The sequence below is a fragment of the Ruditapes philippinarum genome, unplaced genomic scaffold (genome assembly GCF_026571515.1).
Source record: "Ruditapes philippinarum isolate M1 unplaced genomic scaffold, ASM2657151v2 ctg3117_1_1_1_1, whole genome shotgun sequence".
NCBI classification, from domain to species: domain Eukaryota; kingdom Metazoa; phylum Mollusca; class Bivalvia; order Venerida; family Veneridae; genus Ruditapes; species Ruditapes philippinarum.
In genome coordinates this window covers 321-72,409 of record NW_026860595.1, presented here as the reverse complement: position 1 = coordinate 72,409, position 72,089 = coordinate 321, and the positions used below count along the sequence as shown (strand labels likewise).

Here is a 72,089-nt window from a genome sequence, read left to right as displayed (position 1 = left end):
AAACGGTAACTTAAAAATGTATATAATTTGAGGGGAAACTTATATCACCTTTTTATTTTCTGGTTTGATAACTCTGTTATGGATTTTGGGTATATAAAGCTTAGCCCATCACCCCTTAATGTCGGACATGAGATATACCATTCACTTTTTGAGGCCTGCAACGACCCCGCATCAAAAGAAGGTTCTGAAGGTAATAAGAGGAAAGCCACATATAACGACTTTAGGTGGCTACTTGGCCTTTATCTCGGCGCTAGCTCATACCTTATCCAACTTAAATTGAATCCTAGAGGTTGTGTGGAACTTGTCTCCGATATGGCAAATAAATGATGTATCATCTGTGAAAATAGAGAAAAACGGAATCCCTAAAGAAAGCCAAATACCAAAAATCGAAACGGACTATGTGTTCCTTGACGGTAAATGGAATGTCGACATGGACAAGGGAGAGTTTCTTTTGTTATGTCAATGAGACGACAATGACCATGGTCACAGGGGTCAAGTGTACCACCTCGTGTAATATTCTCCAGAACGTGTTCCGGGGTGCAATACAAGGCATGCAATGAAGAACAGAATTTAAATAAATGTTCCGTCGGTCACACTGCCCTGGAGGGTTTTGAGGACATTCAAAACTTTTGGATGATTCAAAAACTTATTAAAGTCAGTGGTTCAATCCCTTCTATTGGCATTATTTAGGTACTTCTGAAAGACGTCAACTCAACGAAAGAATTCCTAATGTCAAACTATTTCGATTCATTAGCATCGCGTATGAAAACTTTTAAATTATTTTGCATTTATGGAAGACTACTTGTGTGTGTTGCCCAGCATTATTTTGCCCAAGTATTCCCTCTTAATGCCCTCACTGGCCCTGATACACCAGCACAAGCTCCTGTGGCGTATTTTAGGAAGGACGGGGTTTTATTCAGGTGCGTTAAACGGCTCGAATATTTATTCATTGGCAGCAAATGATTTAAATAGTATTATATTGTCTGAAAATATTTACCTGCCAAGTTTCTATACAATGTCCATGATTAAACACATTTGTTTATGACTAGGATATCCCTGCTATTTTACCTATTTGTTTTTGGTGTCTTGTATGTACAGTATATGTAGATCTATACCAATATAGTTACTTCGTGTTGTTCATTTGATCGACGAAAATAGCCGAGTGATAATATTATTGTCGTTTGAAGTGGAATTCGAACCGAACTTGGACCTTGTTTTTTGCTGGTTATTTCAAATATTATTGATGCATAATGTTTTTTTCATTTTCCTATTGTCTGTTTTTTTTTATTTATTCTTTTATCTTAACTTTACTCTCTTTAAATCATTACATTTAATTTACATCTACGCTTTGCCCCGCTAAATCTTTGCGGAAGATAAAATAATCATTTTTTATTGCGATAACTTTGAGAGTTTTAAAATATTGTAAGAAAATGGTATGAAAGAAAGAAGGCATTTTCAAAAGAAGGCCTTTTCACGTCTCTTATGCAAGTGTATAAATCTGAGAAGAAAAGCAAAGTTATATACGCTATGCTCACTTTAAGAATAAACCAATTCACATGCTACAATATCATCACGAAATACCCAATGTTGTATCACTGCATTATAGTGATATGTTCTTTTGTTTTTCGGGTAGGGGCGGTGCGTTAATGGGGGCGTCCGTGGTCGAGTGCTTAAGCTCGTTGACTTCAAACCACTTGCCCCTCACCGCTATGGGTTCGAATCCCGACAGGGGCTTTGGATTCTTTCATGTGAGGAAGCTTTTCCGCTTGCTTACAGAACGTCGGTGGTTCTGCTTCATGTGCCCGTTCGTGCCTGAAATAATGCACGGAAGGGCACTTGAGGTCTTCCTCCACCTGTAAAGCTTGAACGTCGCCATATAACCTATAGTGTGTTACGTAAAACCCAATTAAACAAACAAAAAAATAACCTGTTATGTTTTCGGTCGTGTTCACTTTTTTTTCATCTTTTTTATCATCTTATGTACCAAACTTCCTGGAACCAACCAGTACTGGTGTCATATGAAGAAACATGGTCGTGACCCGAATAGGGCTCGAACCCATGATCTCTGGGTTGAGAGGCAGACACTCTAACAACTAGGCCACCTCTCCCCTTTTAAATGTTGAAAATTGTGTACCGCTCAAGCCGGTGTTAGGGGGCGTGAAGGATGCTGCAAATTTCCTTTATCGCTCATGTAAAGACTCAATCTAACCGAGCCTGCAATTTTCATGTTATTTTGTTGTGAATAATGCTTTCGAGGAATAACCCTTTTCCCGAATCTTTTTTTAATATATTAATTGTATTTGAATAAGTGTTATGATTTCATAAGATATAAATGGCATTGTACTCTGTTAAGGTCTTAATCGAATTTCGTCAACATGAAATGTAAATGTAAATCATCAATTTATAAAATTTATCTAGTTACGAGAAAACTTATATACTTCAACCCATGAAATTACTTTTAAACTAAATCACAAAATGGTAAAACATCGTAAGGTTTCATTTTCTTACAGCGTTAGTTAAAGGATTTTAAGCGGTATATTTTGTATCCCGACAATCCGTTACAGAGTACATTATATGAGCCGCGTCACGACAAAACCAACATAATAGGTTTGCGACCAGCATGGATCCAGACCAGCTTGCGCATCCGCGCAGTCTGATCAGGATCCATGCTGTTCGCTATCAGTTTCTCTACTTGTAATAGGGTTTGTAAGCGAACAGCATGGATCCTGATCAGACTGCGCGGATGCGCAGGCTGGTCTGGATCCATGCTGGTCGCAAACGCATTACGTTGGTTTTGTCGTGACGTGGCTCATATATTTAATACAAATAATAGAAGGCATCGTTATATACCAAGTACAATATGTGTATCTACATTGTATTTTTTAATCCATTTAAATAACTTCAACATAAGAATGAAGCTTTAAGGGGCACCTAGTTCATATAAGAATTATTCACTTTAATTGAAATGCAAAATAGTTTTTTTTGACATACTTGACGCTGGAATTGTGAAAATTATAATTTTTTGTTGCACACTAGACTATATGTAAATTGGTTTGTTAAGCAAATTGCTACATCAATGCGGGAATAGTAACCGTATTGTACTAAAAAATGTTTGATAGTTGATTACACTACGAAAACCACGGATCATCATATTTACTTCAATAAACTAATTTAATGTCATATATTTATTTGGTTGATTTATATGTTATGAATGTGACCCATTTATTTGGAAATGAACTTTATTCTATTCTATTCTACTCAAAGATTATTGAACATATAGACAATAAACATACCACAGATAAACACTATGATAAAGAAATTGAAGACCATTGCGACAATCTATCAGGGTTTTTTCAATTTAACTTTGTGTTTTATATATCCTGTATGTTTTGGTATTGAGGTTGTATACCACTCTTACGTGAAATTATATATGTATATGATTATGCTAATACACCAATTTTCAAACAAAGAAGAATATGTAAAATATGTATTGCAAATATTTGTACATATTAAATGTAATGATTAGATTATATGCATTCATTTCTTATAGGAAAATTTGACTTAGAATTTATAGAAAACAAATTTCTAATTGCCTCCATTTATTTGAATGAAATATAAAATTCGGTAATATCTTTATAAATAATGCTTTTTGGAACATACAATATTGATCAATCTTAATTTGAGCATCATATCTTTTATATAAAACTATAAAAAATGTGTTAAAGGATCTTTAAATGATTTTGATTAATCACTACCCTGGCATTTTGTTTGAATAACAACAGATTTGACCACAAACATTGACATGTGTTCTTTTTTAAACACATACGGTGTTTAAAATTCTTATTGTATGTTCATTCCGAATAAGACATAATTATAATAGTGATATAGGGATTTAGACTTAAAATATACAAGATTTTATAGGAAGTTAAAATCGTTACAACAGTACGGAAAAATTAACTTCATTTGAAGTTGAGAAATATGAAATATTTACACCATCACGTATTCGTATTGTAAAATTGCGGTACTCTGTTCCGAATCTTTTAGTTAATAATATATCCGAGATGCATGAAAGTTGAATATGGTTTTAGTTAATCATATCATCTTTATTTATTGTAAAATGTAGCGGGAAAATGCAACCCTAGTAAAAGAAAACATGCTGAAATTCTCTAATAAGTAATTTGTTTTTACAGTGACTGTCATTACCTTGCTCTATATAGTTTATTGAAATTTATAATCGGGAAGAAATTTACTCTGTATAATGTATTTGTATCCGGTTACTGTATTTAAAGCTAAATTGATTTATTGATGCATGAAGATAACAAAATTTAACAAGCAAGGGAGGTAACTGTAACCATTTGAATTCAGTTACTCTGTTCACAGTTGTGGTTTCTAGTAGTAAACATTGACTTATTGTAAAAAATGTTGTTAGTTTTTGTTGTTTATTCAATCAAATATGCATGTATATAGAATGTTGGCAAACTATTTGAAGACAGATCTACAATCGAATATATAAATTAGTATAAAATGAAGTGCATCATGTTAACTAATATGTCAATATAGACTATGTTAAAATAAACCATGATTGCAAGGTTTTAAATCGTCTAAGGCAAAGTAGTTTTCGGCGAAATTTCAAATTTGTAGACTGCATTTCATTTTATTAATTTATGCGAAAAAAAATTTCAAATATGTTGTGTGAATATATGATTTAAAATAAATTAACATTTTCATATTATATTCCATTATGTTTACTTGAAAGAAAGAAAGGCGTTCATGTGGATGTACGCGCGTGCATACTTTAATGAAAGCTCGTCTGCATAAAAGAGAAAATAAAATGGCAATTACTGGTAAGATATCTAGGAAATCCGATTTGGTGGATTGTCCGCCAAGATATAACCCAAACAAGTGATATTAAACATTATGCATACAGTATATTAAAACGGTTGGATTTTGAATAAGTTTTATGTGTGATTTTGAAAAAGTATAGTCAGAAAACAAGAAGATGTAAGATAACTCTTGCGCAATCCTCTGAAAATTCAATTATTCAAAAATGTATTTCGGTTTCAATTACATTGCATTAAAGAAAATAAATGACTGACAAGTCTGGCTCGTAATTACACAATTATTTTGTGATGGAAGTTCATCTAACAGCTTCAGTACTATAATATACTCTATGTAACCTGAATGAAAGTTTTTGTGCTTGCTGATCCCCATTAAATGTCCATGTGGCGTATATGATTTTTAAGTTAATGTGACAATATTAGGCAAAATACATAAAAGAAGATAAATATCAGTATCTAATTTGGTAGTAAAAAAGTCAGTTTGAAAAAAGCCTCACTAAATTATTTCCATCAAATATTATCATAACACAAAAAAAAGAACTAGACATAGAGATATCATACTTATTTTAATTGATTTACGGTAAGCATATGTCTTTTGTAAAAATCAGTTTCTGCCTGGTTCGAACCCTAATACGTCTATCTCGACATTTTGTTTTTCGAAATGGACGGTCTCGGCGACTTCGAGATAGCGAAAGTCGACTTAACATGAGAAAGCGTGTGTTTGCATATCATGAATAAAGCATATATGTGCATGCATATCGTGTTTAAAATAACGGCATGATTATTAATTTCGCGTGTCGAATGATACAGTTAACACTTGTATGTTTCATCCTACCGTGACCTAAAGGGCTAGGTTCAGCAAGAGTGAAAAATTGCCCTGCGTCAGAAATTCATCAAAATTTCAGTAAAAGTTCATATTTTTGTGCTTAATCAGAAACAAGAACACACTTGGCGATTATTTTATTTATTTGGTTACCATAGCAACCAAGCTAAATTCAGAATTTTTTTCAGTTTTTCAGTTTTTAACATGTTTCAGTCTCATAAAATTGTTTTTTTTTATTCTCAAATACGCGAACTTATTTTCCTTCCAGCTTTTGTAAGGTTGGTGTTGATATTTAAATACTAAATGAATTCATAAACGAAAATTTCAATGGTAACTCAAACAATTTTCATATCTTTTGACACTGCAAAACAGCGAGATTTACCAAATTGCTCGCACTATTGCAATCTGGACTTTTGTTAAGTTTATCAAACGAATAAACTGTAAGCTCTTAGTACAATGGTAGATTTAACATATTTTTTGCACAATATGGAAGTGAAAGTTTTGATGGTCACAATGTTGCTATGGAAACATGAACCAGTTTTATAAGCTTGACATATTTTCAAAGAATAGAGGTATTATAACAGTCATTGCGGCGTTTAACCTTGATCATAACTTTTTAAAATTTTAGTTTATTGTCTTCATACTTGGCGACAACAATTTTTGAGACAAGACCTTTAAGTAGACTAGACTAAACTTGATCTTTATTTATAAATTTTGCTTATTTTTTGCTGATTTTTTCTAAAGGGGCTATTCTTTTGTTAATTTTAAATGAATTGTCTTCTAACTTGAACATAACAATCTTTTAGGATAGAATTGCAAGCTCACTAGACAAGACCTTGACATTCAATCATAAATGACCTTTATCTTGAAGGTCAAATTATTTAAAAAAAAAATTTATGTATCTGGCTATAACTTTGTTATTTATTAATGGATTAACTTCATGTTTCGACATAACATCTTTAAGGTCAGGACCTTCATGGATATCAAACTCAAATTGATATTGACTCATTTATGACCTTGACCTTGAAGCTCAAATTATTGAATTTTCACTACTTATATATATTGCTATATTTGCCTGTGACTTGGTTATTAATCAATGGATTATCTACATACTTGAAAAAGTCCTTCTTAATGGCTGAACTGCATTGACCTTGAGTTTTCAATGACCTTGACTGCCAATGAATTATGGTTTAGTTGTCATAATTTTGTTATTTATTATCTACAGATTTGTGTCATACGTGCACAAAACAACACTTGTGACCAAACGGACATGTTGAATAATTTATACATGACCGTGACCGTCATATGATTGAACTTTTCTTATATTTTCTTTACTTTGTCATTTTATTTCTGGAAATCATTCATACTTGAACAAAACAACAAGTATTACTAGACAGAGCTATCAAACTTTGGAAAAAAGTAACAAAATTTTTGTATTTATTTTTCTTTTTAAAGATTTGTTTAAACCATTTATTTGTCTGCTTCTAGAAAAAGTATAAAAGTCAAACGTTGTCCCCGCTAGCTCTTTTTTCACAGAATACAAGTTTAATGTAAATACTTAATAATTCACATGGTCACCTATTTAATGTATTGAACCTTTACAAATTATGCATTTGATTTTCAGAAGTTTTCACTCTTGCTTTAGCTAGGACACGTAAAATCAGTTCTATGATTTGAGAAAAAGTGAGAAAAATATGTTGAAGAAATTCACAAGAAAGAAATTACAAACATTTTTGAGAGTAGAAAGTTCAAGTATCCCAGATACTATGTTAACAAGAAACAGAATATTCCATTAAGTATAAGATAAATAAATAAACAATTTTTATGTCAACTCATGTGAATTACCCAGTAAAAGGATATTCATAGTACTGCACTTATATACGGTTTTACAATATAAAATAAATATCATCAGAACAATATATATCATAATTATGAATGTATATCAAACCTCATAATTAGAAGTTTTCATACATGTTTTAGTTCTGAAAGACAAACAATTTTATATCACTGTTAAGTCTTAAATCTCCCACCTTCTTCATATGAGGAGACCTTAATATTAATATTTCTGACAGTCTATGATATTAGACATGACTAGTTTATCTGCATTGTTACTCTGTCTGAAATAGCAGGATACCATAACTTTATTCACAAATCTTCAAACTGACTCATTACAAGTCTATACATAAATGTAAACAGTAAATTAAATTTGTTATGATACCCGTTTCCGAAATAAAGTTTCCTATAAGTTAAAATTACTACATGTCAAAAATTATGACAGTGAGTCAAAAGAAATAAACTCTTCTCGCAAGATACTAAGTCCTTGTACATGTTAGAAACATTGGACTTAGCATATAGTCATGGTCCCGAGGAGCTAGCTTTAACCACTTTTTATTACATGCTTTTCGGTGGTTTATAGAAATATATCAGTGATTTAAAACTGGTTATTTCACTGTTTGAAACAGTGAAATTACCACTTTGATAATTTCACTGTTTTTGAATTTAAGCCCCTTACGTTGTTTCAGTGCGATACCAGCGTGCACAGTACTAGGTACCAACTTAATGACGTGACGTCGTAAATGACGTCACGTTGTATTATTATTTGGCGCGCTTTTCATTCAGTATTAGGTTTAATGTCTTTTTAAAACGTTTCTTTGCATAAAATAAAAAGAAAATTTGTTTAGTTAAGTGTAAGATCGGAATATATTTCACCTTGTGAACACCAAAAGTTCATATTTCACTCGTGGCTGCGCCACTCGTGAAATATACCTTTTGGTGCTCACTCGGTGAAATATATTCCGATCTTACACTGAACTAAACAAATATCCTCTATTTAATGTTAATTAAACTGTATCACAGCGCATGACCATAGTAGGCGATGACACACTGGTGAAACATGATGGCACAATAGTAAAGACGCCATAGTATGATCATGTCATCGTTTTTTCATCATCGTAACATGGCATTTACACCAGCGTGTTATCAAAGACGTAGCCTCTGTATTACAAGTTAGGGTAAAATAAAAAAACTCATGATTTTCCAAATAGAACAAGTACAGGACTAGTAATAAATGGCATTTATTTAACCATCTAAACATTGGGCGATTAGGGCCTATGAACAACCAGGTTGGTTTGACACTAATAAGAATAAATATTTTTTTAAATAGCTACCATCGGTCATACTTTAAAGAAAAACCTTTTTCTTATTAGCCCTTTATAACATTTCGTATAAGTCTTTATAGCTATAACAAAAATAAATACCATTTATTAAGTATTAGAATAAATTAACATATCAAATAGAAATAAAGAAAACAGCATACATTTAGCTGCTTTATTAGCTTTTTGATAGACTTAAAATTGCTTGAATGAAATATTGTCAGTTAACAAATCATAATTTAAGGCACAGCTTAAATTGAAACTAAAGCCATGATTATGCCTATTAACTGTACAATAACTAAGGTTTATAAGATAAAGGTATGTTCCTGACTTATAATTAGTGAGTTTTTCCTTGAACAAGTGGTAATGTTCTTGTTTACTGATTTTCCCTTTTGTGGTGCAGTTAAATGTTTTGTATGCAAACTTTGAAAGCGCACATATTTTGAATAAAGTTGTACAATGAAATGTGATTTTATATCAAGCAGTTATTGTAGCTTAAAAATTCACTGTACACAGACACAGTATATCTACATTTCTTTTTGTTGAATACATCCAAATAAAAAATATGTTGATCTTAACAATTTTGTTTCAGTTTGTTTTAGTTTTGATATTTACAACCAGTACATTATGTATGATAACTATTCATTAAATTAAAAAGAAAGAAAAAAAAGAAAGGAAAAAAACTGCCATCCGCTAGTTTTGAACTCCGACAGTCATCAACAACATCCACTAGGTCAGAGAGAGTCTGTTACTACAGGTGCTTTAAAAATTAATTCTAATACCGTTAAAACAACTATCTGTCGTTATTCCCTCATTCAAAATCAATAATTTCAACTTTCTTCGTCGAAAACTAAAGATATTATAATATACAAAAGATGAATAATACAAACATTTTATTTTCCCATCTACATCGCCGAAAATGGTTGACAGGAAAGCAATTGTCTACTTTCAGTTTAAAGTGTGAGTTAACTCCCTTGAATTGTGAATTCAAATAAGAAAAATAGTGTGCATTTATATTCTTTCTTGTCTTTAGACAAAAGGAATAGATAGAAATGAAGAATGTGATATAAACTTTCGATTTCACTTATCAATAAAACACGAAAAAATGTTTTCCACACTTGAATGTCATTCTTTCTAATCTATCATATTTTCGGACAGGAAATTTTCGGATATGATCTAAATAATACAGTTACTAAATGCTATAAATCAGTTGTTATCAAAGGTTATTGTTTTCTATTAAGGTCTTCATGTCAGGAATATTTTTGATTAAATATTTTTATACAAATGCATTGGCAAATATGCATGGTAAATGACATGTACTTTCTAGATATGAAAATACCTTTTACTGTAATATTTTGCCATTTTTAGATAGATAATAAGTCATTTTTTGAGAAACTTGTATGATTTTATTTTGTTCTCATAAAATTACAGGGCTAAAATGCTCCGTTAGTGACCCTTGTCCTTTGGCGTTCTCCTAAAATTCGGCAATGTTTTGGTTTTCCTTTCAGAGGTGAAGGTGTACGGAAGCGTAAAAGGGACACTATATCAAACATTCTCATTTGGGAAATGTGATCCAAAAAAGGCTCATATCGAACCGGCTATGACCAGTCATACATTGAAAATGCTTTTAATGAAGTAAAACTGACACACAGTCTCTATTCAAAGAGAGTCAAGCCTTCCGGTGTTCCTAAATTAGCTCTGAAGGACAGAGTGTATGGTATTGTTTATGTTTATAATGCAAAGCCAGGTCGAACCCAGCTGTTTTCAAAATAGTAAGAGTCTGTTATTGTTAGTCAATCAAATACAATGGCTGAAATTAGGTATTCCCGAACAGAGACTATAAATCTGACATCTGACTATGCTGTAAATTTGAGACTCAGATACAGAGAACACCCACTAAATTTGCGTTTGCTTTACAAGTTCATAAATAGGTTTTCTGAACTCAAAGTTAAAACGAACAAAAAGTCTTGAAACAGCTAGAGCTAGAAGTGCTACGAGACAAGACATCAGCATTTACCACAATGATCTGAATAAAAGTTTAGTAGAAAATAACATTTCTTTAGGGATTCTTACTTTCTCTTTTTTAAATATAATATAAATGCAAATCTATTTACACCTTCTAAAATTGTGACTGCTGTAGTAAACAAAGCTCAAGTTGTAACTTATTGTTTATCTAAAACTGTAACTGTGACGGTGGTGTAAATGCTATGGGTAATCAGGTGCCACCATTTGTCATATTTCCAGGCAAGAGAATGCTACCTTAATATCTTTAAGGTGCCTCTGCAGAAGCATTTTGAGTTTTATGAGAAGCAGGACGCTGGTACACTGATTAACTGTTCTTCCAGGACATGAAAAATACACTGTAATAACACCAGTTCTGTTCTGTATGATGCACATAAAATAGATAAATACAGAATCCCTAAAGAAAGCCCAACACGGCAAAATTGAAAATGTTGCAGGCTCGGTTTGATTGGACGGTACTGGAAAGTGCAAGTTACCGTCCACGCCCCCTAGCACTGGCTTAAGCAGAATTCAACATTTAACATGAACTGGTAAAATTTAGAATTTTGAAACATCCGCAGATGTGTTCATATGGCGGTTATCATGGAACCTTCAATGTGACACGGTAGTGCCATTCCATGAAAAGCGGCATATGGTCCCCAAGTAAAAAAATGCGTGTGCCCTAAACGAGAAAACAATGGGCGGAACTAAATAAAATGGAATTTTGAAAGGGGATCTGAGGTTATGAAGCCTGCGTATCACAGATAAGACGTCAAAAGACAAATTTAAAAAGCAGGCAACATATCCTAAGGGTGATTCAACATTATTCAAGTAGGAATATTGGAACCACCCAACTAGAAAGTGCCAAAAAGTTGAAACTAAAAATACCACAAGCACAACAATAATGTCGTGCTGAACGATCTAAAAGTCATACCTCATTTTCTCTTATTGATTAAGACAAAAAAATCATATCATCCTTTTTGTTTTACAACCACACTGTACTCATTTGCTAGAGTCTTGAGACATCAAAATGCTACGGACCCTTTGATGTTTCATGGAACTCTACATGTCACAGCTTCATGAGGGAATCTGAAGAGCGATAAGAAGTTAATGATGTTTGTATACTTGCATTCAAAGTATACACAAGCACACTGACACCAGCAAATATCCAGGCAGCTGTCGAGAAGAGAGATGCACCCTTTTAATCAAGATGTGTTGAATGATTCTGATTTAGCGCCATCTTTAAGTTTCCCCTTCCAGAACAAATGAAAAGCAAAATGTGTCTTTGTCGTTGCATTCATTGAACGCCGCCTTTCCTTGTTGATCTTGTTTATCATATTTTCTCCACCAGAAAAATCCCCCAGTAAAGAATTTGGGCGTGTACATATCATTTAATCAATTGATAAGTCATTGAAGATTTAAGTTGCTCGCCTTTAAATTTGATAACAAAAGAACAGAACTATGACATTATGACTTCTAAATTTGATATATGTATAATTTTGTAATAAAGTCAGTTTTATATTTTTCTAAAAAAAAAGATAAAGAAAGAGGCATTCGCCATGTACAAAAAAAATCACGCAATATATGTGATAATTCACAGCACAAGAAGTCCTGACCTACCCTCTGCTTAAATTATTCATGAAGAAATAAATGTACATTTGTAAAAAAAGGTACATAACGAATATATAAAGCGAAGCATTCAATACTTTGTTCTGCTGCAACGATATTAACTTCATAACGATATTAAACTTCAAAGGTCTACGTAGATTATCTGTTGTCATTTTGAGAATCCAGTACTTGATACAATTTTCTATTGCAAATCAGTGGCAAACGACCCAAATCTCCCTGGATATAGGTACTAGGAATCGAGCAGTTTACGTTCAATGCATTTTCCATAGAACTTGTACCGCATGCAACATCTTACGGGGTTTATATATCTCAGTTAATTAGATTCGCAAGAGCTTGTAGCAACGTAAAGGATTTTAACGAGTGAAATATTGTCATTACCGGTAAGCTACTCAAACAGGGCTACCGCTATTATAAATTACGTAAATATTGTACAAAATTTTACAATCGTAACTTTGATTTAATTTCAAAATTCAATAGTGATCTAAAAACTCTTCTGCGACAAGGCCAGCCTGATTTTTACGGGGATGTTGTTTACAAACTTCGTGAGAGCTTGGGTCATTGTAATTTTTCTGTTGTCTTTTCTAAAATTATTAAACGTTTTATAAAAAGGGGTTCTGACCCTACTATTTTAAAATATGATAAACAAGATCAACAAGGAAAGGCGGCGTTCACTGAACGCAACCCCCATATGACCCAGCAACAAGAACCAACGGCAAGGACATACCGCATGCTTAGTGTTCAACCCATTTACAGTTGGACGCTACGCTTTCCTCTTTTGATTATATCTGACGGACCAAGTGGGAGACTCTATGATGGACAGTTCTTAAAGCCCTTTGGAACTGAATTGCCTTAATGTTCGTCTTTTGTCTTGCTTCGTCGGGCCCTTGTAGGTGATTTTCTTGTTGCTCTGTCTTCCTTTAAGACATTGAGTACTTTTGTTATGGTCATTGGGTTAACCTTTATATGTTTCTACATGATCATTTTGGTGTTTTACTTATTCACCCTTTTGTAACCATAACAACTGTTAGAATTTCATTTGGCGGGGATTCATTTTATTTACACTGTCTCGTTTATAGGAACATGGTGGGGCTAAGAGCGAGGTTTGGTGCACCATTAACCGGTTTAAACTCCCCAGCAGCATTTATGCTGCTGACCGTTCCAAGGCGGCGCCCTTCTGTGTTCCTCAGATGTTTGTCTATGTTGTTTTATACTGTTTTGGTGACACTTTTGTGTCTCTTGTTGTTTTCTCGTCTACGGTAAGTATCTTCCCCCTTGCCCCCAGTTTTTATTTATCCCCCCCTTCCCCGGGTCTCATGTCCCCTTCCCCTGTGCCTGTATGGGATAACCGCCGTATGAACACATCTGCGGATGTTTCTAAATTCAAAATTTTACTATTTCATGTTTATATGTTGAATTCTGCTTAAGCCGGTGCTAGGGGGCGTGGACGGTAACTTGCACTTTCCAGTACCGTCCATGAACAGGCTCAATCAAACCGAGCCTGCAACATTTTCAATATTGCCGTGTTGGGCTTTCTTTAGGGATTCTGTATTTATCTATTTTAATATTCAATCATTTATTTGTTTTCTTTTAGTTCCGTATCAGTTACTAATTATTTATTCTTATGTAGCGGTTTACCTGCCCGTGCCCTGCCTTGTCCTGTTTTTGTTTGGGGTCCTCCTGGGCTCCTTGCCACTGGCTCGGGTGGGGGCTGCGTTCATTGAATGCCGCCTTTCCTTGTTGATCTTGTTTATCATATTCTGTTACAATGTCGATATCTTTTTTTGCTTCATATGGAAATTAAAATCTGACCTATATGACAATATAGATTGTATCATCAAGTAAAATATGTACATGTACAATAATTAATATAATTACCATACCAGTAGCCATCTATATCAAGAAACGCCTGACGTTTAGTGAAAAGCGTTGCAAAATAAATGCGCATTACATGTATTCTTGAAAATGGACCAACACTTAATTAAATGTTACAACAAACTCGAAAGAATAAAGAATATTTCAGTCTCTTTCATCTAAAGCTAAAAATAACACAAAACAACAACAACAAAATTAAAGACAAATTTGAATTACGGTTTTACTATGTATTCAACCAAGATTTTGCTTTTAAATTACATTGCCTTAAGCAGATAAAGAGGTCATATTATCAAATAAAGTTCAATAAAGAATAAGCCAGTGTTGACTTTCGTAGAAAGTGCCGTTCGGTTAGGTCAATAAGTAGATTGCTTAACTTTGAATCGGGCGACCCAGGTTCGTTTCCCCGATCTTGCAGGCCACTTTTGTTGTGACCGATCTACGGTCATTCGCATTGTACATCTGCTCCGGCATGTACACAAGTTATCAATTCATTGTGACAGTGGAGGCAAGTAGAACATGTACTGGGAAACTGCTTGACAGTCTGTCCAGTAACGATGCGGTTGCTGAGCTGAGCTCTGGTACATTTAATGTGGCTTACTGTCGTAATCCGGAGTGGAAACTACCAACCACCACCACCACTTCCTAATATTTGCTTATTTTGTAAAAAGTTAAACAGTACTTCAAAATTTAATGATCTTGATTTTTGTTAATTAATCGATTGACACTCCTAAAATGGCCAAAGTATTTTGTGACATAAATGATAAAATAGATAAATACAGAATCCCTAAAGAAAGCCCAACACGGCAAAATTGAAAATGTTGCAGGCTCGGTTTGATTGAGCCTGTTCATGGTCGGTACTGGAAAGTGCAAGTTACCGTCCACGCCCCCTAGCACCGGCTTAAGCAGAATTCAACATTTAAACATGAAATAGTAAAATTTTGAATTTAGAAACATCCGCAGATGTGTTCATACGGCGGTTATCATGGAACCTTCAATGTGACACTTCCGTGCCATTCCATGAAAAGCGGCGTATGGTCCCCAAGTAATAAAAAGCGTGTGCCCTAAACGAGAAAACAATGGGCGGAACTAAATAAAATGGAATTTTGAAAGGGGATCAGAGGTTATGAAGCCTGCGTATCACAGATAAGACGTCAAAAGACAAATTTAAAAAGCAGGCTACATATCCTAAGGGTGATTCAACATTATTCAAGTAGGAATATTGGAACCACCCAACTAGAAAATGCCGAAAAGTTGAAACTAAAAATACCACAAGCACAACAATAATGTCGTGCTGAACGATCTTCAAGGATCGAAAATATAACATCATTGATTAAATGTACGGGGAGACTTTTTACAGCCGCCACACGGCACAAATAACACGGATGTGATCATAAAATAGATAAATACAGAATCCCTAAAGAAAGCCCAACACGGCAAAATTGAAAATGTTGCAGGCTCGGTTTGATTGAGCCTGTTCATGGTCGGTACTGGAAAGTGCAAGTTACCGTCCACGCCCCCTAGCACCGGCTTAAGCAGAATTCAACATTTAAACATGAAATAGTAAAATTTTGAATTTAGAAACATCCGCAGATGTGTTCATACGGCGGTTATCATGGAACCTTCAATGTGACACTTCCGTGCCATTCCATGAAAAGCGGCGTATGGTCCCCAAGTAATAAAAAGCGTGTGCCCTAAACTCTACCTTTAAAATCGATACAATCTTTTTATACCCCCGCACAACAAAGTTGTAAGGGGGTATACTGGAATCAACTTGTCCGTCCGTCCGTCCGGCCGTCCGTCCGTTTTTTCTTGTCCGCCCAATAACTTAAGATTCCTTTGACCCTTAGTCTTCATATTTGGCATGGAGGTTAGTCATGATTAGTAGATGACACCTATTGATCTTGAGGTCACCAGGTCAAGGTCACATGGGCCTTGACTTCAAAAAGCTTGTCCGCCAAATAACTTAAGATTCCTTTGACCCATAGTCTTCATATTTGGCATTGAGGTTAGTCATGATTAGTAGATGACCCCTATTGACTTTGAGGTCACCGGGTCAAAGGTCAAGGTCACAGGGGCCTTGACTTCAAAAAGCTTGTCCGACCAATAACTTAAGATTCCTTTGACCCACAGTTTTCATATTTGGCATGGAGGCTAGTCATGATAAGTAGATGTCCCCTTTTGACTTTGAGGTCACCAGGGCAAAGGTCAAGGTCACAGGGGCCTTGACTTCAAAAAGCTTGTCCGCCCAATAACTTAAGATTCCTTTGACCCACAGTCTTCATATTTGGCATGGAGCTTAGTCATGATTAGTAGATGACCCCTATTGACTTTGAGGTCACCAGGTCAAAGTCACAGGGGCCTTGACTTCAAAAAGCTTGTCCGCCCTATAACTTAAGATTCCTTTGACCCACATTCTTCATATTTTGCATGCAGGTTAGTCATAATTAGTAGTTGACCCCTATTGATTTTGAGGTCACCAGGTCAAAGGTCACAGGGGCCTTGACTTCAAAAAGCTTGTCCGCCCAATAATTTAAGATTCCTATGACCCACAGTCTTCATATTTGGAGTGGAGGTTAGTCATAATTAGTAGATGACCCCTTTTGATTTTGAGGTCACTGGATCAAAGGTCAAGGTCATAGGGATTTTGACTTCAAAAAGTTTGTCCACCCATTAACTTAAGATTCCTTTGACCCACAGTCTTCATATTTGGCATGGATGTTGATCATGACTATAAGGTGACCCCTATTGATTTTGAGGTCACTGGGTCAAAGGTCAAGGTCACAGGGACCTTGACAAAAAAAGCTTTTTTTCTCAATTGCTAAAGAATTCCTGTCCGCAATGTATTGATTTTGACATTTTCACATTTGAAGCATTTAGAATACATAACTTAGCAATGCACTGGCTTAGTAACCTCAGATTTGACAGGGAGGTTGTCCTTGAGCTCTAAATGGCCACTGTTGATTCTGACAAAGTGGTATGCGGGGGTATTCACGCCATGATAGTGGCAGTTCTAGTTTACACCTGTTATACCAAGTAATAGAAAGAGCATCGAAACACGAGGCTATCTGATTTGTACGAGGGGCGTAGCCCCCGAGTATTAATCAGATTGCCGAGTGTTTTGATGTTCTTTCTCTTTTGTATCGTAGTCACACGTTCCCTGTTACATCACAATATGAAACCCCAGAAAAAAGGAACCAATGAACGAGCATCTGAATATGATATTTCTGTCGCTTTCCCTGTCCCTGCCGTCACAATAAGTAAACCCCAGCAAAAATGAACCAATCAAACGACATGCTCCGGAGTGCGGGTAACTAACCTGCACTCCAGTTAACGCACTGTGCATGTATATGTATACGATTTAACTCTGACACATTTTCAACAGAAAGGTCCCCAAACTATGATACAACCAATATTAATGACTTACTTGGGCTCCTTGCCTTTGGTTCTTGTTGCTGGGTCATATGGGGGTTGCGTTCATTGAACGCTGCCTTTCCTTGTTGATCTTGTTTATCACATTTTACTTTAAATTCATAACGGTAACAGAACATTGTAACAAGTTATTAACTTGCGAATTCAATCAAAGTGCTATAAGAACTGTAAGCGAAAAGCACCGAAAATATTATGCAAAAACATAATCATAAGAAGACGCTAACTTTACATATTGTCATGGTGTAAATAGTAAGTATAACTCTAAAGAAAGGGAAAATGGCAGCGTGATTTCGATTGGTTCTAATCAACAAGATCCTATTTAGTGTTCATGGCAGACATACCGTTAAAAATTATAACGCATATCAGAGGATGTTTCTTGATTCAAAATTTTACTATTTCATGTTTAAATGTTGAATTCTGCTTAAGCCGGTGCTAGGGGGCGTGAACGGTAACTTGCACTTTCCAGTACCGTCCATGAACAGGCTCAATCAAACCGAGCCTGCAACATTTTCAATTTTGCCGTGTTGGGCTTTCTTTAAGGATTCTGTATTTATCTTTTTTATGATCACATCCGTTTTATTTGTGCCGTGTGGCGGCTGTAAAAAGTCTCCCCGTACATTTAATCAATGATGTTATATTTTCGATCCTTGAAGATCGTTCAGCACGACATTATTGTTGTGCTTGTGGTATTTTTAGTTTCAACTTTTCGGCATTTTCTAGTTGGGTGGTTCCAATATTCCTACTTGAATAATGTTGAATCACTCTTAGGATATGTTGCCTGCTTTTTAAATTTGTCTATTGACGTCTTATCTGTGATACGCAGGCTTCATAACCTCTGATCCCCATTCCAAATTCCATTTTATTTAGTTCCGCCCATTGTTTTCTCGTTTAGGGCACACGCTTTTTATTTCTTGGGGACCATATGCCGCTTTTCATGGAATGGCACGGAATTAAGTGTCACATTGAAGGTTCCATGATAACCGCCGTATGAACACATCTGCGGATGTTTCTAAATTCAAAATTTTACTATTTCATGTTTAAATGTTGAATTATGCTTAAGCCGGTGCTAGGGGGCGTGGACGGTAACTTGCAATTTCCAGTACCGTCAATGAACAGGCTCAATCAAACCGGCAACATTTTCAATTTTGCCGTGTTGGGTTTTCTTTAGGGATTCTGTATTTATCTATTTTTTGGGCTTTCTTCAGGGATTCTGTATTTATCTATTTAATAAAACGAACTCTTGAAATTTTAGTACATCACTGCGGATCTTCATATTACTATCAACAACAATTCTATTCTCACGAAAATTGATGATAAAAGAGATGACTTTGACTTTTGTATAGTTAATTATGCACATTTAGATGGAGACATACCCCATGCAACATCTTAAGGGGTATATGTTTCTCAGTTAATTAGATTCGCTAGAGCTTGTAGCAACGAAAAGGATTTCAACGAGCGGAATATTTTTATTACCAGCAAGCTTCTAAAACAGGGCTTCCGCTATCATAAATTACGGAAATATTTTACTAAATTTTACAATCGTAATTTTGATTTAATTTCAAAATTCAATAGGATTTAAAAACTCTTGCGACAAGGGATTAGCCAGCCTAGTTTTTATGGCGATGTGATTTACAAACTTCCTAAGATTTTGGGTCATGGTAATTTTTCTGCTGTTTTTACTAAAATCATTAAACGTTTTATAAAAAGAGGTTATGACCCTACTATTTTAAGACATACTGCATGCTTAGTGATCAACCCTTTTACAGTTGGACACTACGCTTTCCTCTTTTGATTACATCTGACGGACCAAGTGAGGACTCTATGATGGACTGTTCTTAAAGCCCTTTGGGACTGAATTGTTTTAATGTTCGTCTTCTGCCTTGCTTCGTCGGGCCCTTGTAGGTGATTTTCTTGTTGCTCTGTCTTCCTTTAGGACATTGAGTACTTTTGTTATGGTCATTGGGTTTACTTTTATATGTTTCTACATGATCATTTTGGTGTTTTACTTATTTAGCCTTTTGTAACCATAACAACTATTAGAATTTCACTTGGCGGGGATTCATTTTATTTACACTGTGTCGTTTATAGGAACATGGTGGGGCTAAGAGCGAGGTTTGGTGCACCATTAACCGGTTTAAACTCCCCAGCAGTCATTTTTATGCTGCTGACCGTTCCAAGGCGGCGCCCCTCTGTGTTTCTCAGATGTATGTCTATTTTGCTTCATACTGTTTTGGTGACACTTTTTTGTGTCCCTTGTTGTTTTCTCGTCTACGGTAAGTATCTTCCCCCTTGTCCCTATCTTTTATTTCTTTGATTACCGCCCGTCCCCCGGTCTCCCATGTGCCCTTTGACTTTCTGGGCCTGTTCGATCATTTATTTGTTTTCTTTGAATTCCTTATCAGTTACAAATTATGTATCATTTTATTGATTTAACTGTCCGTGCCCTGTCCTGTTTTTTGTTTTGTTTGTTTTCATTTTTAAGGAAAATAAAAAAAATTCCTCACCACAGAAATACAAACTTGTACAGCATACACCGGTACATGTTATTAATTATAATGTTAAAACTGTATAACTGTAATGTAATACTTATAGAATAATCCGTTGATTTAATTTTTTCAAACAGCATTTACATAGTATATTTAAACAAATCTCTATATAATTATACGTAATTCTATATTCATTCAGATTATGTAATTGCTCAAAAATAAATTAAATGATTTTTTTTAAATTTTGTAACAGTTAAGATTTGAAGAGGAGCATTGATGAACATAAAAAAGGTTTATACGATGAATGATCATATGATCATAATAAGGATTTATAAGAAAAAAATTATAATGAGGATTAATTATGTAGATGATCATAACGGGAAATCATCTTATGGATGAACAAAAGGAGAATTTATCCTATTGACGATTATTGGAAAGATTTATCCTATGAATAGCCTCAATGAGGGTTTATCCCATGGATATGGATAAGGAGGGTTCATTCTACGGATGACCATAGGATAAAGAGGGTTTATTCTATGAATTATCATCCATTGAAATTCATCCTATGAGTGATCATAAGGAGAATTTTTCCAGTGGATGATCACAAGGAAAGTTTATCATAAAAATGATTTGTCCTTTGAATGGTCATCAGGATGATTTATCAATTGGCAACTGATCATTCATGCTTGAAAACCTTAAATGTCTCTTTTTGATTATTGTACGTTATGAAATACCGTATAAGTGCTTATTTCCGCGGACATAATATTCTGCCATTTTTGTTAAAATAAGGGGTTTTAAATTTCTGCGTATCTTATTTCTGCGGTGTCATCATTCTCGCATTGATGTTTTTATTCCTGCGTTTTAATTTAGATATTTTTACAAAGTAACCCATACAAACAGACAACATTTCAAGATTTGTTGATGTAACATGTACATTACTTCCGATAAACATGCAGACGTCTTATAATGTGTTTCATCATAATCATCATGTATCGGTATACAACTGTTAATAAACAAAAATCGACAACATGCAATGACAACAAATAATTGTAATTCTGCATGTGTATAAATATTTAGTGTGAAAAATAAACAATGGTAAAATTGCAGGTAAACACAAGATATTGTACAAATACAAAAGGGTATCTTTATTGCACCTGTCACACTATAACAGTTTTATTTTACAAAAAAAAATCAAGCTTAGGGTGAGCGAAAATCATACAAACATGATATTTATTTAAACAGAAAGAACAAGTCAAGTAACTTTTTTTCTAATATTTTATTCATGACAGATATACATGTATATAAAAGCCGATAACAGTACAGGGTAAAGTTATTATACAGTACCGGTAGTGGACATATTCCGACATAGACATATAGGAAGGCTTAATTAGTCCCCTACCGGTTTACCGGAGGGGACTTTAGGTTTACCCTCCGTCCGTCTGTCCGTCTGTCAGTCCGTCCTACCACAAAACTGGATCCCGCGATAACTTGAAAAGTACTGAAAATATTTTTATGAAACTTGGTATATGGATAGATGGCAGTATGGAGATTATGCACGTCTTTTTCTTTTCTTCCTATGTTGAAAATTCTGGTTGCTATGGCAACAAATAGGCTGAAAATATGGCATATTTTACACATAAACTGGATCCAGTGATAACGCAAAAAGTACTGGAAATATTTTTATGAAACTTGACATATGGGTAGATGGCAGTCTTGAGATTATGCACGTCTTTTCTTTTCTTCCTATGTTGAAAATTCTGGTTGCTATGGCAACAAATAGGCTGAAAATATGGCAAATTTTACACATAAACTGGATCCAGTGATAAAGCAAAAAGTACTGGAAATATTTTTATGAAACTTGACATATGGGTAGATGGCTGTCTTGAAATTATGCACGTCTTTTTCTTTTCTTCCTATGTTGAAAATTCCTGTTGCTATGGCAACACATAGACTGAAAATATGGCAAATTTTACACATAAACTGGATCCAGTGATAAAGCAAAAAGTACTGGAAATATTTTTATGAAACTTGACATATGGGTAGATGGCTGTCTTGAAATTATGCACGTCTTTTCCTTTTCTTCCTATGTTGAAAATTCCTGTTGCTATGGCAACACATAGACTGAAAATATGGCAAATTTTACACATAAACTGAATCCAGTGATAACTCAAAAAGTACTGGAAATATTTTTATGAAACTTGACATATGGGTAGATGGCAGTCTTGAGATTATGCATGTCTTATCTGTTCTTTCTATTTTGAAAAAATATCAGTTGCCTTGGCAACAAATAGGCTTAAAACATGGCAAATATAACAATATTTGTGATTAGTCAAAAAGAGCTGAACATTTTTATGAAATTGCATCTTTAATTCAAGAGTTATCTCCTGTTTAAGAATTTTGCTTTTAAAATGTTATATTTTGGTAACAGGGATGTTTCAAATATTAACTGTAGAGTGTCCTTCAGTCCGTCTGTCTGTCTGTTCATAAAAACTGTTTCCTGTGATCACTTTTAAAGAACTTTTCCAACAAATTTACTTAAAATAGAGAAAAATTGAAACATTAGTTAATGGCCCTTCAGAATGTTGATGGGGTTCTAACCGGTAGGGGACTTATGGATTGCTTGCAATACTATGATAATTGCTTGTTTTCTGCGGTTTTTAAATCTGCAGTGTCGTTACGAACCGCAGAAAAAGCAGAAATAAAGTTCCCGCAGAAAAAAAGTACTTATACAGTAAAAAATTTAAAAAACGAAAAAAATAATAGTATTGGTTTATCACAGTCAAGTAAACTGATTCAACATGTATTAATTGTTCAGAAAATACGTTATGATAAATAGTGCTCAAGTCTGTATTCATGCAATTATCTATGATGATATTGTTCAAGTCGTGCCAAGAATAAATATTTTAAGTTTTAATAATTGATACTGGCTTTTTAACGGACTAAAATGATGTTGCTGTCAAATTGATTGATTGCATAACGCACAATAATATAGAATTTACGACGATATTATTTATGAGTGCATTTATATTCATTGCGGACGGAATGCCTGATTGTATAGCAAGAAAGATAAACAATCAATCACGGTATCAATCAAATACTCGCACGTCCATAGACAAGGAAAAAATAATGAAGTAACAAATTAGTTTCATGTATGTTAATTAAAAATATCGGGCGAACTCCTACACATGATGCTACTGTAACGCAACTGGAACAGCGTTACGTCATTGTTTACGCTCACGCATTTTTTACTTAAACTAATTCATCTGAATTCTAATGTTCAGTTTGGCTTATAACACTACAGACATCTCTATGTTTTAAGATAAGTTGTTCTTTAAGCATACTAAAAATCAAAACTTTTAAAATCAATATTTAATTGGTTCTGACACTGGAAGAAATATCATAATGGCATTTTGGATTGTGAGTAACATCGTTCTTAATACTCTGATTGGACTCAGTTTAAGTAAAGACTGGACACATTCTGGTGAAACTGTTATGTATAATTTGTCATATGTAACGGAAATACCACAAAGGAATAAACTTGTCACTATACCTCAAATGGTATCCTTTTCAATTTGTAAATTTCATTGTAAAGAACAGAAATGCGTTGCATTTTTAGCTCGACTTTTTTTTTTTTTGAAAAAAAAAGTAGAGGTATTGTTATAGTCAGGTCGGCGTTGCCGTTGCCGTTGCCGTCTCCGTTGCCGTTGCCGTCCGAAAACTTGTACCTGGATCATAACTTTTTTATTTCTTGGTGTATTGTCTTCATACTTGGCCACAACAACCCTTTGGACAAGACCTTTCAGTAGACCACACTAACCTTGACCTTCATCCATAAATGACCTTAACCTTCAAGGTTAAAAGTCCAATTTTTGCTTGTTCATGCTGTTATTGGCTGTTACTTTGTTATTTTTGAATGGATTGTCTTCAAACTTGAACATAATAATCTTCAAGGATATCCCTTAAAAAATAACCAGTCAGACCTTGACATTCACTCATCAATGACCTTGACTTTGAAGGTCAAATTATTGAAATTTTCATTTTTTTGGCTATTATTGGCTGTAACTTTGTTATTTTTGGATGGATTGTCTTCAAACTTGAACATAATAATCTTCAAAGATAACTGTGAAAAAATATACCGAAAGACCTTGACCTTCACTCATTAATGACATTGCCTTTGAAGGTCAAATTATTGAAATTTTCATTGTTTTGGCAGTAACTGACTGTAACTTTGCTATTTTTGAAGGGATAAACTTCATATTATAACAGAACATTCTTAAGGACCAGACCTTGTTGTTTATCAAACCCAAATTTGCTTGGGCTCTTTAATGACCTTGACCTTGAAGGTTATATTACTGAATTTTCTCAGATTGTGCATTTATTGGTGTGTGTGTATGTATAGTATATGTATTATATATATATATATATATATAAATGTGTGTGTGTATATATATACATATATGCAGGTATATATATATATAAATATATATATATATATGCATGTATATATATATATATATATACATATATAGATATATATATATATATCAAATATATATATATATATCAAATATATATATATATATATATATATATATATACATATATACATATATATACATGTATATAATTGCGTCATGTTTTTCTATTTTTAGAAATTGCGTCATGTTTTTCTATTTTTAGAAATTGCGTCATTGTTGCTATTTTTAGAATTTGCGTCATTTTTTTCTATTTTTAGAAATTGCGTCATTGTTGCTATTTTTAGAAATTGCGTCATTTTTTTCTATTTTTAGAAATTGCGTCATTTTTGTTCTATTTTTAGAAATTGCGTCATTTTTGTTCTATTTTTAGAAATTGCGTCATTTTTGTTCTATTTTTAGAAATTGCGTCATTGTTTCTATTTTTAGAAATTGCGTCATTGTTTCTATTTTAAGAAATTGCGTCATTTTTTTCTATTTTTAGAAATTGCGTCATTTTTTTCTATTTTTAGAAATTGTGTCATGTTTTTCTATTGTTAGAAATTGCGTCATTTTTGCTATTTTTAGAAATTGCGTCATTGTTGCTATTTTTAGAAATTGCGTCATTGTTGCTATTTTAGAATTTGTGTCATTTTTTTCTATTTTTAGAAATTGCGTCATTGTTGCTATTTTAGAAATTTCGTCATTTTTGCTATTTTTAGAAATTGCGTCATTGTTGCTATTTTAGAATTTGTGTCATTTTTTTCTATTTTTAGAAATTGCGTCATTGTTGCTATTTTAGAATTTGCGTCATTTTTTCTATTTTTAGAAATTGCGTCATTGTTGCTATTTTTAGAAATTGCGTCATTGTTGCTATTTTTAGAAATTGCGTCATTGTTGCTATTTTTAGAAATTGCGTACTGTTGCTATTTTTAGAAATATGCTTAATGTTTCTATTCATATATATACAAAATATATAAACAAAACTAATGTGACAAGACAGACCAACTAAATTTATAAAAAGGAAACATCAATATATGTTCAAACCTTTCTATGTTTGCGTTTAGAAAAAGTAAAAAGTCGAGCGTTGCCCCCGCCCGGCGGTGGCTCTTGTCTATATTAAAAACAATGAAACGTGCATTTGTAGCGTAGAAGAATTTGCAACTACGGAAGATATTGCAAACTCTGATCAAAACACAGGTATAGTATATGGACTAAAGAAAACCAGAGTTTTGACTTCATATTTACAGGTACGTATTAAATTATTCTTTTGAAACATCACATTTATATTTTAAGGTTTCATCTTTAATATAAGACTGAAAAGTTTATAAATGCCTTAATTTTTCTTTAAAGTCTTAAAAGAACAGTCCATATCAAATTATAAAAGGAAATATTGAACAAAGGTTATAGTAAATTTTAAGGAACGTAAAAAGGTTCCTCATAAGCTTGTGATTTTTTCTCTGTCGTAGACAACCAATGGATTGTACAAGAAAATACACCGCCAACCAGGCGTCTGTTTATCCCTTTATAAAATGGGCTATGCTGAAGATGGTGTCTATGTTATTCAACCGTCTGAAGGTGCAAATATTGACGTGTAGTGTGACATGTCCAATGGTGTATGGAAAGTAATTCAACGCCGCCAAGATGGATCTGTAGACTTTTATAGAGATTGGGATGAATACGTGGATGGATTTGGGACCACAATAGGAGAATACTGGCTTGGTCTTAAATACATAAACATATTAACAACAATTGGCAGTGAACTTTATATAGAAATGGAAACGTTTGAACATGATTATGTTTCACCCGCATCAGCTTTTGCCGAATATTCCACCTTTAAAGTCAATGGCGAAAGTGACGAATACAGGTTGTCAGTATCGGGATATAATGGAAACATAACGGCTGGAAATTAACAACATTTGACAATGATAATGACGGAAGAGGTAGCGGAAATTGTGCCGTTGATTACAATGGAGCCTGGTGGTACAGAGCCTGCCATTTATGTAATTTAAATGGGTTATATTTGGGAGGTTCTCACACAGAATATGGTAAAGGTATCACCTGGTCAACGTGTTGGGGGCAAGAATATTCACTTAAACGTAGCGTTATGACAAAAAATGTATGAAGATACGCCGGAAAACTGGAAAACGTAAGGTTTAACAAAAATGTTACAATTATTCAAAAAACACTTTCTATTTATTAACGTAGTGTATCTGGTGACAACTTTCGTATTAACAGTTGTAAGTAATTTAAATGTCTTAGGCAATCATATCAAAATATATTAAAAATTGAGATCAAAATTTGTAATGGCGTACATACTTAGAAAACTCGTTTGTTTGGGTTTTTTTCCGGAATAATCTAAAGTCTTATAAAAACCGTGATTAATTCCAATTTTCCCGAGTAATGATAGTTATGATATATTTATGAGAAATACATGGAAAAAAATAGATGCATGTATGTTCACATGTTGACAATATAGAATACATTTCAAACAGTTAGAATTAATAATTAAAAGATACATTAACTTGACAAATTATACTTTACTTTTAAAATATTAAATTTTTATTTATGCTTTATATTATTCAGGCGAGTGGCTTTTAAAGATTTTAAAATAACATTATTTTCCATGTAGCTAAATCATTTGCAAAGTTATGGCTTAAGTTATTACTAATATTATTATGATTATTATTATTATTTCTATTATTACAATCTGACGTTTAGCACAGTTATGTTTATATATATTTTACTTAACTAATGGCTATTTTAAAACTTCAATTTTGAATTCAGCAAAATTCTTTCTTTAGGTGATTGCCATCTAATATGATTTGATTTAATTTAATATACAACACATGCTTGAGCATTCTAAAGAGAAAAAATGTATTTATTTCTTAATGCGCCTAAAAGTCTTTGTTCTCTATTAAAATTTCATTAATATATAGGACAAACTTAATTGATAATATTTATGAAATAATGTGATAATATTTCCAGAAAAAATAGACTCGTTGGCATTGGTAAAACATATTTTGTTTTTGTATTGTTACATAAATAGTGGACGTCACCTAAGTACGAAACAAATGACACAATCTTGTCAATGCTGATTGATAAATATATAAAAATAGTTTTAAAAAGAAGATAATTTGTTCAAGCAATGATAACAACGACATACAAAAGCATAATTCATATCACCTCTAACGTTTCTAGTACCGTATAGTATTCAGTCTTTATACATGTATTGATGGTGGCTGATTTATGCTACATCGTACTTCCGCTTTATTGATTATCTGGCGAAGACACGAGGACACGTTAAAGTAATTTTGTAAATTCGACATGCGCCGCGCAAAAAAGCAAAAGGAGAAAACATGAAAATATGACAACGTGATGAATTTATGGTATTAGCCCCGTGAAGCAAAAGTACAACAAATTTGTGACTTCGTCGTATTATTGCGTTGTGCCCACGAGCCCTGTTGAACGAAAGTACGAAAAAATGTTGACTTTGACTTCGTGGAGCGTCCGGCGGACAGAAAATACGATACGGCACAAATCAGCTTCCATACATATTGTTATTTATTGTGGCTACAAGTTTATGCAACAGGAATTAAACACAACATGGCACAAATCAGCCAACATCTTTTTGTCGTTTTGGATGATCTTTAGCTTTCATTTATATTTCATAAAAATGAACAGTTAGAAATGGTTAACAGTTTTATTTATATCGTTGCAGTATTTAATAATTTAACATTTTAATAGTATTTAAATATGTCTTAAAGAAGTACATAAACATATCTTTTGTTTCCTTACAATTTTCTTATTGTTTTGATGGTTTTATCTGAGATTAATCGTGTCCAGTCTGGGATTCTAAGAAATCAAAGCCTGTAGGGAGATAACTTTTAAAATATTGCAAATTAAAGCGACCTTCAGTTTTAATTTTCTGTTGGAAAAAAACTTGTGTTGTTTCAAACTGTGATGTCATTTTTTAGAAAAGGTCATCATATCACTGTTATGCCTTCTTTAAAACAATGTCCCGAGAGCTAATTATAGCGCGCCAGTGAGATTCGTTTCTAAAAATAGAAGATTGCAGAACGAATCGTCCGCTTTACTACTTTTAAATGTAGAGAGTGGACCTGTAGATTAGAGATATCCAGTGATAACCTTATTGTTTATGTATTTTATTGTCGGCACAATTCATTTTCCACCATAATTTTTTGGTTTGACAATTATATGAAACCATTTATCTACAAATAACATATTTAACCTTTAGAAAAGCTGAAGGTCGCTTTAATTTCGGGTGTAATGTTCTAGTATACAAGAGAATTATTGAATATATTTTATACTTTATGTTAAAAGATATTGTCAGATATTGTTATTCTTAGATTTAGTAACTAAGTAGTATGCGTCTGTATAAATTTGTATTGATCTATTTGGTACGTACTCTGTAATTAGCTCAGAATAATACATGTTATACATTGTTTGTCATAGTCAAGTACATTACTATGAAATATAAAATATATTTGTATTTTTTTTAGCCGTAGAAAATGATGTTAGGTGTACTGAAAACAGATTGAACGCAAAATTACTCAAGTCAATATTAAACTTGTCAGTGCATATCACATCGTATTCTCCATTCTTACTTGTAAACTCGAATTGTATGTAAATATCGTCATTGTTAACATTTTGTCCCTTTATTTATTAATTTGTGAGATTGAAAACCCTGTTGTTAGAATTATATAGATTATTGATTGATTTCATTATTATGTGCATATTTTCTAGTTAACAGCGTTCATTTAGCTAGGAGGTTGCATTTATATTTCTTTAAATTGATAAACTTTGACAGGTGTTGTTGTTTGCTGATGCATTATGAGTTGTATAACAGTTGTTGCCAATAGCAATTGCTGCTGAAGCTAAGTTAACAAAATAATTGCATAAGTTGTATAAGTAATTTATACATGTAATGATTTATCATCTTTTTTGTAAACTTTCATATAATTTGAGCAAAGAATTGTTGATGTTCGGATGTTCAGTTTGTTGCCATCGTTCTTTTTGTATGGAAATGATCGTTTTCGAACGTTAATAGGTCAGATTGCGACCGACAAAAATTGTCGATTGACCAAAACGTACAGCTTAAAATATTTCAAACGCTTTTGTGTTCGTTGAACTTCTCAGATTCGGTATAAATAGGTCCGAAAACGATTAATTTCAGTCAGGTTTCATTTGACTTTCAGTTAGTTATATGAAACGTTATTGATGTTTATCTGCTGACGGCTTTAAGGCAAAACAAAACAAAGACTTTAGATTATTGTTTTATATCTAAGATTAAATAGTAAAGACTTTGGATTTTTATTTCATTTTGTTATGGTCACTGACTCGACCAAACTTTGAACTAACGTTTTCACATTGTAAAAAGAAATTAATCGGCAGTCGCGGGAACAATTATGCGAAGTTTATAAGACGTATATCTAATCAATATTTAGGACTGAATTATCTTGCATATACATGTGTTGATTTTATTTGCAATACTATTATGTTATTCACATTTAAATGTATTAAAATTAAACGCTTATTAAAATATGAAAACTTTGAACAGTCTTGATTCTTTTTGAGTAAAGTGCCGTGTGGAAGCTGTAAAAAGTTGCCCCGTACTTCACTTCAGTGTTGTTATATTTTTCTAGTCCTCCGAGATCATTGATGCCAGCACTATTAAGTGTTGACAATTGAGTACCGCTCAAGCCGGTGCTAGCGTGCGTAAGGGATGTTGCACTTATTCACTATCCCTCATGTACAGACTCAATCAAACCGAGTCTTAAATTCTTATGTAATTTTGTTGTGATTAATGCTTCCGAGGGATTACTTTGTTTTCAGATTTTTATCTTAAAATAGCGTACCTCAAGAAGAAAAGGATTATTGCAGAGTACAGTGCATTACAGTTACATTGCCATATAAAATTATACACAGAGAAGCCAACTATTGACAGTTATTATAGCATATTGCAGGTAAATAGATATATAGGCTTTGACAGCTGTCTGAAACAAGTATCATCAGTCCCTCAAACTCTAACAATTTTTATCTAAGATAGAACATTGTCATAACTGTGATAATTTTGTTTGTGAATACATTATTGTTCCTTACAATCCTGCCCAATTATTGGTTACAAAGTCGTGCGCACGTAACCACATTTAAGGAAGATTAAAGGGTGTTTGTACCATAGCTGGGTCGGCACACTAATTTTTATGTTGACTATCGGTGGAATTAGATTATCAAACATCAAATCCAGTGAAACGAATCCAAGCCTTAGCGTAACATAAGATGCCAAGATGAAGTCGATGGGCATACAATTATTTCAACAGTAGTAACCACGGCAAAGTCATGAAAGTGAGGATAATATGTCAGTCCTATCACATATGATGTGTGATCATGAAGATGTTGGTGTAAACACATCACCAACCTTACAAAATTCACCTGAAATAAATAATGTTAATGACCTCTTTATTAGTATCATCGGTGTTTTTAAAGATGTAGTCATTGATCTGAGAAGTTAAAAGCAGCCTCAATGACCACATTTAGGTATCAATGATGGCAGTTATGATAAAGCGAAATTATAAATGAAGTTGATCTGAACTGAACTTGAATAATTACAAGAATTAAACCCCTTTTGGTAGACTCTCACACATGTATAGAGAAAATTGGCAAGACCGTCCAGGTATACATAACCGTATTTATAATTGAAGGTTTCAAGGACATTCTGATAATAATCAACCTGATGTAAATATCTCTCAAATTGACGCCAATGTTTAATTTGATAGGTATGAACCACAACCTATTGTAACCAGTAATTATGATGATTGTAGTTATACCTATTATTCCATGTCAAGGATCTCAACGCTTCCACCATTAAAGTAGTCTGCTTTTTTTGAAACACTTTCCCTTTACAGATGAAATTTTATATCTCTCGGATTTTATCTTGTCATTGTAAATGACCTTGCTACAAGATGGCGGCTAGGAATCGTTCTTTTCTTGCCAAAACTTAATCTCGTACCTTGCGAATATAGCATCTTTTAAATAATGGTTACATTACCATACCTCACCACAAGGTTGCTATCCCTATACACTGCTTGCAAAATGTCTGTCGTTCTAAAAACAAACAAAAACAATATAAAGCAGATGCTCAAAAGCCAAGGCAATTTAACAATTCGCCCACTGGTCTTTGGTCGGCGCCATCTTGAAAATTCAAACCACAGGAAAAGAGATCAATATTGTTTCCTATTTTTACAATTGATAAAGATAGTATTCTAGTTATTTCAAAATTATAAATTAACATTTATTATATGTAAAAAATAATGATAATATACAAATTTCTAATAAGCTCAAATATTATAAAACCCTTACAAACTTCGGTAAAAAATGTTATTTGATGGAAATATTTAATATTTCCCTAAGAAGAGGGCTGCTGTCAAAATAGCCATTTACATTATGAAAAGAAACACAAATGTCCGCAATTTTGTATTATTTATTGTTTTGACGTAACGTCACATTTGTGGCGTTCTATCCGGTGCGCGAGTTGTGTATTCATACGAAATGAAATTGGAAATAAAAAAAAAAGAAGAAAAAAAAATTTGATTTCGAAAGAAGCTTCATATATTGTCAGAAAGCTTATTTTCAGCAAGTCTCCTTGTTGGTGAGCAGGTGCAATGAAGGAACCGAATAAAGAAGCAAGTCTAGAAAACGGTCGGCTTATAGTGAAGAGTTGAGCCTTAGCAACGTTCCGCTTCCTAGAAAAGAAGCAAGTCTTAGAACGTTCCGTTTCCCAGAAAAGAAGCAAGTCTTAGATTGGTCTGCTTCCCAGAAAAGAAGCAAGTCCAAGAAGCGCAGCATGTCTAAGGAGCGCAGCAAGTCCAAGAAGCGCAGCAAGTCTAATAATGCAGCAAGTCCAAGAAGCGCAGCAAGTCTAATAGTGCAGCAAGTCCAAGGAGCGCAGCAAGTATTAGAAGCGTAGCTAGTCCAATAGTACAGCAAGTCCAATCGTGCAGCAAGTCCAAGAAGCGCAGCAAGTCTAATAGCGCAGCAAGTCCAAGAAGTGCAGCAAGTCTAATAGTGCAGCAAGTCCAAGGAGCGCAACAAGTATTAGAAGCGTAGCTAGTCCAATAGTGCAGCAAGTCCAATCGTGCAGCAAGTCCAAGAAGCGCAGCAAGTCTAAGAAGCGTAGCTAGTCCAATAGTGCAGCAAGTCCAATAGTGCAGCAAGTCCAATACTGCAGCAATCACAAGGAGCGCAGCAAGTATAAGAAGCTTATCTAGTCCAATAGTGTAGCAAGTCCAATAGTGCAGCAAGTCCAATACTGCAGCAAGTCTTAGCAGTGCAGCAAGTCCAGGAGTGCAGCAATTCTTAACTTATAATCACAAGTACCGCCCGGAATATCGATAAAAATCTCATAAGTGAAACCAAAACTTGACAATTGGGGTCTCGTCCGGGATCACTTTACAGAGATTTTTATAAACTGAGCAATATGTATTGCGATGAATGGTTAAGAATAGGAGAAGCAGCGATTTTTAATGTTTCTTCAAGAGAAGGAAGAAGAGTACCTAGCCAGAGAGGAAAGGGCCCGAAGGCGTGAAGAAGAAAGAAGACAGATGGAAATAAGCTTTGAGCTCCAGATGAAGGAAAAAGATCTCGAGAAAGAGCGGATCAATTCAGCAAAGTAGCCACCAGTGAGGGACGCAAGTCCCTCAGACCAAGAATACCTAAGTTCGATGAAGCAAATGATAATATTGATTCATTTCTGGAGAGATTTGAGAGATTTGCCATCAGCAAAGATTGGGAGAGAGACACTTTGGCCATGAGCTTAAGCTCATTACTATCAGGGCAAGGTCTTGAAGTTTTTACAAGTTTGCCTATTGAAGAAGCCAACGAGTATGACACTTTGAAGAGGGCTATTCTAAAACAATACCAGTTGACTGAAGAGGGTTTCAGGGTGAAGTTCAGACAGAGCAGACCACTTCCTGGTGAGTCTGTTTTTCAGTTCATTGAGAGGTTGAGACGATATTTCACAAGGTGGACAGATATGGCCGGAGTAGAGCAGACTTTTCATGGAATAAGCGAGCTCTTAGTCAAGGAACAATTCATCGAGGGGTGTTCCACAGATTTGGCCGTCTTCCTGAAAGAAAGAGTGCCGACATCAATAGAAGAGTTAACACGCCTTGCAGAGCAGTGCATAGAAGCGCATAAAGGGGCGTCTTCTGTTTTTTCCAGAGGTACTCCTGTTCCAAAACAAGGGCAGATGGGCAAGAGATCCTTTCCAGAGACATCAAGCAGAATGACAGAGAACAGAAATTCGCCAGTGAAGACATGCTTTATATGTAATAAGGCGGGTCATTTAGCCAGGGACTGCCGACAGAGCAACAGAAGCCAAGCACCGAAGGTGTGCTTTATTTGCAACAAGACGGGGCATATTGCAAAAGATTGTAGGCAGACAAAATCAGAAGGTGTAAGAAGTGACTGCAAGGTAGCAGCCGTATGAGCCAAAGCAGACCTGAATCCACTAGAGAAGAACACTGAAGATGGAAAATTAAAGTTAGCCAGTGGAGAGACTGTGCCGATCCTCGCGGGTGCTTGTACCATTGATTTATTGGAAGAAGAAAGGAACCTGTAGTTGAAGAAGGTTTTTGTTGGAGCCGATGCAGTTAAAGTGATGAGATATACTGGATGTGAGTTAGCGGCTGTAAAGAAGAAGTTTGTAAAAGAAGAAAAACTCGTGGGTAAAGAAATGGTTATGATAACAATTGATGGAGATGCCAAAGTAGTACCTTTGGCAAAAATATGGGTAGATACGCCATACTATGTTGGGGAGATAGAGGCAATGGTGCTTAAGTCATTGATATGCGATTTAGTGATTGGTAACGTTGCCGGAGTACTTGATAGGCCTGATCGAGAATGGAATGAGACAGAACAACCATCAGCTGTTGCAGCAGTAATGACGAGAGCACGGCATCAGAGAGCAGACCGTCCAACTAGAGCTTTGACTGTTCCAAAACCTTCCTGCGAAACTGAAGTTGACATAGAGAAATTGAAGGAATCCCAGAAAGGTGACTCTTCATTGAAAAATGTTTGGGACTTAGCAGAGAAGGCAGAAGAGCTGCAAACCAAAGGTGGTGCCAGATTTAATTACGTGGTGGAAAACGGTGTGCTTTTTAGAGCCTACTTGCAGAAATATGGTGAGGCTTGTCGTTCCGACAGATTTTAGGAAGAGGGTGATGGAACTTGCCCATGAATCCATTGTTTGGGGACATTTGTCATCTAATAAGACAGAGGACAGAATTCTGACAAGCTTCCATTTGCCAGGAATAACGGTAGATGTGGGACGTTTCTGCAGATTGTGTGCCGTGTGCCAGAAGACCATCCCGAAAGGGCGAGTGAAGAAGGTCCCCCTAGGAGACATGCCAGTTATTGAGGAAACTTATATATAGAAAACATAAAATCGTATTTTCATTCCAAAAGAACATCCAGTTTGCTAGATGATATATTTTAAATGGATAAATTTGTTAACTGCATTTTTGTATCTTAAAATATGATAAACAAGATCAACAAGGAAAGGCGGCGTTCGACGAGATTGCCCGTTACTTTACCTCATCAGTGTTGATATGGTTATGTTATCCTGCGCCTTATGTTTCTTGAAAAAAGTTTTTGTTCTGAGCCCGAATATTGCAGATATATCGTCCCTTTAGGTCAGTTACGGGTTAACTCCTGTTCTATCATATAAGGAGTAAATCCTTTACTGCACTAAGGTGACGATATAAACTGATCATCAATGATGTATCCCCTCGATTGGACTTAATCATTTTTTTCGCATATTTGTTAAATTATTCTCTTTTTGCCAGTTTTGATTTTGTTTTGTGGTCATTCAGTGTAATTGTAATCAATTCTTAGATCATGAACAGTGAAGAAGAGGAACTTTGAAGAGATGCATAATTTATTGTAAATGATTTAACTACTCAATTGAACTGAATCGTAATAATTCCAGTTCAAAGTCCATCGACATTAAAGTGAAGTTTTGCTTTGAACTTAGATTAGTTATAGACGTAAGCCTAAAAGGTGCACTAAAAAATGTTAAGCATGAAGCGACTTTCAGATATAAAACCATATCGATCTAGAAAAAAGTGCCGATTTGAATGTATAATCGTATATATTCATTCGTTATTAAATAATATGAGGTTATTATACGAGTTCAAAACACAATTATATTAGACGTGTAAACATCTGTCAACATTGTATTGGCCGAGGCGCTAGCCGAGTCTGAAATAAGTTTGGCAGCTATGTACAGTCAAACATCATTGCTTTCAAACATGTTTAATGACCTCTGTATCTCACACTTCCATTTGTTGACATATTGTCAAAAGTTTATTATTTCAATCTCATAAGAATTTGATATGGATTTTTGGAATCTTAAAATTGAAACGAAGCTAGATGGAGTATGACTTGAATTGAATATTTTGGTATTTATAACAAGAAAATGAAGCTATAATGGGTGTGATATGAATTTGATATGGACGTTTTGGACAGAAATGAAAACGAGTTTAAGGTTGGACCCAATAATGACTTCTCTTGAAACATCACGTGGTGCAATTGCTGAAAGTGCATTCAGTATGGTTATATTTATGAAGTGTTAAATAATTATATCTATATAACGATATGTGCACATTTGATTTTAGATGGTATTATACTGACTTTAATGTATTATAATTGTGAACATTGACTAACATTGTACTTTTAATAAAGTGGCATACTTTTAAACGGAATGCTCAGACAAAGCAACCTGTTTAAATTGAAAGTACAAATTTTAAAATGAATAATGTTAAATATTTCGCGTATGCAATGGTAATTGAAACATATAACCAAACCCTATTATGTTTAACCAAACTTTTTATGATGTCCGTGCAACACGACTTTTGTAGTTCTCAATACATTTTAGATGAAATGTCTTAAAATTAAGGACATGTAGTGCTATGCAATAGATTTATTTCAAAACTTGGGAATAAAGATGAGCTGAAAGTACATTTTAAAATATATTTTGTGATGAATTGTCAGTGTTTAATAATACAGAAAGAAAACATTAGTCATATTTTTGTATAACTACATATCAATCTCAATGAAAAACTATTAACATAATAGTGCCTCAAGTAGCATCAAAATTATAAAAACTACATTTGAATTGCAAAACTCGTTTGTATTAAAAACAGTTTGTACGAAATTGAAAATTGAAACCAATTACTAGTATGTCAACGGAACAAGCTTTGCAATAAATGATACATCTGTAATTGTGCGTAATTGTATGATGCATTTCATTTTAACCAGATAGCTTCAAATTGAGAACATGTTTTGAAATACCCTCTTGTTAACGTCCATTTCACTATAGGAATTTTATAGGGTATTTCATGTTCTAATTTGGTGCTTTTTTTCTGTAAATATCAAAACATGCCAAACAAATCAGCACATTTTGGCTTAGATACAAGTATCAACTAGTTACATATTCCCTTTTGCCATATTGGAAATGTAATCCAAGCCGAGATAAGTATATGCAGGGCTACGAAAAAAGTGATATATTTCTCGATCTGTCTGTCTATCTGTCCATCTGTCTGTGTGTTTGTCCGTCCGTCACAAAACTTGGTCAAACTCATAAAAACTACTGGTGCAATGACCCTTTAATTACTTTATTTTTTAAAGTTGTGTCCGGATCACACCTCGTATACTACTTATGTTATTTGAGTGAATATTTACAGACTCGATCGGTACTACAATACCTGCGCATATTTAACTGGTTTCAAGTTGGTTGAGATCAGAAAAGCGCTTCTGTCAGTTAATGGTTATTGTTTCCCCTTCTACAGAGTAGCTGTGACTTCAATTTTGCTTTATTACCCCATACATACGCATGAAATTATATCATTTGTATATTTATAACTTTACTTTTAGAACATAAATTCATATTAGATAATTTTTTTTATTAATTTTGCAAGCTGGTATTTAACAAATGAATTCGGTATATGATAATAACGCACTTGTTAACCCAATCGTAGTGAAATCATTAAATCACAAGGCATGGAATCACTTTGCCCGTAACAATGATGTATGATCAATATAAAAAAAATCTTTTGCAAATGTTTTTGTCGTTTTTAAGACTATGGTAAAATAATACTACTATCATATAACATCAAAATGTATAAGCATACTAATATATTTCATTATTAAACTTAAACTGCGGTTTGGATATTAAATTTAACTGTAATTTTCAACTAGAAATTCCCTTCCCAGAGGGAATGTTTATTAATATTTCTTAACCTAACATTAACTGACCTAACATTAACTGTCATATTACAACAAAACATTTAAACCATGAATTAATTCACATTATTATTTAAAGAATAGTTATGAATCGTTCACGGTGTTGTTGCCATAGCTTGGTTATGTTATACCATTCGTCTAAGTAAATATTCTATTCAAATAGGAGCCATAACAACAAGGTGTTTGTAATTCATTAATTAATATATTAAATGTTTGTTTTTTCTTTTCTATAATTTCTATAAATGACTGGTAACAACCAGAGTACTTGCGCAGTCGTATATATTTTCAATCGCTTCAACAAGTACCACTTCGAATCTTAAAATATAATTGCATATATTTGTTTTTGGTGTACGGATTATTTTCTTTTAATGCCATGTTGCTAATTTTTGTAATTATCCACTCTTTTGGACCAGCTGAAGGTTTAGGAAATGAATTGATGACATCTTTTTTCGAGATAGAGAAAGTTTTTCAGTTTCCCAAAAATGACCCTTCACTTTCTTTAATACAAGCAAAGTCATTGATTTCATGCAGTTTTTATTGTCAGAAATTAGAATCGCCATCGTTTTACTTTTTTGAAAATAATGCAACATGTTTCTGTTGTTTCGGTCATGAAAATAACACTGGTGAGGAGGGGCAGACTGACAATAATATTATCCATGGGAAAAGAACAGAGACGGTGTCAACAACGTTTACTCAAGTAAGAATCATTGTTGTTTTTTTATTAATGTTTAAATCTATATAATATTTATTTTAGATATATTTAGGCAATGGACCGATTTGTAGTCGCTTGGTCGAGCTTGAAAACTGGGCGGAGTGAAATTGTCTGCTCGAAACGCATGTCTGAGGCACCGATTCGAAACACCTGACCGGGTCTGTCTTTTGTTAAGACAGCAACACATTCATTAATCATATAATGTATATACTTGCCATATGGACACTCCTGCAACACAGCATTATGTAGAACTATTCATCAATAGAATCAAATAAAATATATACACCACTTTAAACAATAAATGGTCTTAAAAGATATACTTGGCAACATGTCCGGGTCCGAACTGTAATTCCCTGAAAAGGCGGATGACCCTCATTTAGCATAAAATGCATGACATAACATATGGCAATGTGTATTTGTGTGTAAACCTATTCACAGTATGGCAACACATATACATATCTTTACGTTCTGCAAATAACTTGCAGAATTCCGGTAATGCATAAAGTTAATTATTTTATGTCCATTGTATTAGTTGCTTAAATATATATTATGCTCATCCTTGAAGAAAATGAAGAAAATTCTTTTATTGCATAAATTCATTGAAATCTATAAGATTCTTACCGGATATGTCTTATTTTAAAAAAAGAGCATACAGATTATGTTTAAGAGTCTGCGTTCCTAATAGGTAGTCCTTTCTTCAAAAAGAGCTGCCACTTTTTTAATGACACTATACATTTATATTGTATATTCATACTGTGATGACCTACAGTGTGTAGAGTTTCAAACACAATATACATGTATCTACTTCATCTAATGTCAAAACATATTTATTTTATATTTACAAAAGACCGTGTAGCAATTATCAGTATTTTCAAAACATCGGCCAAATCGTCATATCCGGGATTTCATTTTTACAATCTTTGGTATTAAATTATTTTAAGCGTTTATAACCGGAATTTAGTTCGTTGCGATAAAGGATAAGTGATTGTAAAACATCTAATGCCCAAGATATTGAAAAAATAACGTTCCGGAAATAACCTATTTACTACGATATTGGTCGATGTTAGAATTTTTGTTGGGCGGGAAAGCATGACAGTAAGATAATATATAGAGGATATTTGTTTGTTTGTGTGTAAGATGAAATTTTATTTCATCGAGTGAGCTTTAAAAACAGTATTCTCACGAGTGGCGTAGCCACGAGTGAGAATACTGTTTTTAAAGTTCACGAGATGAAATAAAATTACATCTTACACAACAAACAGACAAATTTTCTTTTTCTTTTATGCTTAAAAACAAGTTAAAACGAAATTTCCATAATTTTAACGTTAATATTAAAATCTGTTTCCCCCATTGAGAGCCCCATTTAGACGGAATTTCTCATTTAAAACAAGAAGTCTTGAGCTGAAAAATAAGTCCGCCAATCAAGGTTAAATGACGGTGATATTTATTCATTTTATTAAAAAAATATGAATGATCGCTTGTTTTAATCATAAAAACAAACAATTCTTGCAGGAGAAAATTCCAACCATCCATCCATATTTCTGTTACTTACTGCGAATTTATATTAGACCTGGCTTTCTAAAATGTAAACGGCAGCCATTTTTTAAAGTTGTGTATTTCATGGGAGGAAAATAATTGTGTAAGATTCAGAAGGATATAATTTGGATTTGTTAGTCATACACCTTTTTAAAAGAAAGAAAACTTATTTGAGGATTGTAACAGACAAAAAATAAGTGTTGACAGAAGTGAAAACATTCAGAAAAGGAGCTAGGAAAATGGAAAAATTGGAAGCTTGCTGAAGGAACGCTGGGTTGTTTTAACTTATTTTACGAGTGATGACTGTCAATGCTTTTCAATTTTTCATAAAGCATACGGCAGTTATTGCTCGTAGGATACTTTAATATGCCCAAATGTCATCAAGAGCCCGTTTTGCATGGGGAAGGAATGTATTTTTCAGACTGTAAAAGCGAAACAAAAAAAATTTAGAGACAAAATTTGGTGATTGGAATTTGAAGGAATAGAAGTAAGTTTTCTCTCTGTGTTACTTTTGACATTTAAGTTATTTATCTATTTCAGCTTTGCTATTTCTTTTAACAGCCTGACATTGTCAGAATTGTCGGTAAAAATAAAATTGAGGTACCACATGGGGAAAATCTTATAAAAGTAGTTTCGTCATTGAAAAAAGTGAAATTATATTTTGATAATTTTCACTGTGAAATTATCAAATATAATTTTCACGGATAAATCAGTAATCCACTGAAAAGCATAAAATAAAAGACTAACATAACTCAGTTGTTGCAGTAATAAAACAATAGAAAGTAGAAATGATATGATTCAATGCATTCACATTTCCTGTGTCATCCTATGTAAGATTAGACAATTGTTTATTATGTAGATGATATTGAATGAGTATAGGTTCAATACTGAATTTATTGACCGGGTTGAATAATTTTATTATGATCCCCTAATATTTTTTCAATAAAATAAGTAATATAGCTACACGAATACAATATTTTAATTATCACAAATCCAAAAAGAAAGAAGTATTTACAGTAAAAAGTCTGCTTTTCAACGATTCGCCTATACCGTAACGCTAATATTTAGGCATCTTTACACTTTGTTTGTATAACGCAAATAACGTTATGTCAAACAAGAAGTATTTCTTTAAAGGATACTTGGCATAGATCAATCTGCTTTTACTTGTAGTTTTTATTTCCGGGAACACTTACCTTAATAATTGTATTCGTACTCAGAACGTCCGTTTTAATTCATTATACCATCGTGTATCGTAACGTTTCAAACAAAGTTTATCTAGCAATATGTTTAATTCTGAATGGTATTTTAAGAATTAATTATAAGTGATCGTGAATTACTTATCTAAATAAGCAATTTAAGTATTTTACCCTTCAAATTTTGGAACCCTTTAACCCCTGACGACGCCCAAATTTGGTATCAAATAATTTTAAGTGTTTATAACCGGAATTTAGTTCATAGCGATAAAGGATTGTAAAAAATCTAATGCCCAACATGTTGAAAAAATAACGTTCCGGAAATAACCGATTAACTACGATATTGGTCGATGTTAGTTTTTTTTAGCGGGAAAGCATTACAGTAAGACTGCCTTAATATAAGACTAACATAACTCAGTTGTTGCAGTAATGAAACAATAGAAAATAGAAATGATATAATTCAATGTATTCACATTTTCTGTGTCATCCTATGTAAGATAACACAATTGTATATTATATAGATGTTATTGAATGAGTATTTGGTTCAATACTGAATTTATTGACCGGGTTGAATAAATTTTATAATCCCCTAATATTTTTTCAATAAAATAAGTATTAAAGCTACACGAATACAATATTTTAACTATCACAAATCCAAAAAGAAAGAAGTATTTACAGAAAAAAAAATCTGCTTTTCAACGATTCGCCTATACCGTAACGCTAATATTTAGGCATTTTTACACTTTGTTTTTATAACGCAAATGCCGTTATGTCAAACAAGACGTATTTCTTTAAAAGATACTTGGCATAGATAAATATGCTTTTACTTGTAGTTTTTATTTCCGGGAACACTTACCTAAATAATTGTATTCGTACCCAAAACGTTCGTTTTAATTCATTATACCATCTTGTATAACGTTTCAAGCAAAGTTTATCTAGCAATATGTTTAATTCTGAATGGAATTTAAGAATTAAAGTGATCGTGAATTACTTATCTAAATAAGCAATTTAAGTATTTTACCCTTTAAATTTTGGAACCCTTTAACCCCTGACGAAGCCCAAATATTTAATAACAATATAAAACTTTTCTGGTTAAAAGTTTGCAATTAAAATAAAATGTTTACATGCTTTACCATTATTTAAAAAGAACTACTTCAGACAATTATATTATGGTTTTGTATTATTCATAATAAACAATTTATGCCCGTAATAGCCCAAGTTGTTAAACGAAATATTAAAAAGAGCTTTACTGAGCACCAAAACTCTAAAATGGTTTCAGTATTAAATATACATAAACAGAAAATAAAAAAATGTAGTGAGGACTTAATTAAAAATCGATATTGAGTGCGATTCCTTGACCAATGTAAGCTAAAAGAGATTATAAAATAATTGTTGTTGTTGATTTCTTGTGTGCGTACGTGCGTGCGTGCGTGCGTGCGTATGTGTGTTAAGTCATGTTGCACATAAAAAAATTACCTCTTATATGTAATCAATCCGATTAAAAGGGGTTTCTCTGTAATACTTTATAGGAAGAATAATTACATAATGTTTTAGAAATGATATACTTAATTGCTTTACAGGAAGGCAGTTTAGAGACAAAAAGAATACACAAGCAACCAGAGCCAGTTGACTGCCTTGAGCTTTTTCAACAAGGCTATACCAAGGACGGTATTTATGTGATCAAACCAACCGGAAGTATTACTACTGATGTGTGGTGTGATATGACCAATGGTGGATGGACAGTTATACAACGTCGAGTGGATGGGTCAGAAAACTTCTACAGAACATGGACGGATTATGTTTGTGGATTCGGTAACAGATCAGGGGAGTACTGGCTTGGCCTTGAGAATATATTTTGGCTTACTACTATAAACAGTTCTTTGAGACTTGAAATGGAAGCATTTGAAGACGTATCACCTACACATGCTTATGCACAGTATCACACGTTCAGAGTTGACGACGAAGATTCAAATTTTAGATTGCATGTAAAAGGCTTCTCCGGAAACTGCGGTGATAGTCTTAGTGACCATGATGGAAAAATGTTCTCGACTAAAGATAGGGATAACGACGTATGGTATAACAACTGCGCTCAAACGAGCATGGTGGTACAATGATTGTCATCAAAGCAATTTGAATGGACTGTACTTATCGGGGAATCACCCTACTTTCGCTAATGGTATAAACTGGCGCTCGTGTTGGGGTCATTATTATTCTATTCGCCGCGTAGTGAGTAAGGTGAAAAGAAATTTTCCGTAAAGCAAAACAACGGACAATACTATATTTTACTTAAATTTAACATGATTATTAAGAAACAATACTGGAAAGAAAGGAAAAACACAAAAACAGCTAAACATTATATAACAAAAGAAATGATATGGTTAGATACGACTATTAGTTCGACTATTTATAATGTTAATTATTTAAAGTGTAGCAAAATTGTTAAGTTGTACTGACGATAACTGTTTCATTCCACAGACGTTATGCTCTGTTTGATATAGTTCAGCTGATAGAATGGTTGAGCTGAAAATAATGAACATCTATTGACAGTTTCTATTAAAAAAATAGTCATTCAGTCAATCATTCTGGAATAAAGTGAATAACTAAAATTAATTTTACGAAAGTTCTTATGATGGTCATTATATACATAACAGACATAAAAAATTAAGCCTTAAATTTTCAACCATTCTATATGCTTAAATGTATCCATTTAAACATTAGTGTAAGTTTGTATTTGTCTTTTAAAATGCTACAAAGAATAAGTTATAATAATAATAATAATAATAATAATAATAATAATAATAATAATAATAATGACAATAATTATAATGACAATAGTAATAATAATAATAATAATGATAATATGTGTAAGTGGATTCTCTCGAAATAGTCGAGATAGCCTTTCTTTTCAAGATGGATGTGTGTTCACGACCAAAGTCAGGGGAAACGATGACAGTACTGGCAACTGTGCTCATCTGTTCGAAGATGTGTGGTAGTATTAAAACATGCCATGAAAAGTAATTTGAAAGGATTTCTTTTATCAGGAAATCACTCTACGCTTGCAAATAGTTTTAACTGGCTTATGTGTTGCGGTTACAAATATTTTGTCCGCAGTGTACATATGAAAGTGGAAAGAAAGTAGAATACTACTGTGAGAAAAGCGAATAACATAGAACCGACTACATTTGATCTACACGTTAGTATAAAATAAAGGGGAACGTTAAACACTATAATACCATTTAAAATCAACAGACAGCCTCCAGTATATATGATATTATCAAAAATGTAGTTAGATTTTTAATAAGTCATTCTCGATATTTGACTTTAAATAGTTGTTTAATTGTTTCACTGGAAAGGAAATATTTAAGTTCATTCAAGATACTTTCTAAGTAAATTCTAAGTAAATTATATGCTTTAAAATGACCAGTATATGTAATTTCATATTTGATCTGTCAATATAATAGAGCACTGTATATCGAAATGATTGCTTGAAATGATGAGTTTTCATTGGAGAGTGTCAATGTATTTTTATTATTTAACACTCAGCTTTCAACAAGCCTAAATGTTGTGAATATTGTTTAGAAAGCAATTTGATGTAAGAGACTAGAAGTTTTGTTCCGATCAAACATCTGGAAAACATATTTGTTGAACTTTGTTATGTTAATGCAATAAAATGTTTGATAATTTAAAAAATTAAAAAAAGAAAAAACACTTATTTGCAATTGATCCTTGAATTTAATTAAAATTACTAGAATGGAGATAAAAAAATCATCTAATACAACAATTATAAATCAGTACCTGGAACATTTTTGGCCGCATATTAGATGAAATGGAAACTGTTTATTAGGGTATTGAAATTCTCTGTGGAAAACTGTAAAACAGATTTAGTGACATTAAAGGAAGTATAATCAACAATTGACTATAAACTTCATTTCAATAAAGAATCAATTTGACAGTAAAAATCAAGTGATTTCACTGACTGATAATCAGTTTAAGGAACACAACAAATTATGTTATAAGGCTGAGTATATACTGTATGTACTTTTTTAATGTTCTTCTCAAAATGGTCTGATGAACATAATGTTAATCATGTTGCCTCCTCGTAAAAGGAAATTCATCAAATGATTTCTTTACATAAACAAAACTGTATGATTGTTCACTTATATATCTTATTGTGATCCACTGAAACAGATCATTTTAAAAGATATTAATTTGTGAAAATTTAATATCATCCGAAATTTTATGCGCCGTATCGAAACAGTGCTACAGTTTTATACTAAAATTTTCATTGTCAAACAATTGTCACTACACCGAATAAAAATATATAAAGGTAAACAAAAGAGTAAAACGTGTTTTATTTACTAATATAAATAGTTTTTTGAGAGGTTCAACTTAAACTTAAATTTAATAATGTGCATTCCAGGGTAAGTGAATGGTCTTGCAAATTGGCCCTTGTTTGTTTATATTTGTGTTTATTACTTAACAATGTAACCTCCTCTATCCGCTTGTGCGCTGCGCGCCTTTGCCGAATTTCTTTCAGTGACCGAGTGTGTCTCAACGTTATAAAGGGCTGCGTTTCCTGAAAGGTTCTCTCCCCTTAATGATATATATCTTGTTCTGTTGTCGACAGGTTATATCTACTTCCTCCTATTTTGTATTTAAGTATTGAACCCCTGCCCGGCCGCCAGCCTCTTTCCCCTACACACGAGTCTGTCAGCGACCTTTTTTAATGTTTTTTTTTGTATGATTTCATTGACTGTTTTAGAGAAAACGCCCCGTTTTTTTGGTCATTTGGTAGCTTCTGTGAATATTTATCCATTCTTGTGAATATATTATACTTTGGTAGTTTATTATTAAGTTTCTAAACATGAATGTCAAACCAGATTGATTGGAACTTTGAAGTTAAAAAAGTAGATCATGATCAACTATTTAACAGGATACAGAATATTCATTATTATTATTAATGTAAATATACGTGCTCCAATTCAAATTTGTGATCAATAAATTATCTTATTTATATTTGTTGTTGCGTTAATGTGATACTCCATGTGCGATATTCGTTTGTAACTCCTTTTACATAATTAATCTCTTCTTAAGTCAGAAACATAATAAATGGCATTATTCCAAAAAGCATTTTGATTGTACGATATGTTAAGAATAAAATATTTATAAAATGATTTATTGTTGAAACAAAAGTGTTAGATTTGGAATTCGCCCTTTCCCTTATTTTACTATAAATTTTAGCTATGTAATTCCATCCCATCAACTTTTTATAGAAAACGATTGCTTGAATCAAATAGTTACGATGAAACCATTCAATTGATCAGAATGTCCTGAAATTTTGATAAAGAAGGGATAACAGTCTAAATGCAGTGTATCATAAGGATGTTCCTAATTGATTTTGATTGATAAAATGGTTTGAAGATATATACCATCGTATGAAAGGTCTGTTATTAAATATGTATACTTTTTTCTGAAAACATTTTTGGTAAAGTTAATACTGTATAAATGTCTGATCAGCTACATTGTTAATTGAAAATGATAAAATTCACTGAACTCTTCATAACAGTAAAATCAATATAAGAATTAAAATTGTTCTAATATAACATAAATGATTCATGATTCAAGCGATTTGTTTGATTAAAAAAAAACAACAACAAAAAAACATGTATCAGATATTCTATGAACCACTTATTTTGTTGACCGTACATGAATTTGAATCGAATGCCACGGATAAAGTTTCTATTATCACCTAATGTAGCGACACCATTGAATTGTTCTGGCAGTCTTAAATCTTTGATACGGTACCGGAAACCGACTAATATTATCAATGTGTTAATGTGATTATTCAAACCAATTTCATTTTACCCACAGGTTCCCAAGTGTACAAAAAAGGTATGCAAATAAATTTTATATCGCATGTCAGGTCTATGATACATTACAAACAGGTTTGCATTGAACGTTACTAAATCGTTGCCAATTTCTATAGTTATTGTGTACAATTTATTCATGACTTGTTCTAAATAAGTGAATCGTTTAATATAACAAATGATAGTTCGTTAATTTCGAGGAAGGGAAGATACAATACAATCCTGACGAAATATTTATGCAATCACTTTTGCGACGTAATAACCATTGTTTTAGAAAACAAAAGCTTATTGATGCAAACAATTTGTGTTTAATTGAATTTGCAAAATAGCAGGGCTTTAATTCAAATTTGAAAAGCCTTATTCATTTACTTCTCCATTTTTCCTTGTTTTTATTTAAATGTACTATTTTGGTTCATACCTTGCTTTAAACGGAATAGATCAAAACACATTTATAGATGCTTCATTATTCTTGATACATTCATTGATATATAACATCTTGCTTCCAAAACGACTTTAAGCAGGCTCTTTCTACAAAATATGCTTTCAACTTTGCAACAATGATGCTTATGGTACATTTGCTAGTTTATAAATACAATATAATATCCTAGATAACTACTGTTCATCAAAATAAATGACTTCATTTTTATCACACAAATTCAAAATAAGACCACATTTTCCAATTCTTTGAAATGTGAATTGATTTTTTTAATAGAACATCAATCTATTTTATAATAACGTTATAAGCTACACTATTATTACAGATATCAATGTTTCATCATTTGAATGATTCAAGTTTCCATCTTTCTATTATAATCTATTACTTCTTGCTGTTAATTGAAATGAGGTCGAAAAGCCTTGTGCTGGAAATTTTGAAACTTTCGTTTGTACAAGCCTAATGATGACAGTTTAATTTTGAACTTTCATAGTAAACAATTTAAAATTTAAATAAAGTTCGAAAATTTTTATATTCTAGCTTGTTCCATTGCAGTACAGGAATGATTTTAATTGCCATCGAATTTGCTTTTGCTTATTGTTTTGAAACCCTTGTGTTGTTTGGATTTAAGTCACAGCGGTCCTGTTATGATCAGCTGGCGACTTTTCAGCTTTACTTGTGTAGAAAACCCTCGGTTGCCACTCCGTGCCAACCTACGCAGTGATTTCCCCTAATCAGTATAGCAATCTCTGCCACCACACATATTTTTAACAATATTTATTATTTTATGTATTTAAGTTTTTGAATTTATTTTTCATAATTTTGTATACTTTTGATAATATTTATTATATAAACTATAACGAACGTAGGTACGAAACGTTCAAAATAAAAGAGATAAATGACATAAGATTTTCGAAGTTACGGCATCTATGTCAGCATCATGTGAGGTCTATGAAAGCAGTGATTACAATCTGCCAATTGCAAGAGATCACTGTGAAATGTTTGACTCCGTGTGTAATCTCAGGAACGAGCGGGAATCGGAATAGAAACACCCATCGAGGTTCCGCAAGCTAACTGCAGGAAAATTATTTTCAAGGTGCAAAACCAGTGACTGTGGTATATTAAAATATAACACATTTTTACATTAAGTTAATACAACGTATATATGTGGAACTTATAAAACTGTTTTGAAATATTACCAATAATCACAACAATATAGCATTTGGACTTTATGTAATATCGCATTAAGTTAATGTTTTATTGTTGCTAATTCAGTTAACGCTATAAATTATTAAAACATACACAGGCTATAATATTTTTTTCTGCTAAAATGAATTCGTACAACGTAGGCATTCAAATGTGCTTTGACTTCACGCGTATTGTGTAAAAATAAGTGTGATGCACTTTGATACATAAACATTTATATGATGTCTTTAATACAATAGAAGTGACCACATATTTCAAATGTTCATAAGGGTATAAATAATCAAACTCTTGTTCTCGCAGATTCAAAACCTATTGGACTATATCCGTGTGACACATGGCTCTTCTTTGCTCTGAAGACAACATATGCAACAACAATAGAGCTAACCGAGGAAGGTAATGGTAGATAAAATGCTGACCCATAAGTCAGACCAGAATCTGTAGTGTTGCTTGCAAACACGATCATTGCTGTTATAACTAAATAACTGAAAACAGAGAAAGCAAAGAAAAGAAAAACAGAATCCTTAAAAAACGCCAAGAACAGCAAAATTGGAAATAGTGGAGACTTAGTTTAATTATTATAATAAGATGGTTCATTGACGGCAAACGTCAACGCATCACCCCCTTCCATAACACAGAAAAATCAGTCATGGTGTAATTTTAATTCAGATAATTAGTAACAGGAACATTTTCCACATAGTTTTTAGACACATCTTATTCAATAAAAGGAGACAACTGAAACAGCTTAATGAAAGAAAGAACTTTTCTTGTCGTTTGTATTTAAGCTCGATCTTTACAGCAAATAATCCAACCATCACAGTTCCAACTATCAAAAGACCTTGCGAAGCATTCACAAACTCTTTAACTGAAGAAGAAAACTGGAACATCTTAAACAAAGAAAAAACTTTTCTTAACGTTTGTATTTAAGCTCGATCTTTACAGCAAAAATTCCAACCATCACAGTTCCCTCTATCAGAAGACCTCGCGTAGCATTTACAAAGTATGTAACTGAAAAAGAAAACTTGAACATCTTTAAGAAAGAAAGAAAGAAAGAAAGAAAGAACTTTACTTAACGTTTGCATTCAAGCTCGATCTTTACATCAAAATAAACGGAACGGAACGGAACGATCATCTGGTAATAAATTAAGATAAACGATTTATGTTTTTTGGTAATTGCATTCATCACAAAAATCTGTGATTATATAAAAAGTGAAAATAACATACGATAAATCGTATAAATGCTTTTTTTTAGTATCGTAAATAATTTCGTTTGGGAGGATATGTAATGAGTATAGGTTCAATAATAAATCAAGTTATAGAATTATATTTTGCGAGCCTCGGGCTACAATGGTATTTTTTTATTCAACGATTTCAATAAATTAAAAACATTTCAATTGAAGTTAAACAATAATCCTTTTAATCACATACTCAAAATAAGAATAACGTCTTCATGTAGTTATAATTTTTTTGTGTTTGAAAATAAAAAATCCAAAATATCTCTTTGTATGGAATATGTTTCTTTATTAAAGTGTTTCACATTGTAATGTCTTATGAAAAGAAAATGTAAATAATAAAAAGATTATTCAAGTTTATTTTTATAAATACAGGATTTATCTTCCTCGTGTGGTATGAATATATGATAAAATTCTGGAAACAAAGTGATCCCTCGGAAGCATTAATCACAACAAAATTACATAAGAATTGCAGACTCGGTTTGATTGATTCTGTACATGAGAGATAATGAATAAGTGCAACATCCCTCACGCCCCCTAGCACCGGCTTGAGCGGTACTTAATAGTGCTGGCATCAGTGATCCCGATGTCATATTTCACTCTTGGCTACTGCCACTCATGCAATATTTCTTTTCATACCTCTCTATGAAAATAAGTCCTGTTCTTATATAAAAAGCACCTGAATATCTTCTATACATTTCATGAGAGCGTATGGAAAATGCACACAATTATTTCTAAACGGTTCAGGTCATTCTTAAAATACATTTTTCCGGGACATTTCATTCTGTTTTTGTAAAACATTCTGTTACAACTCTTTCGAGTTCCTGGAAGCAACATAATTTAATCAAAATTTTTATGAAAATATTTCACTAGATATAGCTTAATTCCCAGTAACTCAATGTTTGTATAACTCATGTGACGTAATGTAAACAATAATTATATGCAAGACTCTTGCCCAACCATTTTTATTGAGTCTAACACGCCGCGCGATTATGTATTGTGGCTGATTTGCGTCATGTCGTGTTCTCGCTTCTTTGCCTCCCTTATGCGAAAATGCGAAAACACAAATGGACAATAAGTTGACTTTGTCATCTCCCCGTGTTTTTGCCTTTTTGGATTTTCGAGGCCAAAAAACGAAAATACGACAGAAGAAGGGCGACAATACGTTACGTAAAATATGTCGTCTCTTTGCATTTAAGCTGTCGTATTTATGCTTTTTAGCATTGTTGCATCTTGACTTTTTCGCATTGATGTGTTTCCACTTTTACACATTGTTGTAATTTGACTTTTTCGCATTGTTGTGTTTTTACATTTTTGTATGCACGCCTTTTCGCGTTCCGGTGAAGCATGCGCAGATTGATTACACGTATTCTGGCGAATAATGGAGTCGAATTTAAATTCAAGGGGTAATGTTTTAATATCAGCTCTAGCAACCTTATCAAATATAATTAACATTATCCTCAAGTACATTCTATCACATTTAATACAAAGCGAAAATGCAGCAATGCTAAAATGTAACAATGTGAAAGACTTAGTGTACCAATGCGAAAAATTAAAAATGCACAAATGTAACAATGCAAATAAAGTGACAATTCGAAGGGACGACAAAGTTATACTTAGAAAATACAACATGGCGTAAATCAGCCACCATAATCAACTAACCTCTGGTTCCGTTGATGGCGGACGTATTGAAAAATAACGGTGTGAAAATTCATGAAAATGGATATTTTCTAGTGTTTTAAAGCTAATATGGAGGAAAAATCTGTAATGAATTAAAAAGTCGTTACTTGGAACTGTCATAATTGTAAAACTGTAAATGAAAGTATATGTTTTGGACGAAATGTAAGGTGTTTTTTCAGTATCGATTTCTTGGTTTACAAATTGTTGTATTGGAAATATTTGTTACGTACCTGGGGTCAAAAAGTGGTACTTCATTCATCCCCGCTCGACGAATTTTTCACCTATACTGCACAGAATTAAAAGCGGATCAGATATACTGTCAAATACTATCAGATAAACCACGCGCAAGTTTGCGACCTACCGCGCTCGGCAGAAGATCTACAAAATGCGTAAAGAACTCCGGTCAAAGGGTCACAATATGGTTTTTTTTAATGAAGATCTAACAAAGCAGCGCTCAGAATTGTTGTTTCATGCAAGAAGGCTAACTCAGGCTGGCTCAATTGACAGTGCTTGGTCTTCAGATGGAAATGTGCTTATCAAAGTCACAAGAAACGGTTCAACTAATATAAAACGCATCTCTTCTATAGACGAACTGAAACAGTATAAATCATATGCTGATGTTGTTAGTTTTAAATAAGTGAAAGACGCGCTATTTTAGTAGTGTAGTGTGACAACTTTTCATCGGATTTATAGAGCCGTTATATACCACGTTAAATCACGTGTCCAATACAAAGTGAAATAAACGGTTAATTATCACTGTAACATTGTACCGTTAAATATTTTACATGTAATCAGTTCAAACTACCTTATCTACCTGCTGTTTAAGTTGAAACTTGATAATATTTTAAATGGTAATGAGTAAAGAACTAAAAGAATTAAAATTAGGAGAATAAAAAAAATGATGATATTAATAGTCTTACTATGATCGCTTAAAATAATACACATGCATATGACGTTTTCTGACTGTTAGTCTAGAAAATTTTGAACGCGTGATGTGTATGACTGTATACTAGATAAGGCTATATTTTATCAATAGAGATACAAATTTTTCTAAAAAAACTTAGACTACCTATGGACTTTTTGAATGCTTTTTATGATTATATTCCTTTCTTATTATTTTCCCCTTTAAATATCTTATCCAATTAAAAGTAAACATGCTGGTATTTTAGTACTGTAACAATTCAAGCTGGGAATATACAATGTAAGGTCAGTTGGAGGTAGATGGATGAGTCTTGTAGGTGTGGATTGACCTTATCACTTGACAAAATCCATCTTGAACTTTTGTAATATACACTGTATTATTTTGTATAATATCTTACTCTTGCTTTTTGTTTTTTGTTCTCAGTATACTTTTGAAATGTTAATTTATTTACTTTTTACTAACACAAACTTTACATTAAATAATTGATTTCATCGATAGCTATTAACTTTTGCATATTAAACTTTGAGTTCAAAAAGGTTCTTGTTTAATGATTTTATAAACACAGGTCTTTGAATAATGTCGATTTATTTTCTCTACGTAAGACTTGTTGGTTCATAATGTAAAATGACTGTTGTCTACTTACATTTAGAATTTTTGTTGTTAAAAACGAAAATGACTATAATTGTCTATAAATCTAAAATGTATGTTGACTTCACAAATGATTGTTGACTATATAATGTTATACGACTGTTGTCTATCAATTTTAAATGATTATCGACTTCATTATGTTATATGACTGTTGTCTTTTATATTAGAAATTAATTTATATATGAGTATTAATGAATAATTTAATTTCACTTAATTTTTCATTAAGTATGGATTAAGTATGAATAACTGCACTGAATAAAGCTCTTTAAAAGCTGACTTTTTGTTAAAAATTATTCATATTTAAAGATACATATTTTTAATTTGATTTTTTGAAGAAAATATTTTCATTGTACTATCCCCCGCCGAGTACTGGTTATTACTAACACAACAACTGTAGATGTAAGGCTTTATTTATATATTTATCATGGCATAAACAGTAATATTCTTTGAACTTGATAAATATTCAGAGCAATAACAGAGCCATTTCTCTGTGTTAAATAGTAATATCTGGAAATGCCAATGAGATGTATGCATACTGCATAACTAATCAAGGGCCATAAATCTGAGTTATATGTGTCTGACCGGAACAAGGCGACTATATGCACATCTCCTCGTCGTATCCCATAAAGTTTCATTGAATTCTAGCCAGTAGTTACAGAGATGTAGCACGGAAACGATTATTGCTCTGGTTGTATACTGCATAAGTTATCAAGGGCCATAACTCAAAGTTAAAATGTCTGACCCGAATAAGGCGACGATATGCGCATCTCCTCTTGGTATTGAAGATTCTAATAAAGTTTCATTGAATTCCAGCCAGTAGTTGCAGAGAAGTAGCTCAGAAACAAATATTTTTCTATATGCATACTGCATAACTAATAAAGGGCCATAACTCTGAGTTAAAATGTCTGACCCCAACAAGGCAATGATATGCGCATCTTCTCTTGGTATTGAAGGTTCCCATAAAGTTTTGTTGAATTCCAACCAGTAGTTGCAGAGAAGTAGCGCGGAAACGATTTTTGCTCTATATGCATACTGCATAACTAATCAAGAGCCATAACTCTGAGTTAAAGTGTCTGACCCAAACAAGGTAATGATATGCGCATCTCCTCTTGGTATTGAAGGTTCCCATAAAGTTTTGTTGAATTCCAGCCAGTAGTTGCAGAGAAGTAGGGCGGAAAAGATTTTTGCTCTATATGCATACTGCATAATTAATCAAGGGCCATAACTCTGAGTTAAAGTGTCTGACCCTAACAAGGCGAGGATATGCGTATCTCCTCTTGGTATTAAAGGTTCCCATAAAGTTTCGTTGAATTCCAGTCAGTAGTTGCAGAGAAGTAGCCCGGAAACGATTTTTACTTTATATGCATACTGCATAACTATTCAAGGGCCATAACTCTGAGTTAAAGTGTTTGACCGGAACAAGGCGACGATATGCGCATCTCCTCTTGGTATTGAAGGTTCCCATAAAGTTTCGTTGAATTCCAGCCAGTAGTAGCAGAGAAGTAGCGCGGAAACGATTTTTACTCTATATGCATACTGCATAACTAATCAAGGGCCATAACTCTGAGTTAAAGTGTCTGACCGGAACAAGGCGACGATATGCGCATCTCCTCTTGGTATTGAAGGTTCCCATAAAGTTTCGTTGAATTCCAGCCAGTAGTAGCAGAGAAGTAGCGCGGAAACGATTTTTACTCTATATGCATACTGCATAACTAATCAAGGGCCATAACACTGAGTTAAAGTGTCGGACCGGAACAAGCCGACGATATGCGCATCCCTTCTTGATATTGAAGGTTCCCATAAAGTTTCGTTGAATTCCAGCCATTAGTTGCAGAGAAGTAGCGCGGAAACGGTTTTTACTCTATATGCATACTGCATAACAAATCAAGGGCCATAACACTGAGTTAAAGTGTCGGACCGGAACAAGCCGACGATATTCGCATCCCCTCTTGATATTGATGATTCCCATAAAGTTTCGTTGAATTCCAGCCAGTAGTTGCAGAGAACTACTCCGGAAATGAAATTCGGACGGATGGACGGACAACGCCAAAACTATATCCCCCTCCCGATTCCATCGGCGGGGGATAATAACACTAAATTATTACCGAACACATGTTTAGTGCCTTACATCACTGTCTCTGACATCGTTCAGCATGCACGGGGTTCACGTGCTAAAACTAAAATTTTACGCTCAGCTGTATTGTACTGACAATACGCGGTCAAAACAAAAAAAACATGTATAGTGTATCTACAGTACATGAATACTCACTTCACACGTTTTGATTTAAATCACAAATTAGAAAATATTTAAAAGAAATAAAGTGTCAGGTTTCTATTTTTGTTGAGTATATTTTTGTTTAACTCAGAGACTAATTTAAAAATATTTAAAAGAAATAAAGTGTCAGGTTTCTATTTTTGTTGAGTATTTTTTTGTTTAACTCAGAGACTAATTTACGGTCCCTATTATATAGCTCAGCAGTAGTCATTATTCATGTATATTACATATGATCGTAAATAATCTTAGTTAATTATACATTTATATCATATTCTCAAACAGTTATGCAAAATGTTTAAATATAAAAATTAGGACATGATCATATATGATTACATTCTTAAACACGGTGTTTTCGGTTAGAAAAAAACTGTGTCCAATTTTGTTCATCACTTTCATACGACTTGATATTTATATGCCCAAGATAGGGGTTTTGCAGGGTTTTTTTCAGGTTTTATGTGCCTGTGATTTGTTTTCCTATTTATGCCCCCACAAAGTGGGGACCATATAGCGTTGCACTTGTCCGTCCGTCCCGAAATATTGTGAACGCAACTCCTCTTAAACCGGATGGCAGATTTTGCTTAAACTTCCAGGGATCAACAACCTTAATGTGTAGATGGTAGTAAAGGAAGGAATTTTCGCTGCGACCAAATTTAACAGAATACAGACATGTTTACCTCTACGGATTGTCTGTATTCTCTACGAATTCGCCGCATAAACTACGCACTACGAATTAATAACGAAAATTCTACGGAAATTGGTCATAATCGGCAATTATTGCTCTTTCCGTTAATTGAGCACTTTCCGATAAATTAAGCACTTTGCGCTGAATAGTGTCATTCTGGATGATCTGGACGCTTATAAAAGCGTATAACAATTCAAGCGTCTCATGTGTTTAATTGGCATTCGGAATACTCTGCGTTTTACGTTGGAAACTGAAAGTAAAAATGAGCCGTGTCACGACAAAACCAACATAATGGGTTTGCGACCAGCATGGATCCAGACCAGCCTGCGCAGTCTGATCAGGATCCATGCTGTTCGCTTACAGACCCTTGTGGCAAGTATTTACCAAATCCCTTCAAAGATATGAAAGTTATGGACCGGACACGACATATACCATCAAAAAGACAATGTTGACCTCGAATGAGCAAGTGCGACCTTGACCTTGGAGGTAGGGGTCTGGTTGTTGCGCATGACACATTGTCTTATTATAACAAACATTTGTGCCAAGTGATTTCAGATTCCTTTGATATATGACAAAATTATGGACCGGATATGAAAGTGTGACGGACGGACGGACGGACAGAGCCTATTACTATATCCCCCTTTTTTCTTCGAAAAGGCGGGGGACAAAAATCAACAAAGGGCCATAATTCTCAGACCTGTTTACCCCATTTATGCCCTAACAGTAGACGGAAAGTGGTTTATCAGTAGTTTTAGACACTTGTCAGTAGTTTTTAGGCCCTAGATTTATAACCACACTTTGTCACATTAAAGTAAAAAATTACAACAGGAAACAGTTAGACAGTAGCTTTTAGTTTAAAATCACTTATCATCAAAATAACAAGACTAGAACGACTTTACAGATTTTTGTTTCGATTTAAGTTGATTTTAACATTTGAGCCGCGTTACGACAAAACCAACATAATGGGTTTGCGACCAGCATGGATCCGGACCAGCCTGCGCATCCGCGCAGTCTGATCAGGATCCATGCTGTTCGCTTTCAGTTTCTTTACTTGTTAGAGGGTCTGTAAGCGAACAGCATGGATCCTGATCAGACTGCGCAGGCTGGTCTGGATCCATGCTGGTCGCAAACCCATTATGTTGGTTTTGTCGTGACACGGCTCATTTTTACTTTCAGTTTCCAACGTAAAACGCAGAGTATTCCGAATGCCAATTAAACACATGAGACGCTTGAATTGTTATACGCTTTTATAAGCGTCAAGATCACCCAGAATGACACTATTCAGCGCAAAGTGCTTAATTTATCGGAAAGTGCTCAATTAACGGAAAGAGCAATAATTGCCGATTATGACCAATTTCCGTAGAATTCGTTATTAATTCGTAGTGCGTAGTTTATGCGGCAAATTCGTAGAGAATACAGACAATCCGTAGAGGTAAACATGTCTGTATTCTGTTAAATTTGGTCGCAGCGAAAATTCCTTCCTTTACTTCCATCTACACATTAAGGTTGTTGATCCCTGGAAGTTTAAGCAAAATCTGCCATCCGGTTTAAGAGGAGTTGCGTTCACAATATTTCGGGACGTACGGACGGACAAGTGCAACGCTATATGGTCCCCACTTTGTGGAGGCATAAATAGGAAAACAAATCACAGGCACATAAAACCTGAAAAAAAACCCTGCAAAACCCCTATCTTGGGCATATAAATATCAAGTCGTATGAAAGTGATGAACAAAATTGGACACAGTTTTTTTTCTAACCGAAAACACCGTGTTTAAGAAGGTAATCATATATGATCATGTCCTAATTTTTATATTAAAACATTTTGCATAACTGTTTGAGAATATGATATAAATGTATAATTAACTAAGATTATTTACGATCATATGTAATATACATGAATAATGACTACTGCTGAGCTATATAATAGGGACCGTAAATTAGTCTCTGAGTTAAACAAAAATATACTCAACAAAAATAGAAACCTGACACTTTATTTCTTTTAAATATTTTTAAATAGTCTCCGAGTTAAACAAAAATATACTCGACAAAAATAGAAACCTGACACTTTATTTCTTTCAAATATTTTCTAATTTGTGATTTAAATCAAAACGTGTGAAGTGAGTATTCATGTACTGTAGATACACTATACATGTTTTTTTTTGTTTTGACCGCGTATTGTCAGTACAATACAGCTGAGCGTAAAATTTTAGTTTTAACACGTGAACCCCGTGCATGCTGAACGATGTCAGAGACAGTGATGTAAGGCACTATACATGTGTTCGGTAATAATTTAGTGTTATTATCCCCCGCCGATGGAATCGGGAGGGGGATATAGTTTTGGCGTTGTCCGTCCGTCCGTCCGTCCGAATTTCGTTTCCGGAGTAGTTCTCTGCAACTACTGGCTGGAATTCAACGAAACTTTATGGGAATCATCAATATCAAGAGGAGATGCGCATATCGTCGGCTTGTTCCGGTCCGACACTTTAACTCAGAGTTATGGCCCTTGATTAGTTATGCAGTATGCATATAGAGTAAAAATCGTTTCCGCGCTACTTCTCTGCAACTACTGGCTGGAATTCAACGAAACTTTATGGGAACCTTCAATATCAAGAGGGGATGCGCATATCGTCGGCTTGTTCCGGTCCGACACTTTAACTCAGAGTTATGGCCCTTGATTAGTTATGCAGTATGCATATAGAGTAAAAATCGTTTCCTGGCTACTTCTCTGCTACTACTGGCTGGAATTCAACGAAACTTTATGGGAACCTTCAATACCAAGAGGAGATGCACATATCGTCGCCTTGTTCCGGTCAAACACTTAAACTCAGAGTTATGGCCCTTGATTAGTTATGCAGTATGCATATAGAGTAAAAATCGTTTCCGGGCTACTTCTCTGCAACTACTGACTGGAATTCAACGAAACTTTATTGGAACCTTTAATACCAAGAGGAGATGCGCATATCCTCGCCTTGTTAGGGTCAGACACTTTAACTCAGAGTTATGGGCCTTTATTAGTTATGCAGTATGCATATAGAAAAATATTTGTTTCTGCGCTACTTCTCTGCAACTACTGGCTGGAATTCAATGAAACTTTATTAGAACCTTCAATACCAAGAGGAGATGCGCATATCGTCGCCTTGTTCGGGTCAGACATTTTAACTTTGAGTTATGGCCCTTGATAACTTATGCAGTATACAACCAGAGCAATAATCGTTTCCGTGCTACATCTCTGTAACTACTGGCTAGAATTCAATGAAACTTTATGGGATACGACGAGGAGATGTGCATATAGTCGCCTTGTTCCGGTCAGACACATATAACTCAGATATATGGCCCTTGATTAGTTATGCAGTATGCATACATCTCATTGGCATTTACAGATATTACTATTTAACACAGAGAAATGGTTCTGTTATTGCTCTGAATATTTATCTAGTTCAAAGAATATTACTGTTTATGCCATGATAAATATATAAATAAAGCCTTACGTCTGCAGTTGTTGTGTTAGTAATAACCAGTACTCGGCGGGGGATATAAATTCAACGCATTTGCTTGTTCACACCTAAAGTTGACAGCTTTCACAATGCCACGTTTATCAGAAACAGAGAAAAATTAAGCAATAGGAATGCTGCTGGGTTGGGCATCTGTTGTTGACGTGAGTAGAACGTTTAACTGCAGTCAGAACAAAGTTCATGAACTTTTAAGACGCTATAGACTTACAGGTGATGTGATCGTCCAAGGCCAGGTAGGCCAAGGGCAACTACCCAAAGGGACGACCGTGCATTTTTTTTAAATCACTTACGTGACAGTAGACAGGCGCCCTTGACCGCGTTTAACGTTACTGCACAAAATATTCGCAATCGGTTGCGCGAACAACAACGACCGATTAGAGCGCGACGACCATATACAGGCGGTATTCTTACTTTACGCCATCGTCAGGCCTGTATTAGGTGGGCACGTGCGCACCGTCACTGGCGGCGACTAGACTGAAATACTGTCCTGTTTTCAGACGAGTCTCGTTACAATATCAGTCATGCCGATATATATCTATGTAAGAATTTACCGTCGAAGGGCTAAAGTTTTGCACCTGTCTGTGTTAGACAGCATGATCGTTCCGGTGGTGGAAGCGTCATGGTATGGTGCAGGTAAATGGGTGGACAAAAGACCCGGCTTATTGTTATACACGGCAACTTAAACGCCCATAGATACATCAACGAAGTCTTGAATGGCGATGCTATTCCGTTTATGAAAAGAAACGGTCCCGTTGTGTTTCAACACGACAACGCCCGTCCTCACATGGCGAGAATAACTCCCGCTCGCTTAGCTGCAGCCAACGTCAATACCATGCAATGGCCAGCAATGTCTCCAGATATGAATCCGATAGAGCATATCGACATCACACCCCACAGAATATCCTCCAACTGACAAATGCATTAATAGCGGAATGGAGCAATCTTCCAAATAACCTTGTTCAACGTTTCGTCAATTCTAATTAAAGCCAGAGGTGGCCACAACCGATATTGAATTTAATTAAAAAATCGCATGCATTTTAAAACTGTTAATGAAATGATTAAAAACATCTGTAAAAATCTGGAAACAAAGTGATCCCTCGCAAGCATTAATCATAACAAAATTATAAGAGAATTGCAGACTCGGTTTGATTGAGTCTGTACATGAGAGATAATGAATAAGTGCAACATCCCTTACGCCACCCAGCACCGGCTTGAGCGGTACTCAATTCTTAAATAGATAAATACAGAATCCCTAAAGAAAGCCCAACACGGCAAAATTGAAAATGTTGCAGGCTCGGTTTGATTGAGCCTGTTCATGGACGGTACTGGAAAGTGCAAGTTACCGCCCACGCCCCCTAGCACCGGCTTAAGCAGAATTCAACATTTAAACATGAAATAGTAAAATTTTGAATTTAGAAACATCCGCAGATGTGTTCATACGGCGGTCATCATGGAACCTTCAATGTGACACAGTAGTGTCATTCCATGAAAAGCGGCGTATGGTCCCCCAAGTAATAAAAAGCGTGTGCCCTAAACGGGAACACAATGGGCGGAACTTAATAAAATGGAATTTTGAAAGGGGATCGGAGGTTATGAAGCCTGCGTATCACAGATAAGACAAATTTAAAAAGCAGGCAACATATCCTAAGGGTGATTCAACATTATTCCAGTAGGAATATTGGAACCACCCAACTAGAAAATGCCGAAAAGTTGGAACTAAAAATACCACAAGCACAACAATAATGTCGTGCTGAACGATCTTCAAGGATCGAAAATATAACATCATTAATTAAATGTACGGGGAGACTTTTTACAGCCGCCACACGGCACAAATAACACGGATGTGATCATGAAATAGATAAATACAGAATCCCTAAAGAAAGCCCAACACGGCAAATTTGAAAATGTTGCAGGCTCAACACTTAATAGTGCTGGCATCAATGATCCCGAAGGACCAGAAAAATATAACAACACTGAAGTCCAAGGTAGAACATCCTCCTCGTCATTTTGAAGGAAGCTGTCCGGATGAATTTAAAGTTTATCTAAATCATCTTTTAGATCTGATCTGATCCCCTTTCAAAATTCTATTTTATTTAGTTCCGCCCATTGTTTTCTCGTTTAGGGCACACGCTTTTGATTACTTGGGGACCATACGCCGCTTTTCATGGAATGGCACGGAAGTGTCACATTGAAGGTTCCATGATAACCGCCGTATGAACACATCTGCGGATGTTTCTAAATTCAAAATTTTACCATTTCATGTTTAAATGTTGAATTCTGCTTAAGCCGGTGCTAGGGGGCGTGGACGGTAACTTGCACTTTCCAGTACCGTCCATGAACAGGCTCAATCAAACCGAGCCTGCAACATTTTCAATTTTGCCGTGTTGGGCTTTCTTTAGGGATTTTGTATTTATCTATTTTAAACGTAGGCCTACTGCAGTAATGGTTTAATTTCCTTTGTTTTTTTTTACAAATTTTACAGTATAACTTGGATTGAAAATAATATTTTGAGCTGGATTTTTGTTACTAGATGGAATTCTAGTTGCATATTGAAGCGAAAGCTTTTTTCGACGTAGATGAAGTGACGGTTCCCCAGCTTCCGCACATTGACTTTCTACAGGTGAGGTGCGAAAAGCACCTAAAGCTAATCGTAAATCCTGGTGATGTATGGTATCTAGCATTTGAAGATACGATGATTTTCTTGCAGACCCATATGCTACAGAACCACAATCTAATTTTGATCGCAGAAGACTTGCAGTAATGTGGAAGAATTTGATCCCCAATTTGTACTTGATAAAACTTTAAGTAAATTTTCAGCTTTTAGACATTTCGTTTACAAATATTTAATATGCTTGTACATGTAATGGAAACTTTACTGTCAAGCATTTTCTTCTTGAATGTGATGAATTTTCACAGGCCCGTAATAGATTTTATCGTGTAAACTCACTCGGAGAACTCTCAAATACACATTCCACCAAAAAAACATAATTGATTATTTGAAAGAAATAAACTTGTCCCCTTCCCCTTTGTGGGCCTGCCCGTACTCTGCCTTGTGCCCTGTCCTGTTTTTCTTTGGAGTCCTCCTGGGCTCCTTGCCGCTGACGCTTGTTGCTGGGTCGGATGGGGGCTGCGTTCATTGAATGCCGCCTTTCCTTGTCGATCTTGTTTATCATATCATATTCTATTATTCTTTTCTTTGAATTACTAATCAGTTACAATATATTTATCATTTAATGATTAACCTGTCCGTGCTCTGTTCTGTTTTTGTTTGGGGTCCGCCTGGGCCCCTTGCCATTGGTTCTTGTTGCTGTGTCATATGGGGATTGCGTTCATTGAACGCCGCCTTTCCTTGTTGATCTTGTTTATCATATTTTGTACCCTAGAATCTTATTGACTCGTTTTCATTGTCATTTACAAAACATAAGATGTAACATTTTAAGCCTATTATAGCATTCGGCACGATATGGCCAGTAATGTGTTGACGTGCCGTAAATCCAAACAAACAAACTGGTCTTGTAAGAATGACTAGAAATGTGTCATCATGCCACGGATGCCCCCGTATGCAGCCAAAATTTCAAATGTTATAATATTTAGTTCCAAATTTGTTTGCACAAATTATTTTTTTCATTCTAAGTTCAAAGCCCTTAAAAAGTTTCAATGTTAACACAAACCATTTTTATACAATGTTCAAGGCACTGAAATTATAATTCAGTCTTAACCTTTTAAAAATAGCATATTGCATATTTGTAGCCAACATAATGGCTATATACATTTCCACAAAAGTATGAGTGCTGAAACTGAAAGTTCAAAATTTTTCCAACATTCAGGAAAGATAAGTTTGTCTAAAATCATCGAACCATGACCAAATTCCAACTTGACCTGCGCATTCCTTTGACATATCCATATGTCAATTTTGAGTTGAATATGTAACACTGTTGGGTTGATAATGAACAGAAACTGTAAATTTCATATCATTTTCAAAGTGAAAGGGGCATTACTCTGCCAAAAATCATTGAACCATGACCAGATTCGAACTTGGTCTGCGCATTCCAAAATCATATCCATATGTCAAATTTGAGTTGAATGTGTAATATTGTTGGGGAGATTATAAACGGAAACTGAAAATTTCATATTATTTTTAAAGTGAAAGGGGCATAACTCTGCCAAAAATCATCGAACCATGACCAAATTTGAAATTGACCTGCGCATTCCTTTGACGTATCAATATGTCAAATTTGAGTTGAATGTTTAATACTGTTGGGGAGATAATAAACAGAAACTGAAAATTTCATATTATTTTCAAAGTAAAAGGGGCATAACTCTGCCAAAAATCATTGAACCATGACCAAATTTTGAAACTTGACCTGCGCATTCCTTTGACGTATCCATATGTCAAGTTTGAGTTGAATGTGTTGTACCATTGGGGAGTTAATGAATGGAAACTGAAAATTTCATATTATTTTCAAAGTAAAAGGGGCATAACTCTGCCAAAAATCATCGAACCATGACCAAATTTGAATTTGACCTGTATTTTCTCAAGACATATCAATATGTCACGTTTGAGTTGAATGTGTTGTACCGTTGGGGAGATAATGAACGGAAACTGAAAATTTCATATTATTTTCAAAGTAAAAGGGGCATAACTCTGCCAAAAATCATCGAACCATGACCAATTTCGAACTTGACCTGTATTTTCTCATTACATATCCATATGTCAATTTTGAATTGAATGTTTTGAATTTGTGAGATAATGAACGGAAACTGAAAATTTCATATTATTTTCAATGTAAAAGGGGCATAACTCTGCCAAAAATCATCGAACCATGACCAATTTCGAACTTGACCTGTATTTTCTCATGACATATCCATATGTCAAATTTGAGTTCAATATGTGCAAGGGTTATTAAGATAATGAACGGAAACTGATGATGACGGAAGGACGGAATGACGGAACAGGGTAACACTATATGCCCCTGCCATTATATATGCCCCTGCCATTATATGGCGGGGGCATAAAAATTGTCCTGTGGGATGAAACTCTCTTCCATCTAATCTGGCACAAGACAATTTTTTACTCTGAAACATGACAAAGTATGATCTGATCTACTCGTTTATTGACTGGTAACCAGTTGAGTGAGGGAAAGTGATTTTGACCAATATGTGACCTGGAATCAAGATCAAGTACAAACCTAATTTTCTTATTCCGAGTCACTTGAATTTTATTCTGAAGGAACTGGGACAGACCGGGAAACCATAATGAACAGCAGTAATGAAAATGACATTTGATTAGGGAAAAAACTAGTAGTTTCTTAGTATGTTGAATAAGATTATCCTTCTTTGGGATATAAATATTTCAAGCGTGCATTAGCCTTCAACAACACTGTCCTAGCCATTGCATCAAAAGATAATCATCAATAGTTGCTCCGAGAGTATTGGTTTATTAACTGTTTCATTACATTTAATATTAAGGGATGAATTTGACCTAAGTCTATATGTTTAGACCCAAATAAGATTCACTCAGTATTGCCTAAATGTATTGATAACTTATTATCCACCAGCCACTGGCTGACAAAATGAAAATTTTGTTCCTGGGCATGTTCAACATCAGCCTTACATTTACCTGAAACCAGAATTCCTGAGTCATCTATATGTAATAACAACTTATTTTTGACTACACCTGACTTATCATTATATTAAAAAGAAGAGGACCAAGGATTGACCTTTGTGGTACACCACTTATAATCTCAGCGGCTGATGAATGTGTACTTAAAACATCAACAAGCTGTTATCCGAGCAGCAGATGAATGTGTACAAGCTGCTTTCTATCTATAACAATCAATAGTGAATTTCTTATCATTCTAAAATTATATAAAATATATTTATGAAACATTTTCATAAAGAGTGAAATTATAAATATATGTAAATTAATACATATGATGAAATTAACTAGCTGAATCCTTCACATTTCGATTTGTCATTGAAAAAAATCTAACCCTAAACTTTAATTTATCTGAAAAAGAATGATATATTGTTGAAAGAGGAAATATATTTGTTACATTAGAAATAAGACTATAATTAACACATACACTTTTTTAATGTTATTTTTGATATTGTTGAGTTTTTGGTTAAAACATATGATGTAAATGTTCAGAGGGATCACTTTCTTTCCAGATTTTTATACTTCACAACAGCAGATGTCAAGTGCTGTGTGGCAGCTGTAAAATGTTGCCCGTACTTCACTTCAGTGTTGTTATATTTTTCTGGTCCTTCGGGATCATTGATAACATCACTTTTAAGTGTTGAGAATTGAGGCACGCTCAAGCCGGGTGGCTAAGGGGGCGTGAAGGGATGTTGTGGCACTCATTTCAGTTATCCCTAGGTACAGACCAATGCAAAACCGAGGGTTGCAATTCTTATGTAATTTTGGTGTGATTAATGCTTCCGAGGGATCACTTTCTTTGCCAGATTTTTATTATATTGTTGAAATTGTTATTAATATTTCATCAAAGATTTTTCAATTCTTTTGTATTTAATATGCTATTTGATAATAATATCAATTTGATATAATTTAATTTTTTTGTAATTATTTGCTTTCAAAAGTCCATAACTTTTTCCAATTAAGGAAAGGTTTCTTTATGCCCGAAGCCATCCTCTTGCTTGTTGCTGGCCCAGGTGGCATAAACATTTTAACCTTTTATTTCTTGTTAAAGGTTTCTAAAAATGAACTTTGCCATTAAGACCAGATCTTTGACATACAACTTAATTTTTTCATATAATGATTTTAAATTGACAAGGCATTTGCTTTCTATGACTCTTTTTTCTTACATCCATCTCCATGTATGTTTAGTCCATAAACAGAGTTGAAGTTTACGTATGGCACACTGAATAGCTTCATGGCCACAGTTTCTTATACCTTATTTAAATAGGTTCATTGAACGCCGCCTTTCCTTGTTGATCTTGTTTATCATATTTAATGCCAGCAAAAAAGTCAAGGTAGACTTATACATTAAAACAAAGTTTGGACCACATGGTTGTCTGAATTTAAAGAATGATTCTACATTTGGAATATCAATTTTTGCTAAACAATGTCTAACATATAAAAAAAGACTTATGGTGATTTAAGGCTTTCCGGCAATTTTGTAATGCCTTTGGTGACTTAAAAACCCACAAAGTTTGCAAGAGAACACAATAGTACATCCCAAAGTAATTTAAATATTGCTTTGGTATAGTTAATTTCATAATGTCCAAGTCCAGTAATTGTAATATTTTTCCATATGACTTCATATTTATTTTAACATGAGTTTTAGTGTGATCTGTAAAATGTTTTTAAGATTTAAAGGACATTTCACATATGGGACAAATGAAGTTGTTCTAGATAATTTTTGATCCAAGTATACAGGGTAATACATCACAGCCAATTGCCAACCATTCTCTTTCTCCTAAATGTTTATCTAATAGATAAATACAGAATCCCTAAAGAAAGCCCAACACGGCAAAATTGAAAATGTTGCAGGCTCGGTTTGATTGAGCCTGTTCATGGACGGTACTGGAAAGTGCTAGTTACCGTCCACGCCCCCTAGCACCGGCTTAAGCAGAATTCAACATTTAAACGTGAAATAGTAAAATTTTGAATTTAGAAACATCCGTAGATGTGTTCATACGGCGGTTATCATGGAACCTTCAATGTGACTAAAACTTCATCTAAAACTTCACAAACTGCACTAATGAGCAGGGATTTTTGAACATTGAATGTAATAAAACAATTTCACATTTCCCTTCAACATTACAAGGCACTTCAGAGCAAGGGTTCGTATGAATTGGTTTAAATATAATGCCACAATAAGATGTTTAAAATGCTACTTTAATTTATGATGAACATTACTTGAAGATGTATTTTCACCAGCTTTTCTTTTGTCTACTTTGTAACAACACCATTTTTCTAAAAAGTGTTCTTCATTAACATCTTTAAGAACCAAATGAAACCATTTCTATATTATCTAAAGATAAATCATTTTGTAAATTAAAGTCTTTGCCCCGTCCTGTTTTGTTTGGGGTCCTCCTGGGCTCCTTGCCACTCACGCTTGTTACTGGGTCGGGTGGGGGCTGCGTTCATTGAACGCCGCCTTTCCTTGTCGATCTTGTTTATCATATTTTAAACTCACAAAGCCAAAGATATGGTAAAAAATTTTATGGATTTTTACTCAATGGTACTAAAAACTGGGGCACCCTGGAAAAATTAAAGTTGCCAAAATACACTCGGGGTGGGCCCTTTCAGTCAAAACTATGGTTTCCCTCTTTTGATAAATTTGGTTTTTGTCAAAGAAGAAAACACAGTCAACATTAGGAATTTCGATTACATTTTCATTACAGCTTCTTTCAAGAAAAGAATAAAAAAATTTTGGTATGACCCTGATGGTGAAAGAATGTAAATTATTCAAATCAACAATGATTCTGCTACCTGTAATGTAGTACATTAACTTAGTAAATTTGTTATGAATGGTTAATGTCCAACCCCTGTCAAACACAATCAAGTAGACCACACCTGTACAAGTGAAATTAAAAGGTAAACATTTATTTGTTTTTACTTGTTTCATATTTATCTGTACAGGTGATTTCTGTTCAGTGTTTAAGTTTGAATATAGCTTAAACAGAACAAAGAAAATATTATATGTGACTTCTTCTTTGAGACATCTGAGAATTGTTTCCATTTTCTATAAAATGAATAATGGCATCGACGTGAATATGCATTTTTACTCTTCAGCTTGACTATTGAAGAATTTAATTCAAAACATTTAATTCAGAAAATATTTCACAGTCCATAGCCCACAAGTCAAACAAGGATTTATAAAGAATAACGGCACTTAAAATATTTAATAAATCCACTTTATAAAGGGCTGTTGATTTACTATTAAGTACTGAGAATACTTTTTAATTGTTTCAATGCTTAGCTTTATCCCTTTTAGCGACACTTAATTTTTTTCTCACCTTTTTGGGCTTCTTTCATATGCTGTTTGAACCCTTTTTTTAAAGCTATTTTAACATCAACTGGGTATGGTAAAGCTGTGTGCATTTGCTTTGTTCGAAATAGAAGTTTGACCTAAAACTATACTGTTAATAGTTTGCTTATATTTGACAGCATTTCGGTTTGAATTGGCTCCATTATATGTTGATCTTTGTTGGTTGAAAATATTTTCAATGACGTCAGAATTGATAAGTCTAGGTGTAATAAATGAAGAAGTTTGCATTTTTAATACGTCTCACATAATTCATACAACAGTAAATATCTTCGTGGCACTGATGTGACATGAGATTTCAGTACTTTTCATTTTGAGGAGTATTTTCCTCCAAGTCACAAAACCAAGAAATGACTAATTTCAGTTGATTTAAACGTGGATCTGACATTTCTTTTATTGGTCTTCCATCTCGAAAATTTGCTACAAGTTGTGAGATGTATGCTCGAAAAAAAAACTCAACAACCCCATACAAAATATTTCCCCTTTCCCCCAAATTTTATTTATATATTTTAAATGAATTTAACATTGCACTATTTAGAACATCCTCTGCAAGGTACTTTCTCATCTTCAATTGACTATATGGATAAATATGCTCATTTGTAAGTTTTCGGTGAAGTTGAAGAGAATTTAGTTGATCTCATTCAAAAAAAATCTATAAACATTTTCAAGTGAATTTCAAATTTATTTGGTAATTTCAACAATCGTGTGCAATTTTTATCCAAACCACTTTGTATCATATTGTTCCTAATTTTTATTTAAATTTGGGAAATATCCATCATGAAAATAATTTAATTGCTGAACAAACAGAAGGTGTTTTAAATACCTTTGGATTATTTATCCTGTTACAGTGTGCGCCATCCATGCAAGTATAAAGTACTTTGAAACCATATGAAGACAGAAGATATATTGCTCCCCAAGATAGACCATCTAGTTGAGAAGCTAATATGTTGTCAGTAACAAAATGGGCAATTGGAAACCTAAATCCATTTATTCCTAAAATAATAGTTGAAGGACTATGTGCCAACAACTTTGTTATAACTGCCTCGATGTAATTTTTTACATAGGTTTCCGACCTCTCCCAATTCTGTAAAATTGATAAATACAGAATCCCTAAAGAATTAGAATTAGAATGATTTAGAATTCACTGTAAAACCTGTTAATTCATAAATGCTAGGGTAACCTTTTTTGTTTTTTTCAATTTGAATATGTTCTTGTATAGACATTTCATCAAATAAGAGTCCACCATTTTTTTGTCTTTGTCTTTTATACAAAGGTTTTTTTTGGCCACCTCAAACATCGATTCAAATATTTCTGGGTCAATTTCTTGTTTAATTGCATTTTTATATAGAATAGGAATAGATTCTGATGGAAGTATTAGCATTTCACTATCTACTAGTATCTGATATGACTTGGGACTTTCTGTTGTATAGTTAATGTTCTTTGAGCATATTTAACATAGCTGGTGGTGCATTTGGGAAAAGTATTTTAATGGCATTTTCATTTGAAATATTTTCGGATGTTTCTGAAGTTATGGAAGTACTTGATTGAAAGTTTTCTTTTTCTTTTTTACAAAACTGTTTCTGACATACTCTGCATGTATATGATTTAGAATTCACTGGTAATACTTTAAGACATAACAATGAACGTAAAGATCTGAGTGATTCTCCATTACTTGTCCAGGTATCTAAAGTGTGAAATCTGGTAACAAAAACAGACTTATCACACTTTAACCCTTTACACAATTTTAAAGAGTGGAATATTAAAACGTGGTCGATACACTATTTTTGTTTTGAGTTTAGAACATGACATAACATTTAGTTTGTGTTAATCTACAGCTTTCCCAGAAATTGAAATTTCAAATGAACCATTATTATGAAGAGGAAATAACTTTAATATTATTTCCATTACATAAGTCATTGCTTTCTCGGAGAATTATGACAGTTCTGTCCTTTACACCAAATCCTTAGTTAAATATTTCTGTGACAAGGTCCTATTTTTAAGATTTGATGCAAAGGACAGAACTGTCATAATTCTCAAAGGGAGACTAATGTTGGTCTTGTCAGATACTTTTTAAAGGGGGATTAATTATTGGTTTCTCTGGATGTGTGGTCAGTATAATTCAAAGGAATAAAATGATTGGTACATGGATAATTGATTTTATGTCATGTGATTTCTTGGTGAGTCTCTGTTTTTGTGAAGAAGAGATGTTGTACATGTTTTTGAGCAAGTTCTTTATTTAAGGTGGTATGTATTTATCCTGAATGTTGCTAAATGTGATTAGCATTATTGTGATTATGTTCTATTTTAGTCCAGTCAATTAATTGGGAACTTTGTAAATAAGAACGAGTTTCAGAGAGTACCTTACCTTTATCTTACCTTCCTTCTTTTATTCACTATTAATATTTAACCTTGCAGTTAACAGTCACTGGTGTTCTAGATGTTATAATTGATTAATGTACTTCAATCATCCCTCAGAATGTAATGTATTGTATATAATATAAAATGTGTTCTATATTTATATATGAGGACTGTTGCTAAGCTTAAATGGCTGATTGTCCTGTAAACTTAAATGACTGATTGACCACTAGACATGTTAATGGTAATGTGAACATAAAACATTGATAGCATTGTTCCTAATTTTTTGTGCCCCCACTTTAGTGGCGGGCATTTAGATTTACCCTTGTCCGTACTTCCGTCCGTCCGTTCTCTTTTGTGTCGCACGTAACTCAAAAAGTATTTGCCGTAGAGTCATTAAACTTAACAGGAATGTTGATCAGCATGTGCAGTTGTGCCCCGAGGTATTTTCCTGTGGATTTATTCAGTATTTTTAGCGTTATTGCCTTTGACTTAGTAAATATTTGCAATTTTCAACTTGGGTCGCATGTAACTCAAAAAGTATTTGACCTGGAGTCACCCTCCTCTTTTGGGTACCTCTACGTGGTGAGGAGGAGTAACATGTGTCCGTTATGGGGGTGCATCTGTGTGCGCCTGATAATGACGGACATATGGCCAACACCCAGACTGCCTGTTTGCCCGTGGCAGCGTCCCGTAACCTAGAAAGGGAGGGTCCTGGGTAGTTGAAGGATGATACCCAGGGATCTCCAAGTACTTCCTAACACACTGCTTTGGCCTCTGCTTTAGGGGTAGACGGGTGACCAAGTGAGCCCGGCTTT

At 33.9% G+C, this 72,089-nt stretch overlaps 2 protein-coding genes across 2 annotated transcripts; both read left to right on the top strand.

Annotated features, from left to right (window-relative positions):
* Nucleotides 1-26,288: 26,288 nt before the first annotated feature.
* On the top strand, nt 26,289-26,597 carry LOC132712722 (ficolin-2-like). The gene has a single exon (XM_060695142.1). The coding sequence runs from the start codon at nt 26,289-26,291 to the stop codon at nt 26,595-26,597; it is 309 nt and encodes a 102-aa protein (XP_060551125.1).
* An 11,672-nt stretch (nt 26,598-38,269) lies between these two features.
* On the top strand, nt 38,270-43,522 carry LOC132712721 (microfibril-associated glycoprotein 4-like; the record flags this gene model as incomplete). The annotated part of the gene is made up of 2 exons (XM_060695141.1): nt 38,270-38,704; nt 43,029-43,522. Coding segments are annotated over exons 1-2 (818 nt in total), but the record flags the coding sequence as incomplete, so codon positions are not given.
* Between the last annotated feature and the right edge of the window lie 28,567 nt (nt 43,523-72,089).

What these genes read in the sequence shown, in the direction of transcription:
- LOC132712722 (XM_060695142.1), top strand. Translation starts at nt 26,289, where the DNA reads ATGTCCAATGGTGTATGGAAAGTAATTCAACGCCGCCAAGATGGATCT.